The sequence below is a fragment of the Oryctolagus cuniculus genome, chromosome 5 (assembly GCF_964237555.1).
Source record: "Oryctolagus cuniculus chromosome 5, mOryCun1.1, whole genome shotgun sequence".
Taxonomy (NCBI): domain Eukaryota; kingdom Metazoa; phylum Chordata; class Mammalia; order Lagomorpha; family Leporidae; genus Oryctolagus; species Oryctolagus cuniculus.
This window is the reverse complement of record NC_091436.1, coordinates 153,369,881-153,438,523: the sequence shown is the minus strand read 5'-3', so window position 1 is coordinate 153,438,523 and position 68,643 is coordinate 153,369,881. Positions and strand designations below refer to the sequence as shown.

The following is a 68,643-nucleotide window of genomic DNA, read 5'->3' as shown; positions in this document are numbered from 1 at the left end:
CATATGTATTGAGCAAGCCACCACTCTATGAATGCTTCCTGAAAAAAAAAAAAAAGATGATAACCAATCTTCCTTTTCTTGTAGTGGTTTTTATGTGGAAGATTCTGACCTGCAGTGATAAGCTGTCTCTGTGTAATATGCCCATTACAATGGACGTGTAGTCAATTGCATCTTATTCGATAGCACCATATTTAGGGAAGCTTATTACAGAGTAGACACTATGGGTCATGAGTCTAAGCACTTGGCAAATAATCTTTTCATAATAACCCTATGTGCTGGCATTAGTCACATTTTTCCAGAAGACAAAACTGCATCCAAAGATGTTAAGTAACTTGCCCAGGGTCTTATAGCTAGAGAATTTACCTTGTTGTCTACCCTTCTGGGTAGAGTTTGCCAGTGGCTAATTCTATATTCCTTTGAAAATAATTGGTATCCCAAGTAGAAACAAATGCTATTCTTTTTTATGTTTTTTAACTTTATTCCTAAGCACTCTTCCCTGATTTGGTGGTAGGGTACGAAGCAGAGCATGAAATGGAAAACAAGAAACAATTTGTAAGATAACAGTGCTATTTAATGAAGCTGGGACATAGCTTCCCTCATAGTCTCTACCAGTGCCACTCCCCTTTGGGTTTTCTATTTTACCCTGTCCTTTCTTCTCATTTTCTTTCTTCCTCTTCCTGGCTCCCCCTGAAAACACACATACTTTGATCTCAGATAAAGTGGTCCCCTTCTCTTCACAGTCAGAATGAAATGCCCAGTCTATGGCCATACCACCCTGAATGCGCCCGATCTTGTCTGCTCTTGGAAGCTAAGCAGGGTCATCCTGGTTAGTACTTGAATGGGAGAATGCAATGCCCAAACTGTCCTTAGGGAGAAATTCCTCAATATCCAAGGATTTAAGGGACCACAGATAACACAAAGTTTTCAGCATTATAAAACAGGAAGCTTGAGCTGGAGCAGGTGAATGCTGGAGCAGGTGAATCCCGGAGCAGTGAGTACTCTCTGGGCTCCGGCAGCATGAGGTTGAAGGCAGGTATGCCAGAGAAGAAAATGCCACACACACCGCTCTCTGTATTGTGCATCAGCTACGTTCAGTCAGTTCGTCAGTGTACTAGTACAATCCAGTTAAATAATGAGAAAATGTCTAAAGGTTTCATAAAGAATGAATTGAACTCGTTAGGAAATAAACAGGTGATGAAAGATTTGAGACACCCAAAATGGTGTGGGACCTCCCCAAAGATAAGCTGCAGCACAAAGTGGCTGCTTCTCCTGGTTAGAAGAACAAAAGAAAGAAGAGGTTGTGCTGGCATTTAGGAGTTGGCATTGGAACTCCCAGGAAAGGCAAAGCAGCACAAACTGGTCAGGCAGGAGCTGGGACCACCAGAAGAGTCATCTGGTGGGACAGTCACAGGAACCAATAGGGCTGGAGAAGATCCAGGAAACAAAGAAGGAAGAAATAAATACTCCAGTTCCACCATCATCTTCCAACAGTGCTTCCCATTGGCCAAATCTATTGGAAGTCAGAGAGCATGGGAATCTGGGAAATGTAGTTTTCAGTGATATACAGCAAACCATATGTAGGACCTCTGTATTACTACCTCACAATTTTTGTTTTGTATATTTAAAACTATTCAGAAATAAGATGTTTTAAAAAAACCACACAGGCAGAAAGTCAAATAGAAATGTTTCTGCCATTTCAGACCCATGAGTGCATCACCATGTGTGTGCAGTAATCCGGGAACCCTAGAAAACACTGAAATATACTTCTGTCTTTAAAGATGTCAAGAAGCTGGGGTGCCTTGTTTGAAAGAGAGCATGGCAAGGGTCTGGCGCTGTGGTATAGCGGGTAAAGCCGCCATCTGCCGTGCCAGCTTCCCATATGGAGACCGGTTCGAGTCCTGGCTGCTCCATTTCCAATCCATCTCTCTGCTGTGGCCTGGGAAAGCAGTAGAAGATGGCCCAAGAGCTTGGGCCCCTGCACCTGCGTGGGAGACCTGGAAGAAGCTCATGGCTCCTGGCTTCAGATTGGCACAGCTTTGGTCGTTGTGGCCAGCTGGGGAGTGAACCAGCGGATGGACGACCTCTCTCTCTCTCTCTCTCTCTCTCTCTCTCTCTCTCTCTCTCTCCTCTCTCCTCTCTCTGTGTAACTCTGACTTCCAAATAAATAAATAAATCTTAAAAATAAAAAAAAGAGAAAGAGACCATGGCTGACCCATTCTGGGAGTTCACACAACTGCCCTGCTCGCTGGCTGTGTGCTGCACTAGTGACTTGTTTCTATCACTTCTGAGATTAGGTGACACAGGCTGGCACTTGTCTAGGACCTCTCACTTGCTCTTTCTTATAGGAGAACCCCAGCTGTTCCTGGGAAGCTATGATATGGAAAGGCTCACCCAGCAGGAGGCAGCCAAGGACTTGAGGCCCTCCGACTAGGAACCCTGGAAGAAGTGACTTGTGCCAACAGCCATGTGACTGGTCTAGGAAAGGACCGATTTCATGTTGAGTCTTGATGACTGAAGTCCTTGTCTTCACCTCAGAGGCAGCCTTCTGAGATCCAATTTGGACCCAGTTTGGTAGAAGAAGCTCCTGGCTCTTGGCTTTGGACTGGCCCATTTGGGGAGTGAACTAGAGGATAGAAGATTCTCTCTCTCTTTCTCTCTCTGCCTCTTTATAACTCTGACTTTCAAATAAATAAATAAATCTTTTTTTAAAAAAAAGTGGTTTTCATTCAGAGCATTTGAGAAGATGAGACACGAGGGGATCAGGATAGTGGTAAAAAATGGGATCCCAGCTCCTTCATGAAGGCTGTGTGCTCTCTCCCCCTGACTACACCTCATTGCTGACTTAACCAAATGTGGTCTTCCTCTCCTGGCTTCTGTCTGTCATGTCAGCAGGCACAGTGTCATGTGTGCCGATTGGAACTTTTGGGCCAGTGTCAGGAGATGGACAATACTTGTTCTCAAGTAGCTTGCAAACTATGCACCTGTTAGTGGTTAGCTTGATGCTCAGAGGGGCTGTGCTCCATCAGGGTCCCCACGCCCTATGCAGTTGCTTTCCCAGAGACTGTAATAAGGAGAGTAAACATTTTCTGTGTATCATCTAGGAAACCAGTCTCCTAGCACCTGGGGACATTGGCTGATCCTCCCACGGGGAGAGAAGCAGCCATAGTTCCAGGTTCATCACCAAGCAACCCAGAGGAGGTCCCTGGGGTCATCGGCTAAGTTGTTCTGCTTCTGTCTTCACAGCATCTTTGCTTGCGGCCTGAGTGACAGTGCTGTGTTTGCAGTGCACAGTCCCAGCATTGGAGTTCACCAGACTACGGCCACCCCCAGCAGGTATCACTCCCTCTGGGAGAGGGAGAGCAGTCAAGGGGCCTCACTGAGGAATGGGATATGAACGTGAGAGGCTGATGGAAGTGAGGCTTGAGGCAGGTGAATATCTGTGAGAAGAGCGCTTGCATAACACGTGGAAGGCAGGCTCAAGAACATCAACGGTGAGAAACAATGGCAAAGTGGATGTGGTAGGTGCAGGTCACAGCAGAGTGTGGCATATTAGTCAGCCCAGAGCATGATGGGAGTCACCTGGGAGGTGAAACAGGAGCTTTAACAGCACAACAGAGTGAGCCAATGAGTGACGGAGGCAGGGAGAAAGAGAGAGAGAGAGAGAGAAGGAAGGGAGGGAGGGAGGAAGGGAGGAAGGAAGGAAGGAAGTGAGGAAGGGAGGGAGAGAGAAAGCAAGCATTCCTTTACCAGGAAGGAGTGGAAGGTATTCAAGGCACTGGTGTACTTCTAAATGGTTATCAACTGCTTCCCCAAGAACAAGACACACTCGCATACACACACACACACAAACCTGATTTATAACGTTTACTAATTGCCTGGTAAAAAATAGTGCCATTTTATCTAATATCAGGCTCCCAATGTTACACTGCACATAGAACAAAGAAAGGAAATATTCAAAATGACACGTGGGTTTTGCTTGGAGAGCTGAGAATGACAACACCAAGCGCAGAACACCAAGCTCAGGGGTGTGGACACAGCACTGGCCTGCTTCTGGGGTGATACACAGGAGCGGCTGGTTGGGAGCCCCAGTCCCACCCGCAGTCAGAAGGGATTGCATTACAGGCCATGGAAGTTTCACTGAGCTCCCATTTATTTATTCCTTCCTCCCACAGTGCCTGCATACCTGGGGTCCTGCTCCAAGGCCTTCCTCTCTTTTCCTTTCTCTGTGATCCTTTTCAGATGCTCAGTCGGGATGAATTCTCCTGTCCCCACTGCCAGCAGAGAGTTAGGTTGGGCAAAAGCTGAATGGGTAGAGTGTGGGGCACCCTGTCTGGAAAATTCTACGCACAGCACTGGGATGCTGCCTCTGACCCTGGAGGAGAGTGCGGGGAGATGTGGGTCACCACTGCCCCTCACTGTGGCCGTCTGCAGCTGGCCTCCTCCAGAAGCTTCGCTGGGCCCTGCGAGTGAACTGCAGCCAGCAGCAGCTGGGGCTTGAGCTGTTAGCAACTCCAATTACTCCAGAGTCGGCAGGTGGAATCAACATCCCTGATGGGAACGCTAATATCCTTGTCTTTACTTTTCCATGCTTGGAGACCATGGATAGTCTTCATCCAAGATTTTTTCAAAGTTTGTGGAACTAAAAGATAAGTTTCTTTTGGTGCAGAAATCCATGCATAGTTTTCTTATAATACACATCTTCCATGACATCTGTGAAGAGCTCTCAAATAACCTTAGATTTTACAAGAAACCGAGTGCTTTCTGGGTGCCCTTTCATTTGCTTTTTCCTTGCATAATTCTCAGAGGTGCTGTTATTGCACTTTATAGATGAAAAAAAAAACTGATGTTCAGAGACAGCAAGTGACTGAGCTGCAGTCAGACACTTGGGAAATTGCAGAGCTGGAACCCCAGCCAGATGCCGTCCATCCTTCCAGAATAGCTGACTTCAGCTCTATGCTGGTGTGTGCTTTCACACATGGGAAACCACAGAAAATGGTTTTATAGATTAACTGCAGAGACTTTTTTAAAAAGATTTATTTATTTATTTGAAAGACATGGTTACAGAGAGAGAGAGAGGTCTTCCATCCACTGGTTCACTCCCCAAATGGCTGCAATGGCCTGGGTTGAGCCAGTCTGAAGCCAGGAGCCAGGAGCTTCCTCCTCACATGTGGATGCTGGCTGCTAAGGACTTGGGCCATCATCTGCTGCTTTCCCAGGCACATTAGCAGGGAGCTGGATTGGAAAGTGGAGCAGTCAGGACTTGAAAAAGTACCCATATAGGACGCTGACACTGCAGGTGCCAGCTCAACTCACTAAGCCACAGCACTGGCCCTGTGCATAGGCATTTCTTAAGAATAAATTGGGGGGTCCTCGATGTAGCGCAGTGGGTTAACACCCTAGCCTGAAGCGCCAGCATCCCATATAGGCACCGGTTCCAGTCCCGCCTGCTCCACTTCTGATCCAGCTCTCTGCTGCGGCCTGGGAAAGCAGTAGAAGATGTCCCAAGTCCTTGGGCCCCTGCACCCGTGTGGGAAACCTGGAAGAAGCTCCTGGCTCCTGGCTTCGGATCAGCGCAGCTCCGGCCATTGTGGCCAACTGGGGAGTGAACCAGCGGATAGAAGGTCTCTCTCTCTCTCTTTCCTCTCTCTGTGTAACTCTGACTTTCAAATAAATAAATAAAAGTTTTTTTAAAAAAGACTAAATTGGGTCCCACTTTCTTCCAATTCTGCTTGAAAATTCTCTTCTACCAGCTGCAGGATCTTCAGGAACAGAATTCAAAGCTCCACCAAGTAGGCCTCCTGAGTTCACTCGCTGTTGCTTGACTACTGTATGCCAGGCCACACTGGGCTCTGTGCTGGGACGGTACTACAGCAGCAGACCTGTTCCCAGTCACATGCAGACTGAGCAGGTTGCTGAGACATCCCTGAAGCTTGATCTCCCCTGCAGGTGAAAAAGCCCAAGGCTGAGAGGATGGCAGGCCAGGAGGGGGAGTTTCCTAATTCCTTCTCAGGTAGTAGAGGAAACAGCAATTATCCAGTGAGCAACCTGGGCAGATCAGCCGCAGCCTTGCCTTCCTTCTCCGTGCACCACCTTTCTTTCCTGGCCAGCCTAGTGTTTGGGGGATCTATGGGAGAGGATTTACAGTAAATGACTATTGTGTATGACTCTCACAAAACAAATGGTGATGAACATTAACTAATTTTATTTGTGCTGCTCCTTAGCACTCCAAATAAATTATAACCATCATTTTTTTTTCATTCCCCTAATCACTTAAGGTGCATTTTATCTCCACTTTTCAGATGAAGAAGTTGCAGTTCAAAATGACGGGTGATGGTCTCATAGAACCTTGATTCCGACCCAAGACAGACTTGAATTTCACATTGCACAATTCCAGTAAAATATGACAGCAGTTTCAGTTTTTCTGCAAATCAAGGTTAACTGTTGCAGAATTATTTTAATGCAAAAGACTGGCAATAAACCATGTACTTTCCCAAGAAGAGGACTGTTGCGGTTTGAATGTGTTCCTCAAATTTCATGTGCTGGACATTCAACCTCTAAATTCATGGGTAGGGAGTATTTGCAGGTGGGGGGAAACCTGCTTTTCATACGAGCTGGCACCACCTAACTGTCTGGGGCCCTGCATGGAGCAAAAACTGAGGGAAGAAGCAGGCATTGGCCACTGTGGTTAAGACTCCTCCTGGGACTCTCACATCCCATATTGGAAAGTCTAATTTTTGTCTTGATTCCTCTGCATCTAATCCAGCTTCCTGAGCAGAAGCAGATGGTGACTCATGAACGTGGGTCCCTGCTACTCCTACAGGAGACCTGGATTGAGTTCCAGGCTCCTGGCCTTGGCTTGGCCCAGACTTGGCTGTTGCAGACATTTGGGGAGTGAACCAGCAGATGGAAGATTAATGTCTCTCTCTCTCTCTCTTTCTCTCTCAAATAAATAAACAAAAGTTAAAAACAAAACACAATAACAAAGGAAGATGTATGTGTTTCTGTCCTGGAGCTGGGTGTACTGGTCTCTCTTGGACATTAGAATGCTGTGCTCTCCAGCCTCTGGGTTTCAGGACTTAACCCAGTGGCCCCCTTCCCTGCCTCTCAGGCTGTCAGCCTCTGGCTGGGAGTTGCACCACCAGCTTCCCTGGTTCTGAGGCCTCTGGGGTTGGACTGAGCCATGCTGCCAAGTCCCAGGGTCTCAGCTTGCAGAAGGCCTGTCGTGGGGCTTCTCAGTTGTCTTGCACGCATGAGCCAATTCCCCTAATAAATCTTCTGTCACGTACCTCTATATATCCCATTGGTTCTACCTCTTTGGTGAACCCTCACACAGGATGAGTTACATCAACTATGAAGCATGCACATACTGAAATACTGTTTAACAGTGTACAGGAAACTCCAAGTATCCTTGTAAGGGAAACTCTCCAAGCTACATTGTTATAAGGAGATTAAGTGTAGACTAGTGTGTGCAGCCTGCTTCCTTGTAAGAACGAAAAGGAGGGAAATGAAACATATTCATTCTGGACTAACACCAGCATGAACTAACACTGGAGAGATACATAAGAAGAAAGTGACCACCTAGTTAGGGGGAGTGAAGGAGGGATGCTCAATGTTGGGTGGATTTGCCTGTTCCAGGTTGTGGGAACCCTGTGAGTGAATTACCCACTGTAACGATTTGACATACTTTGTACTAAAGGGAGCTTCCTCTCAGTAATATCCTGTCTCTCTCCTACTCTCTTTATTCCCAACACACACACATAAACCCACAGAAATAAACATAGAGTAAGTCTTTAATAAGAAAAAAAAAATCACGGATACATAATCAGTCATGATGTAGGAACAGTGATGTCATCCATCCATTTATTTCTGAGCTTAACTGGGTGTGGCAGGCAGTCTGGGTTCAGGAATTCAGGCATTTGGGGTGCTGCAGAGCTTTTGCAACCTGAGGGAGAGAGGAAACCAAGGTAAATGTATTTAGGAAGCTCCTCCTCAGCTTTCCTCACACATAGAGAAAACGTCACAGAACATTTGCCTCCTAATGCACTAGCTTCTGTCCGGGGAACACCCAGCTTCCTGGGGAAGCTGCCTCAATTTTGCTCTTACGATTTGGTGATTGAAAATACAGAATGTCCAGTGATAGCTGAATTTCAGGCAAGCATCAGGTTTGGTGTTTTGTTCAGTGTAGTATGTCTCACGTGATATTGGGGAAGGGGAACCTGTACTACAACAGTTCAGTGCAGCTTAGTAAACTGCAAACTGAACTAGCGTTCTGTGTTTTACCTGGGGAACTCATCCTTGGATGCCACCCGGAGGAAGTTGTGCACTTGACTTTGTTAGCCCAGAGTGATGAGTACCTAACTCTGTGCTGTCTCAGAGAAGCCTCACAATGAAAACCACATTTCATAGCTGTGCTGCCAAAATACAGCAGCCATCTGCAGCTTGAAATGGGATTCCTGTGATTGAGACACTGAATTTTTAATTTCATTATTTAATTGAAATTTAAAATGTCACATGTGGCTAATGGCTGCTGTATTTGAAAACATAGCTCTAGAATTCGATTAGTCTTGTATCTCTATCCAAATTTAGCAACGAGAATTTTAGAGCAAGTGGAAACTAAAATGTTACATAACATCGGAATAAACTCACAGGTTCCTGCAGCTTAGAAAGCTGACGGCACCAGCTCTGCACAGATACTCATTCTTAGTAGTACCTGCTTCGGTAAGCAGATTTACTGAAGACCTATGGGAAGGATGAGAAGTGCAGGGGTACAGACATGAGTGAGACAGAATTTTTCAACAGACTCACGTTGTAGATGAGAGCAGTGACTGGATAATCCCAGCATCAGGAACCAGTAAGCTTGCCCTGTCACAGAATAATTTTGTTATTTGATGAAATAGCACTGATTCGGTCACACATGCACACAGCTGCTGAGTGACCTTTTCTTTCCACAGTTCTGGACAAACATGCATTAACCAAAGGCTATTAAACATCTGTAATATATTAAAGTTGGTTCTTTTATGCTTAATACCAACCAGTAGAGAACAGACCCTTAACTAAGTTAACCGCTACCTGTGCAGGTGTTACTCAAGTCTGAGGAAGTTACACCGAAACCAGGAAAAGAATGGAGCGTGGGATACAAATGGGACAGACTTCCACATGACATGGTATTTCTGATAGCTCAGGCAGGTGAATAGGTAACATATTAGCAGTGGTTTATGGACATTTGGATAGGCACAAGCTGGGCAGTGAAAGGACCTTCTGGAAGAATGCATTTGTTCTCTGATTCTTTTACCAGACATATGAGTGCCCAGTAAGTGCCAAGACACAGCAGTAAACAGACAAGGCAGGTCCCTGCTTTGTGGAGCAGAGTTTCCAATGAGGAGCTGCAGACCAAGAGAACTGATCAACACAATCTCACACTATAGTTTCTGATCGATAGAAAGTAATTTAGGATTGGAAGCAGAGAGAAGGAGCTTATTTTTTTGTTGTTTATTTTTTTTTCTCTGTTAAGTTACCATATTCACACATGCTTATTTTAATATTTCCCACACAGATATTTATAAAGATTAATGATCTTGCCTCATCCTATTCTAATTTTACCTCCCTGAAATGAATGCTGTGATGTGTTTTCTCCCACACCTTTCTCTGTACACCCTGATTCCCAGAGGTTGTGACTCAGTTTCATTGACTTCTTGTGTTTGGAAGCTGCCTCCTATTCCATGGTGTGGATAAACGCTCCATTGTTAAAGTCCACAGTATTTTTCCCCATGTTATTTAGTCAGTTTATAACTGTAATGAATTTTCATTTGTTGTTCTCATTTCAGTGTTGAAAAAGAGTCCTTACACAGATAACCTTACAGAGCGGGGCTTCTGTTTCTAGAAGGTAACCTCCTACCCCTTCCCAGCTGTCTGTTAATAAATTTTAATACATATTGTGAGGACAAGTTCTTAAATATTATACAACAGTGGCAATTCATTGTTCTCAGAAATTCCACATATTACTTTTTTTAAAGGATTTTATTTATTTATGATTTGAAAGGCACAGTAACAGAAGCAGAGAGAGAGAGAGAGAGAGAGAGAGAGAGAGAGAGAGATTGATTTACTCCCCAAATGGTTGCAACGGCCAAAACTGGGCCAGTCCAAAGCCAGGAGCCTGGAGCTTCTTCCAGGTCTCTCATATGGGTGTAGGGGCCCAAACACTTGGGCCATCTTCCGCTGTTTTCCCAGGCCATAGCAGAGAACTGGATCAGAAGTGAAACAGTTGGGACTCAAACCAGCGCCCATATGGGATGCAGGCATGGCATTTACCTGCTATGACACAACACCAGCCCCAAGTCCATGAATTTATGATAGCGTCATTTTACTGAGGTGTGGAGGCTTAGGAAGCACATGTTAATGCATTGTCTTGGAAGTATTTGGACAGAGAGGCCTGTTGCCTTCCCAAGTGATGATGGTTGCTAAACGTCTGGACATACACATCTACATTCAGGAAGAAGTCAGGGTTGGAAACTTAAGAGTTTCACTGCATATAAATGGTCTTCAAAACCACAGTATTGATGAAACCATCAAACAGGTGGAGTAAACTATGGGGACCAGCACCAAAGTCCCACGTTCCACAGATTTGGAGCACACAAGGCTCTGGCAACCTTGAGGTGGATATTTCACACAAGGACAACTGATTGTGGTAGAAAGTCACAGCCAATGTGGAGGTTCTCATCTGCCTGGCATCCATGATAACCACAACACAGAGGAGAGTCTCACCAAAAATCTGTACTGTAGGCATCTTGACTTCAGACTTCCAGCTTCCAGAATGCAGAGAAAATACAGTTCTGTTGCTAAACCACCCAGACTGAGCCCAAGCAGAACAGATCTTGGTACAAAGAAGTGAAAGGTGCTCCTCCAACGAACACCTAAATATGAAGAAGCGGCTTTGGAACTGAGTGATGGGTAAAGGCTGACAGAGTTATGAGGTTTATGCTGTAATGGCCAATTGCCATGAAGGGACTACAGATGAAAACTGACATTAAAGGCAATTCTGGTGAGGGCTCAGAAAGAAACAGAGATGGAGGGAAAGTGTAAATAATCGTGAGCATAACATTGGCCAAAATGGACATCGTGGCCGTTCTGCTGAGGTCTGGGATGGGAATGGGGGACAGGCTGCTGCACGCTGCAGGGCAGGTGATCTTTCTATGAAGTGTCCTAGTGTTTGATGAAAGGTAGCACCTGCAGATGATGAAACTGGATATTTACACTTGACCTTAGCCAAAAGGCCGAGAAGCCATGAAACTGGATATTCAGAAGAGGAGAGAGCTAAGCAAAGGATTTAGCATGTGGTTTAGATCCTCACTACCATTTACTGTATTATTTGAGAGGAAAGCGATTAAGAATGAAGGGCGGGCGCTGTGACATAGAGGGTAAAGTCGCAACCTGCAGTGCTGGCATCCCATAGGAACGCCGGTTCTAGTCCCGGCTGCTCCACTTCTGATCCAGCTCTCTTCTATGGCCTGGGAAAGCAGTAGAGGATGGCCCAAGTCCTTGGGCCCCTGCACCCATGTGGGAGACCCTGAAGAAACCCCCAGCTCCTGGCTTTGGATTGGAGCAGCTCCGGCCATTGTTGCCAGTTGGGGAGTGAATCAACGGATGGAAGACCTCTCTCTCTCTCTGCCTCTCCTTCTGTGTGTAACTCAGACTCTCAAATAAATAAATCTTAAAATAAAATAAAGAATGAGTTGTTAAGCAAAAATGAACCTGTATTTGGGAGATTTAGAAAATACTCAGTCTATCACTATCCATATTGTAAAGCATATGAAAGCTTTTCTAGAAGAGGTTTATTCGATCAACCATTTGACAAAGCAAACATTGGGTATGATTCAAAGACTTAATCAGCCATCTCAGCAGAAACCAGGCAGAGTTGGGATTACACCTGCAGAGACACCATCAGTTTGAACTCAGCTAGAAGGGATGAAATGAAGGAAGGCTGGTGGATTTTTTGGACCCTATAAGCCATCCCAGCACTGTCTGGCTGTGAAAGCGTACTATCCTACAAGAAAAGGGAAGAAGGAGCCCAAAGGTGCTTCAGTGATCATTAGGGGAGGGTTGCAGCAGGAGGCAAACAGCTGCCTCTACCTCAGTTGGAAGGATGCCCAGCAACGCTGTGTTTGCCAAGTCCCTCATAGACTTCTGTCTGGATGGGACCCCACAAAACTCAAGGAGTGGGCACCCGACAGAGCAAAAGGAGGTTGCCTGGGGAGCCAGGGAAGCAACCCTGCCACACTGTCGTGCCAGAAGTGCAGGGCAACAAGCTAAAGAGGATTATTCTCAAGCCTTGAGATCTAATGGAATTTGCTTTGCCAGGTTTTAGAATTGCGCAGGACCTACTCCCCCTTTCTTCATTCCTATTTTTCCCTTTTGGAAAGGGAATGTCTGTTCTATGCCTGTCTCATCATTAAATTTTAGAAGCACATAACTTGCTTGGTATCACAGGTTCACAGTTGGAGAGAAATTTTGCCTCAACAAGAATTGCACCATGAGTCTCACCCATATGTCATTTAGGTCATATTTAAATGATGCTTTGGACCTTAGAATTAATGCTGTACTGAATTAAGACTCTGGGAATTGGGAAGGAATGAATATAGTTTTCATGGGAGAAAGATGAATTTCGGTGGGCCAGGGAGGAATGGTTATACGCTAAATTGTTTCCAAGAATTCATATGTTTTAAGTCCTAAGTGACTGAATTTGGAGATAGAGCCTTGAGCAGATAATTAAAGTTAAATGAGGTCATACCAAATCCAAGAACAAGTTAAAGTTAAATGAGCCCTTCAAGTCCCAGCTACTCCACTTCCAACCCGGCTCCTTGCTAATGTGCCTCCAAAAGTAGTGGAAGATGGCCCAAGTGCTTGGGTCCCCGCACCCACATGGGAGATGTGGAAGAAGCTCCTGGCTCCTGGCTCAGGTCTGGCCTAGCTCTGGCCATTGCTGCCATTTTAGGGGAGTGAACAAGCAACACTCATGCTCTTTATTTTTCCTAACTCAAATAAATAAATCTTTAAAAACAAACAGTGAGGTTCTAATCCTTCCGCAGAACTCGGTCTGCACCCCTGCATTGAAAGGAAGGGTCATGTGAACACACAAGGAGCCGGCACCCACGTGTAAGCCAGCAAGACAGCCTCACCAGCAGCCAGCCCTGCCGGCGCCTCCTCAAGAGCGAAAAAAATAAACTTCCGCTGTGTAAGTCATCTAGTCTGATATTTTATTAAGGCAACCTCAGTAGACTAAGAAAGATAGTGAAGGATGAGGGAAAGGTTTCAGCCCCAAGCAGCAACCAAATGCTGCTTGATACAAACAAATCTAAAGGGTGGCACCCTTACTTATTTCAGAAGGAACCTCAACTATGAGCAATGCACATAAGGTGTAAATCCTAAGAGATGTTGGTTCCCCAGTCTACCCCAACTACAACTTAAACAACTGAAATGCAATGAAATTGTGATACTGCTTCAATATGACTATACTAATTCACCACCTAATTCACTTAATTTTGAAGGCACATGCCATGTTCTAATTTCTCTTGAAGCTACGATGGTTGTACTTCCTTTTCTTTAATTTCATTGATTTGTCTGCTTATTGAGTTTTCTTTCTAGGTGCTAGTATAGGCAACGGATATCTTTCAGTAGATTTCGCCATGGTGCTTATCTTCCTTTGTCTAGGACAATATTAAGGTATTGGAATAAGATAAAGTGGGGAGACTCTTGTGGCTACAAATTAGCCTTTATTCTTAGTTTCAGTATGCAGAGAATCCTCAGTTAATTCCCAATAATCTTCCAAATACAGGTATACTATACTTAACAGGGCTATATAAACCTGGAACTATGACAGTATCAACAATGATAAACCCTTAGAACATAACTTACATCCATCCCTAAAATATTTTATATTTTATAATGTTTTATATCTGGTTATAAAATTTATCATGTGTAGAAGAAAGGGGTTCAAATGACACAAAAAAATAGAAACTGGACATGACAAATGAAATAAAACAAAGGATACTGCTACACAGACTAATGGGACTTTAAAGAAAAAAATTGAGGGGCTGGCGCTGTGGCAGAGCAGGTAAAGCTGCTGTCTGCCGTGCCAGCATCCCAGTTCAAGTCCTGCAGTGCCGGTTCAAATCCTGGCTGCTCCACTTCTGATCCAGCTCTCTGCTGTGGCCTGGGAAAGCAGTAGAAGATGGCCCAAGTCTTTGGGCTCCTGCACCCACGTGAGAGACCCGGAAGAAGCTCCTGGCTTTGGATTGGCACAGCTCTGGCTGACAGAAGACCTCTCTCTTTCTCTCTCTGCCTCTTCTGTGTAATTCTGACTTTCAAGTAAATAAATAAATCTTTTTAAAAAAGGAATATTGGAATTGTTAATATTATTACACTGACCTAGCATGTTCAGGATACCCTATCTATCCAAATGATGATTCTACCTCAGTCTCACGTCTCAGTAACTCCTCCAGATTAAACTTTTGTTCCTGGCGACCAGGTGCCTTCAGTAATCGGGAAACATAGGTACAACATTCTCACCAAATTGCCCCAATTTAAATAGTCCTCCCCAGCACTCTCGAACTCAGCTAGAAGCAGAACGCTGCTCAAGGACTGGAAACCCACGAAGCTCCAAGTTTATTCCTCACTACAGAAATTTCCCCCTGGAAGCAACTGGGGCTTTTGGACATAAAGTGGCTTATTTCATCTAATAGATGGTAAAAGAGGAGACCCCAGAAAGCTGGGTTCAGAGGCAACTTGGCAGGTCAAAGAGCACGATCCGAAGGCTCATCTAAAACAGCTCCGACCTAAGGCTCCAAGTTCTCCCGCCTGCAGGAAATGCTGGGTGGGAGAAGCCCCTGGGCGCAGAGAGCTGGGAGGTTGCACTCCCCGTGTCTGAGGATGCAGACAAAGCTTGTAAGGCTAAATAAACGCATCAGGAAATTCTCATGCGCAGCTCTCAAGGTGGTCATTTGGTCTTTCTTCAAAGGAGACACCGTATCCTTTTTCTTTGAGGGTGGTTATTAAAGGAGCCTGTGCGGATCCGAGGCGAACGAGGAAGAGACCGTTCGAGACAGCTTGGCCTGTGTCACTGTGGAAAGCAGGTGCATCCCTAGGAACCAGCCTCTGCGTAGCTCATTAAACACAGAATAATAATAAAGTGTCCTGGGACACCCTTGGATTTAAAGGCCGGAAATGAAGATTGCACGCAAAACGCTTCAGGGGCTGTCCCAGGGCGAGGGACCCTGCCTGACCGGTCTGAGCATCCACTCTCTTGGCCTCTGCCGCCCACAACCCAGCCAGCTTCGCCGCCCACTCCACTATCAAACCGCAAACCAGGCCGTCCATAGCAAACTGTGGCGGCACTCGAAGACCGCAGCAACTGTGGTACAGCCCTAGATCGCCACTCCTTAAGGCGGGGAGCGGGCATTAACGGACCCACTGTAGCCACGATTTGGGGGAAACCTGGCTTCCCCGACTTCATTGGAAACCTAGGCGTTTGATTAATTGGTTGAATGTCAGTCACTGTCCTGGCTTAGAGGCCTTATGTTTACCCACGGGAAGTATACACCCAATTTAAAGATGTAAAAACTGAGCCCAGGGTTAATCTTGCAACCAGTGATGAGGGTAAAAGCTACAATTGGAGTTCAATAGTCTGCGCTGTTGCCGAGTGCACACGAAGTACCCGCGACCAGCTTCCCAGAGGCCCTAGTGAGGTCTGAGGTCGCCCTTGCAGCGCCCACGGAGCTGAGCCCGGAGCTCCGAGCGAAGCCGGGAGCAGCCCGGGGCGGGCCCGCCCGCGGACCCGGGGGCGGGGCAAGGGCGGAGCTGGGGGCGTGGATGGGGACGGTGACGCCCCCCGGCGCGGGCCTACCCTGGAGAACGCTGGGTAATTTATGGGAACCCTGAGCACACAGCTATTTACACTCCCAAGTTATCCAACTCCCCACGGCCAGTCCCAAAACTACAATCGCTTCAAGAATCACTAGGTTTATAGCTGACGTTCCGTTTCCCCAGTCAGCCTTACAGGTAAAAGCGGAGTGTCACCCGTTCAACACCCCAGTTCCACCTCTATCCACAACAGTGTCAGCTCTTCCCTGAGAAGGTGGGGGCTCTGAAAAGAGCCTTTGGGTTCGGTAGGGTTTCCGGTAGCAGCCGTCTCGCCAATCACTTGCCCTTGGCCTTGTGGTGGCTCTCGGTCTTCTTGGGCAGCAGCACGGCCTGGATGTTGGGCAGCACGCCGCCCTGCGCGATGGTGACGCGGCCCAGCAGCTTGTTGAGCTCCTCGTCATTGCGGATGGCCAGCTGCAGGTGGCGCGGGATGATGCGCGTCTTCTTGTTGTCGCGCGCCGCGTTGCCCGCCAGCTCCAGGATCTCGGCCGTCAGGTACTCGAGCACGGCCGCCAGGTACACGGGCGCGCCGGCGCCCACGCGCTCGGCGTAGTTGCCCTTGCGCAGCAGGCGGTGCACGCGGCCCACGGGGAACTGCAGGCCCGCGCGAGACGAGCGAGACTTCGCTTTAGCGCGTGCCTTTCCTCCTTGCTTCCCACGGCCAGACATGGCTAGAGAGTAAAACGAAACAACCACACACAAGCAAAACCAAACTCACGTGCAAGGCGAGTCTGGAAACAGGCAACAACATGGCTGCTTTTATAGCCATTTCCTGGGTAGTAAATCCGGCCTCCTGATTGGCTAGCAGCGAGACTAGCCCAGAAGCCAATAGAAGAGCAACATTTGCATTCTTCATTTGCATAGCTCTGCCCCCGGGTGACAGCCCTACCATTCGTCTTCCAATGAGCGTAGACGCACGCTACATCCCTTATTAGCATAAATGCCCTATAAGTAGACGCTCTGTGCGCTTTGGTCTTATTGTGCTGCTTCCTGTTAACGATTGGAAAATGCCTGAACCCGCGAAGTCTGCGCCGGCCCCGAAGAAGGGCTCCAAGAAGGCGGTGACCAAGGCGCAGAAGAAGGACGGCAAGAAGCGCAAGCGCAGCCGCAAGGAGAGCTACTCGGTCTACGTGTACAAGGTGCTCAAGCAGGTGCACCCCGACACCGGCATCTCGTCCAAGGCCATGGGCATCATGAACTCGTTCGTCAACGACATCTTCGAGCGTATTGCCGGCGAGGCCTCGCGCCTGGCGCACTACAACAAGCGCTCCACCATCACGTCGCGCGAGATCCAGACGGCCGTGCGCCTGCTGCTGCCCGGTGAGCTGGCCAAGCACGCCGTGTCCGAGGGCACCAAGGCCGTCACCAAGTACACCAGCTCCAAGTGAGCGCCCGGGTCGGCGCCGCAGCCCCTCACCCCAAAGGCTCTTTTCAGAGCCACCCACGCTTTCACAAACAGAGCTGTGGCAAAGAGCTAGCGTTGATCGTGTTGGAAGCGCCAAAGGTGGGGGAACTGAAGCTGTAAAAATACAGGACTGGAAATTGTAAATGTAAGTGGGCAATAATATTGAACTACGCAGTTCAAATTAAAGGCTTATTTTTTTTTGCTACTTTATTCTCCGTGTTTAGTACTAGGCGTAGGTGGATGACCTGCGTAGAGGGTTCGTGGGCGTTTGTGTCCGGGTTTCCAGGGTTGTCGGTCAGCTCCAGGTCCGGAGCTGTGGGGCCACGAGGCACACCGGTGAGTATAAGGGGAGCTGTTGAAAACAGGCACCGACTCCCGCTGCAGACTTGGCCGCGGAAGGCATAGTTACAGGCTGGCAAATGGACAGCTGCTCCTCACGCGCTTGCATTGTGAGTTTTTACCGATAAAAGGTTTTTGAAGTGGACAGGAACACATTCAAGTTTAAAACACGTTTGCAACTCGAGCTTGCATTATTAAGTCTTTGGGAAGTGAAAGGAGGCTTATGTAATAAAAAGGTTCTGCAATTGTAGATAAAATACTCTCTGACTTCGGTTGCAAAATAACGCAAGGATCCTGCGGTGTAAGTGTGCCATATCCAGGAGTAAACAAGGGCCCGTCTGGCGTGCACTCAGATGCTGCAGTCGCTGCCCGAGTCACCTGAGTTTGACGAAATGGCGCAGCGTTCAGCTGATTAAAGTGGAAGAGCGGTTTCCGTACTCGCGGCTGCTTTGAGATTTCTACAATCCTTCACTTTTTTTTTTTTTTTTTTTTCCCTGTCCTGGGGCTGGTCTTGCCCAGTGAGTGGTTTCCAATCCGCTTTGAGATTTCTACAATCCTTCACTTTTTTTTTTTTTCCCCCTGTCCTGGGGCTGGTCTTGTCCAGTGAGTGGTTTCCAATCCAGACTAACCTCACATAACTTCCAACTGGTCAGTTTAACCAGAAACTGCAAACAAGTCTCACTGTTACAGGGCGACTGCACCTTTTTTCCTGGCATTCATATGTATGAATTTTTCTTGTCTCTTCCGGATGTAGAAAAAATAATTGTATTGCTTGTTCTCTTCAGTATAGGTAAACAGTAGGCTAGGCACTTACTCTGACCATCTAATTCTGGAGATTCCACCAAGGTGTTTACCTGAGTTCAACAACATGAATCCACAGAAATGTGCGATCTGAATATGACCTTTGTCCAGCCGAGCCCTCTGGGTTGCCTGTTCACAGGTCCCGGGCTTTTCATGCTAACGTTTTATCTTGACCAAGTTTGTCCCTTGTTCTGGTTCTCAATCTGAATGCACGTGGCTGACCTGGGTATATATTGGTAGCACCGGGGGTGGACTTTGAGTTATGGCTTTATAGTCACATTATTAAGTGATTTGTTTGGTGGCAAAGACAGAGCTCAGTTCAATTATGAGTCTTGGTGGGGTTGTATGTTTGGGGATTTTAGTATTCTCTGCATTTGAGGATACAGTCACCGAGTTTTGTTATTTTCCTGGCCTTTGCCAGAACTTGTGCTTGGTATTTTGTGTTTGAATGCATTTCCACTCTCTTCCAAAACTTTTTTTTTCTCATGTTTCCTCCAAATAGTTGACAATATATTCAGAAAAAATACTTTGTGTGAAGGAAAATACAAAGCTAAAATGGCTGCTTTTAGTCAGTTTTTACTTTAACAAAGTATCAGGCCTGATAAGAGGTAGGACAAGAAGGAAACTGACCTGTGTCTCTTTATTGGCTATGCTAAAGCCTCTCAAGTTTTAAGATTTAAAAATTGCAAATCATTGTCCCTTCACAAGTTCTGAGAGAAGAGAGAAGAAATTGATCATTGTAAATTGGACTGAGTGAGAAAACCAGAGTGCTTCTAATACCCGTATACAACAAAGGTTCATTATGTTCTAAACCTTAATGAGTTTACTGTAAGGGATATGGCACTAGAAATTAGTTTCCTGCCATCTTTAGAAGTGGATCAGAGAGCCTGTTCTCAGTAATGATGCTCCCTGAAGGACCTCTAATCTTAATTACCTGCCTTTGCTTCTTTAACTCATCAACATTTGTAAAAAATATTTGTGGCTCTTTATTGAACATAATTACCTTTTCTAACTTTCTCAGTCATTCGAATATTTTCTGGGCCAGCATTGTGGCCTAGCAAGTCGAGCCACGACCTGCAGTGACTACATCATATACGGTCCCAGTTGTTCCACTTCCAATCCAGCTCCCTGCTAATGCGCCTGGGAAAGCAGCAGAAGATGGCCCAAGTGGTTGGGACCCTGCACTTACATGGGAGACCCGGATGAAGCTCCTGGCTCCTGGCTTTGGCCTGGGCCCAGCCTGGGCCATTGCAGCTATTTGGGGCCTCTGCCTCTCCTTCTCTGTAGCATTGACTTTCAAATACATAAATAAATCTTTTTTAAAATATTCTGTTTTGTGGTTAAAAATAATTTTGAGTAAATTGTCTGCCTCAGCAGAAATTTAATAAATTATAATGTAAACAAATGTTAATTGGCTATTACAGACTTTTTAAAAATATATGTATAAATAGCAAAAACTCCAATTTTTCTAATTTTTTATGTTTATTTATTTACTTGAAAGTCAGAGTTACAGAGAGAGGGACTTTCCATCCACTGGGACACTCCCCATGAGGTTGCAATAGCTGGGGCAGGGCCAGGCCTAAACCAGGAGCCAGGAACTTCTTCCAGGTCTCCTACATGGGTAGCAGGGACTCAAACACTTGAGTCATCTTCCTCTGCTTTTCTCGGGTCATTAGTAGGGAGCTGGATCGGAAGTGGAGCAGTGTCCATATGGAATGCTGGAGTTGCAGTCAGTGGCTTTACCTGCTATGCCACAATGCAGGATGCCAAAACTCCCATTTTTTAAAAAATTCAAATTTCTCCATGCTTGAAAGGTGATACTTATGTATTGGGCCATCTTCTACTGCCTTTTCAGGCCATAGTGGAGAGCTGGATGGGAAAAGGAGCAGCTGGGACTCGAACCAGAACCAGATGAGATGCCTGTATCAAAGGCAGTAGCTTAACCTACTGTGCCACAACACTGGCCCGACTGCAACCTTTTTAATGTTATTTTATTCCTATGATTCATGTTTGTACCTTTTACCTGTTCTAAATTCAATACCCAAATTCAAAACAATAAAACTTCATATGTCTTTGAAACACAAAAAATTACCTCCAGGCTTTTCTTGATCGTCATTGGTCAACCAACAATTTATTCCCACACCTAAAGAAATGAGGGATGTTAAAATAAGTATGCATATTTGGTATTTTAAAATATTTCCTGCAAAGTCATTGCTCGATCTGCTTTTTAATATAACTGTTAAATGCTGTTCCAATCTAAATGAAGCTTCCAGAGCCCTTTCTCACAAAGGTAAACCTCATGATTTTTTTTTTAATTTGTTTATTTGAAAGGCAGAGAACACTGACGGTCCTCTCCCCAAATGCCCACAAGGACGAAGGCTGCCTGGCCAGGACAACCAGGAACCAGGAACTCAATCCAGACCTCCTATAAAGGGACTTGAGCCATCACTGTTGCCACCCCGGGTTTGCATTCGGAGAAAGCTGGAGTCAGGAGCCACAGGCAGAGATCCAGTCCAGGCACTGGGTGATGCTGCCTTAACCATCAGGCCAAATACCTGCCCCTTCATCACCAACAACCGTCATCACATTAAATTTTTTTCACTCTGCTTTGTCTGATGTTCAGCACTAATTAGAATCTTGACATAATGTTACTTGGCCATGATTATCTAAATATTCCATCACCAGTAACAGTATAGTTAACATCTCAGAGATAGAAAAGGCCCCGTGGCACAGCAGGTAAAGCCGCTGTTGGGGACACCTATGTCCACATCACAGTGGACGCCTGATTTGCGTCCCAGCATCGGTGCTTCTGCTGTGTACGCTGGGGGGCAGCAAACGGGGTCTCAAATACCATGGTTGCTGCCACCCACACTAGAGACCCTTATAGATTCTAGATGCCTGGCTTTGGCCAGACCCAGCCTGGGTGCATTATGGGCATTTGGGTACTGAACCAGGGGACAGAAGGCATATCTCTTTCTCTCTCTCTAGCTCTTTCAAATAAATAAAAATAAAAGGAATAAACTCAGATGGTGAGAATGTGCCTTTGTTCTAGACTTAAGAGTTGACAGATAACGAGTGGACTTTAAAAAGTTCATGAAAATATACATTTAGTGTAAAACCATTGAAATCCATGTATAGTTTTTTCATAATATACATTTTCTCTGACCTTGTTGAAGGCCCCTTGTATACTTATAGTTCATATGCTTGGCTGCTGTTTATTATTTTAACTTGTTTGAAAACAAAGGGGATTTTTCTAATTTGTTAAGGTAGCTCAATAAATATTGGGGGAGAAAAAGGAGAATGATTGATGAGAAACAAAGGAAATTTCAGTAGGTAAAATCAATGTTGAAGAAAATGCCTCAACTGATATGTTCTCTGTGCTGATGCTGTGACGTACACAGTTAAGCCTCCGCTGGCAATGCTGGCATCCCACATAGGCACCGGTCTGAGTCCTGGCTGCTCCACTTCTGATCCAGCTCCCTGCTAATGTGCCTGGGAAGGCAGCAGAGGACGGCTCAAGTCCTTGGGTATTTGGGGAGTGAAAGAGCAGATGGAGTATCTCTCTCTCTCTCTCATTCCTTCTCTCTCTGTATCTCTGCCTTTCAAACAAATGGATCTTTTTTTTTAAAAGATTAATGTTCTCATCATCATGAATTCTGTAATGACTGTTGTCTAGTCTGATTTCTAAATTAGAAAAAATAAATCAATATAACCATCTCTCTGAATAAAAATGGACTACCTCAAACCTCTCATACTCTCGGTGTCTCCCAATCACCTCCAGACTTGATAATCATGTAAAAGAAAAATTAGTCCAATGTCAGGGACAAACTAGTTCAAGTTTTACAAAAATGATGATTAGCTCAAAGACTGACAAGTGATGAAATCTTCCCTTATTTAGAATTATTATAAAGTGAAAAACTTTAACGAAGGGGCAGTGGTTCACTCCAGGCCCTGATAACAATATTAACAGATCAATTTCATATAATAATTAGTTTCAAGATATATGAGTTTTGGGGCTGGCACTGTGGCACAGGAAGTAAAGCTGCCACCTCCGGTGCCAGCATCCCATATGGGTGCTGATTGAGTCCCGGCTGCTCCACTTCCAATTCACTCTCTGCTATGGCCTGGGAAAGCAGTGGAAGAGGACCCAAGGACCTGCACCCACCATTTAAAATTGCACTAGAAGACCTATTTCACAGCTTGTCTATTCTTTTGATCTGTTTTACTTGTGCACACATATTATCAATAGTTAACGTTAGCCCTTGCTTCTCTGGGAGGAGAGTGTTAGAGAGGATCATAGATAAGACGGGAGACTTTGGACGAGGGCTGGTTCTGAGATAAGGTTGGATTTCCTGGGAGGGAGGGGGAGGTACAGTGAGGCGAGACAGAGAAAGCCGAGGCCGTGAATGTAGAAGAAATGGTTTTTGGCTTTTTAGGGAGAGCTTTGGAAGAGAACTTGATCCAGAGACCGCCAGTGGATTTAGAAGGCTTAGTCATAGGAAATCTTCCATTGATCCGAACACTCACAGAGTGGTAGCCATCCCAATAATGTTGGTTAAACGTGTCATTAAACAGCCATTTGGACTGAGTTGTCAAAGTAGAAGACAACTCAGAGGAGGATCAGACAGAACTCGGGAAGAAGCTCCCATGGTGACCCATAGAGTCGGATTGGTGGATATTGGGCGTCCCTGAGGTCACGAGAGTCCACGGGAGGATATGGGAACAGAGGGCAAGGGTTGTCACCCATACGCCCACTGCAGTCCAGGGCTTAGCCTGTAGAAGGGAAACTGAGTTGTCATCCACACCCACTGTGGTCTGGACAGAGTCCATAGAGGCAGGAGGCCGCAGGATTTGTGGTGCCTGGTACCACAACTTCTGGATGAAGTAGAAACAAAAGCCATGGAGAGCTGCACTGAGAGGATCCACTGCCCACCTCGTCTTATCTCAGGAATTTGAGAGGCTGGAGTGTGGATGGAGATCACAGAGCATCCGGTGCCATGGGAGGAGGTCCAGGAGTGTGCTTTGTGACTGGTAGAAATCGAGGATCCAAACACAGCTCAGGTCCCCGGAGGGGGAGAACAAGGTAGAAGGGAGAGCCTGGATCTGGGTCACAACACCAATGTAAGGCCATCACAAAACACACTAAAAACCAGAGTTAAGGGAAAGGTTTATTGTCAGGTGGGGGAAGCCCAACAGGCCATGGGAAAGGGCGAGAGCATGAGAGAGAGGAGGAACCAGGAGAGAGAGAGTTCAGGAACAGGTCCTGTTAAACCTTTGCATGGCGGGGGTGGGCAGGGAAGTAGGAGCAGCAAATCCTACTGGGGTGGGGGTGGAGCTGACACATGTGGTTGGGCCATGGGGTCACCTGGCTTTCAGCAATGGCTGCCTAGGATGTTGTCCAGGGCGTAGATCATGGCACAGATAAGACTGTACCATTTACTAACAGCCCCACAACAATGGCTCAAGTAGTTGGGTCCCTGCCACCTACGTCGAGGACCTGCATGGGACTCCAGGTCCCTGTGTTCAGATTGTCCCAGCCCTGGTTGTTGTAGGTATTCGGTGAGTGAATCAGTGGATGGAAGATTTTGTTCTCTTTCAAGTAAAATTAAAACAAATACATGAATAAAGACTTGAGTAGTCGTTTCATTCAGTGAGCCATTTGTAGAATAATTAACAGAAGAAAGATCTGGTTTCATATTGTAATGGTTGTTCCTGCCCTGGTATGACATCCCCTGCTGCTGGGTTAAACTTTGACTTCATTACTAATAAACTGAGACTTGTCCTCTGACCACGTCAGATTGTTCAACAGAATCGGAATTAAAAACACTAAAAATAAATGTTTGCTCCCTTTTCTTTTTTCCCTCTTTCTCTTGTTCTCCCTTTTTTTCTTTTCCTCATTTTTTTTCACTTTTTTCTCTTTATTGACAAGCTCAGTCATGGAATAAGACATTCAAATATTAAAAATCAGGGAGAGTGAAGCCTGGGTTCAGATCCCCTGTTCTATCAGGGCAGGCTCAGTTCTCACTTTTCTTGCACAGTCCTCTCTGCCCCTCATTCTGTCCCCCCTAAATAAACTTAAAAAATATTAAAAATGAAAATATGCTCCTTTTTGGTTGGATTTGCTTAAACTATTGGTATAATGGACCTTGGGTGTTTGAGTATTTTTAAAGATTTATTTTATTTATTTGAAAGGCAGCGTTACACACAAAGAGAGAGGGAGAGAGATATCTTCAATCTGCTGGCTAACTCCCTAAATGTCACAATGGCCAGGGCTGGGCCAGGTTGAAAAATGGAGCCAGGAGCTTCTTCGGCATTTCCCACATGACTTCAGGGTCCCAAGGACTTGGGCTATCCTCCACTGCTTTCCCTGGCACATTAGCAAGGAGCTGGATCAGAAGTGGAGCAGCCAAGGGGCTGGCACTGTGGCGTAGTGGATAAAGCTGCCACCTGCGACACCAGTGTTACTGGTGAATATCAGGGTTCTTGTCTTCATGCAAGAAAGAATTCAGGCGTGAGACAGAGAGCAGGGGAAAAGTAAAATAGCAAGGTTTATTAGGGAAAGGACATCCTTAAGAATGGATGGGCACCTCTCCAGACAGAACCTGAGAGAGAGTGCCCAGTCATTCAGGCTGGGGGAGAGCGGGGTTACATAAACAGCACACCTGGCCAGGCCAGGCAGGGGACTCAGCATAAAGGCAGTAGATTGAGCTCGCAGTCTGGTTGAGGCCGGGGGTATTTAAGAGGATGGGTCTTGCCTTCCCACCTCTGCTCCTCTTAAAACAAAGGACTTCTTGGATGTAAATAGAAAAATTCCAATCTGAGTCCCCCCCCCCCCACCCTGAAGTTATCAGACAGGGGGAAACCTGGCTGGAGCTGCCCTGGGTTAGAGAAAGGTTGAGCAAAACCCCCTGGAGGATCAGAATGATATCTGAAATACAGATATCAGGCAGAAGGGGCAGGGACCCCGACCTGGCAGGTTATTGGGAAGAAAGGGGCAGGGCAGGATGCAAATACTGGGCTGCCCCTGAAACCTTATTGGGATGACTTTGAGATGCATATGCTGGGCCTAAATGTCTCCTTAGGCCTTTGTCACACACACATAAGCTCATATCTGACGTCCTACCTCACAGACTGGCTGGAAACAGCTTTATCTTGTCTTAGGACACTCCAAACACCTGAGACGTGGCTTCACAAGGCTATCTTTGGCTCTTCTCTCTGTCAGACAGTATTCTGTCGCCAGATTTGCACATTTGGGCTTTTCTTGGTTTTCTGCTTTCTCCATATGCTGGAATTCCTTCTTTGAGTCCCCCGCTCCTTTTCTGGAGAATTGCAGACATCTAGTGGGTTATCATCTTCCCTGGGAGTATCTCAGACAAACCCTCTCAACTACTCTGTAATCATGATACAGTTTGCATTTAATTGTCATCATTCATCTTCTTGTCACCTTCGGAAGGTTCTGAGCTGATTTGTTCACCAGTATCTTTAGGGCCTATTAATGAGCTCAGTGTGCAGTAGGTATCCAAAAATGATGGCACTGATTGATTCGTTCAAGAAATTTTTTAAATGGCTACTGAGTATCAACTATGAGTCTACCTATATACATGTATTTGAGCAAAATAACAAAACCCTAGCCTTCAGAGAGCTACAATTCGAGAAGACTAAGAGAGAAAAACATAATAAGCAAAGCAGTTGATCTACTACAGGGAGTCACGAAGGAAAAACCACAATACTGCAAGGATAGGGAGGTGAGAACTACTTAGGAGTAGGGATTGCAATGAGCCAATGAATGAAGTCCTGAGGTGAGACTCTGAGGGTCTCACTGGAGCCAGCTGATGCGCCAAAGGTGTAGAGGTTTGCTGGGAGATAATACTTGTTACTCCTTGCATACAAGATAGCCAATGTGGAAATAAGGCCTGGCCCTCATGGGTTGGTAGAGGTTCTGTGTGTCCACAGACAGCAATTTTTGAGTTTAAATCTGCTTCAATACGCAAACCTTAGATGAAGACAAGGCAAGTAATGCTTGCTGTTGTATTGTCCAGACCTTTAAAAGTCAGTGGTTAAACAGAGTGAAGTTTCACTACTCCATTATACAGTGTCCCATGAGTCTCTTGGGCATCTTAGATCTCACGCATGTCTGCTGGGGCTTCCACACAGGGCCAGCAGACAGAAGAAGCAAAGAAAAGGCCTCTGTGATGGAGGTTTCCGTGAGCCAGGCCTGGAAGTGGCACACATCACTTTTCATCTTCTTTGGGCCAGAGTTCAGCCTGTGCCCCACCTGCCTGCCAGGGAAATGGGAATGCAGACTGGCCGTGGGCCCGGGCAGGAAAACAAGCTTTGCTGGGTGAAGAGTGAGTGGCTGCCGTCAGTCATTTTGTCCAGGCCTCTCCTTTTTCCCTCTTGCACTCCCCTTCCGCAGCAGCTCCGCACTGACCAGGGACACCGTCAGCACAGAGGAAGCAAGGACACAGTCCTAGGTTGCTAGGAAGGGGCGGCTTCTCTCTCCCTGTCCTCTAGGCCAGCAGTTGGCTCTTCCTCCAGCTGCTCAGGAGCCATCTTCAGTGTCTATCTCCTTGGACAAGGTCACCCTCATGCAGCTTCTATCACAGCTGGAGAAGATGGATCTCAAACAATCGTTTTTCTAAGCAGTTAGAATGGGAGAAAGGACGGAAAGGGAAAAAAAGAGAAGAAAAGGGGGAGCAGGTGTTGTAGCAGACATGATATTCATATTACCATTACTTCAAGTGTTTAATATCTCAATAGTAGCTAACACGAATGTGGCACTTAGTGTGGGCGTCACCTACTGTTCCAAGTGCTTGACTGTATCAACTCAAACAATACAATGCTGGCTGGAAAGCTCAGAGGAGGCCCTTGAGGGATGAACCAGCAACGCATCAGAGGAGAAAGCAAAACCCTTTTGGTTCTACATTTGATGTATTCTGAGTAGCTCTCCCCCCTGCTCCAGTACCACTGTCACTGCTGCCGTCATGGGTGTGAGCTTGTGAGGGTAGGGGCAAGGTGAGCGTGAGCACACAGAGAGAGAGCTGTGGTTCCCCGAGCAGCCCTTACATTTGGTGCCTTTTAAATGGTGTTTAAAGGAGCAGGTGGTACTTGCAAAAATTAATGTTACAGAGTGAACAAGCCTTGGCTCCCCAACCCCATGCAGATGCTTAAACCTCAAAGGCCTATGCGAACAGTTAATATATTTGTACTAACAGTTATTGGCTCAGGGCAGAGAACTAATCTAATTACGGCAGCAGGGAGGTGGGGCCAGAAGGAGGTCTTTTATTATTATTATTTTTTTAAAAAATTTAAATAGTTTTTAACAGGTTCAATATGGTTTGTAGATATGATTCTAAAAATAATGATATTCCCTTCCTCCCTGCCTCCCAGAGGGGGGTCTTTAGGGGCTTGTACTTTGAAGTAGTTCTCATGAAAGAGCTGGCAACTTCAGCTAAGTCCAGCCTGGCTTCTCTCCCTGCTTCCTGGCTCACCCTGTAACTCCTACTCACTCTGTCACCACCAGATGCCAGACTGATCAATGGAGCACCCTGATTTTTATCTCTGAACCTTCAACTGTAAGAAGATTCCCTCAGGTATTTCATTTAAAGTAATGAGAAGCTGAAGAACCCAAGCAACAATGAAGGAAAGAGGAGAGAGAACCGGTTCTACCTTGGACCTATTTCTAGTACCTCTCCCTCCCTTTCCAGTGCCACTGTCACCGTCACTGTGGGTGTGAGCTTGTGGGTTAGGTATAAGGTGGGTGGGGGCACACACAGAGAGAGAACTGCAATCCCTCCAGCACAGCCCTTCAATCTGCTGTCTTTTTAAAGGTGTTCAAGGGAACATTTGGCACATGAAATTGTTAAGGCTGTGCTACAAGCACTAGCGAGTATATTAAACTCACCATTGGAATATCAGCAGTCACACCATGAGTTAGCAAGTTGATCAAATGTTTGTGAGGGAGGCCAGCGCCATGGCTCAATAGGCTAATTCTCCACCTAGCGGTGCCGGCACACAGGGTTCTAGTCCCGGTCGGGGCGCCAGATTCTGTCCCGGTTGCCCCTCTTCCAGGCCAGCTCTCTGCTCTGGCCCGGGAGTGCAGTGGAGGATGGCCCAAGTGCTTGGGCCCTGCACCCCATGGGAGACCAGGAGAAGCACCTGGCTCCTGCCTGCGGCCATTGGAGGGAGAACAAATGGCAAAGGGAAGACCTTTCTCTCTGTCTCTCTCTCTCACTATCCACTCTGCCTGTCAAAAAATAAAAAAAAAAGCTTGTGAGGGAGATGTGCCTCTTACCCAGCTCTGCTTCCAGACAGATCTTTCTGCAAATCTTTGTGACAAAGGTTTGTGACTTTGACAACTTTTACAAGTACATGCAGCGTATGGAGTAAAAGTCTCCGTCCATGTGCAATGATGGCCCAGGTGTGGGGGAAACCGACTCAGTTAGGCTCCTCACTGTCATGGCACCTGGCAGGACCGAAACTGATGTTCAGCGGGCGGGCTCGAACGCTGATGCAGTTCCGCTATGCATCTGCTTGGCTGCCTGCCACGGTTGTCAGTAAAGTTTATAAAAGAAAGTGAGGGCAGATCCAGGAATGGAGCTTGCCGGGCCTCGAGCAAGGCTCTGTTTCCTTCCTGCCACGGTGAGAATAAAGAGGTAGGAGTCCCCAAAAGACTCTGAAGCTGTTCTTTGGCCTGTTCCAGTCTGAACCTGAACCTGTTCTTCCTGGAGCCGAGCTCCTGCAAAACAATGTGTCAAGCATGGGTGGCAACTGCAAGTCTTCAAATTAGCCAAATGAACCCCTGTCACAGAAGTCCTTCTATCCCTGGCCAAATGAAGGCAGGCCCAGAACCTAAAGGAGACTGCTAGTAAGCTAACAGTACACGCATTTCCCTGCACTCGATCTGGACCCATGGAGAGCAATCAACGAAGCCTGTCTTTGTTGTCAAGAGACGAGAAAAAGGCCATTTATAGCACCGCAATGAACAGCACAGGCATTGATTTGGGAGCTTTCCCAGTAGATACATTTCATTTACACTTATTGCCACGGCAGAAGGAAGTGGGAGGCATGGGGGTGACATCTATCAGCACCTGGGAAGGGTGAGTACTTGAGAGAAAACTGTTACAGGTGCACTATGTGGGGATCACAGGAACTCAGACCTTCCACATCCCTCACAGGCAAGTCTGCACAGCTCACAGCCAAGCCCCACTGGCTGGCATGTGGGGCTACATCCCCTTTATGAAAATCCCTAACTCCTCCTCCTCACCTGACACATTCTTACCCTTTGAGGCTTAGATGGAACTTCCAGGACACTAAGTTCCTGCTTATGGTTTGAATATGGATTGTCCACACAAAATCCATGCTGAAGCTTGGTGTCTCGTGCCTCCGTGCTGAGAGGTGTTGGAACTTTCCGGAAGGATTAATGCTTTTCTCAAAAGCCTCAGCTCTCACTCTCTTAAAGCTGCATTGGGTCCCCTGAGAGTGGGCTGTTGTTAAGCGGTCTCTCCCCCAACGCTGGACTCTCACTGAGGGAAGAGCCTGCACCTGCTTTCCCCTTTTCAATCATGCATTGAAGCACCAGGAGGCTTTCAGCAGAATTCCGGCAGGTGCTGGCTCCATACCCTTAGGCCTCCAGAACTGTAAGGAAATAATTTTTCTCTTTTATAATGTACCCAGTTTTGGTATTTTCTTGTATCAACAGAAAAACAGCCTAAGAGTCCCAGCCATTCTTTATTTAAAAGCATACACAGGGGACCGGTGCTGTGGTGTAGTGGGTAAAGCAGCCTCCTGCAGTGCAGGCATCCCATATGGACATTAGTCCCGGCTGCTCCACTTCCGATCCAGCTCTCTGCTATAGCCTGGGAAAGCAGTAGAAGATGGGCCAAGTCCTTGGACCCTGCACCTGTGTGGGAGACCCGGAAGAAGCTCCTAGCTCCGGATCAGCGCAGCTCAGGCCATTGCGGCCATCTGGGGAGTGAACCAGCGGATGGAAGTCCTCTCTCTCTCTCTCTCTCTCTCTCTCTCTCTCTCCCCCTCTTCTTCTCCCTCTCCCTCTCTCTCTCTGTAACTGACTCAGGAACAGAGGGTGTGGGTTTCCCGTGGAGGCTCATCACCCAACAATTCTCATTTCCTTATTTATAAAGGAAGGTGAAGGACAGCAGGTACAGCATAAGGTTGGTACAGTAACTAAATGTAATTGGTATTGCTAAAACAAAATCACAACAAATCTAGCTTTACAGGTATTAATTGGCTTTACATGGTTTCTAAAATCAGGCAGCAATAGGGCTCACAAAGAGATTAGACTTACCACTAACCACTTACCACCCAGCCCTGGAGCAGGCTATATTTATAGTGAGAAAGAGAAATTAAAAAAAAAAAAAAAAAAAAAACACTACAGAAACCGGAAGTGAGGGACGGAGACAGGCAATTGGTTACAGCTCACGTCAGTCTTCTCTGAAAAGGGTTTGAACAGTTAGCTGTTCGTGATTGGCTGAAGCTTAGCTACTTGCTATGGATTAGGTTGCAGAGTGTTTGCCCGTCAAGTTAGGTTGCGGTTCACTATGTACAGGGAAACCTTTCGGTCAAAGGAATGGGATTAATGGTGTGGGAAAGCTTAGCCCGCTGTTTCCCGACTGTCCCGAGTGTTGACTGCCGCTGTTCTCAGAGTGGGGCGACGTCCGGTGTCTGCTGAACTCCAGACGCGGCTCGGTCTCTGCACCGGAGGAGCAGAGATGCCCTCGGCCCGCCGCTTACCGCTCGCCTGGCACGAGCCCAGCAAGTGAGGGATCCTGAAGTGGGGCCTTCTTAAGTCAAGAAAGAACCAGTAAGCGTCTTTCTAAACAGTAGCTTGTTTTCTTCTTGTTCTCACTGTGAAAATGTTAAATGTTTATTGAAAAAGTTTTTGAAAAGAGAAACATATAAAGAAACTTAATGCCTAGTATCTCCTTTTTACATGTATGTGAGACATATGTATGGATAGTCTGAATATACGTAAAGTAAATATATCACGTAAAATAGATGTAGGTATACCCATGTAATTTTTTGGTAGAAACAGTTTTTATGGGTGTATCATTTTATTTATGGATGCAATATTTACTTATGTAATTAGCTCTATTATTGACTACTTCTATTGAGTCCCATTTTTATTCATTACAGATTATACAGATCACACATCTTTGTACATAAATCTTTGGTAAAATATTATTTCCCTAGTATAGGTTTGTAGAAGTATAAATACTAAAACAAAAGGGAGGAATTTTTTTAAGGTCTTTAATATACATTGCTGAATGGCCATCCAGGACAGCCATGCCAAATTTGTAATCCCAATGTAACTTGGAAATTCCTGTTTTACAGCACTCCCGTTGGCAATGAAAAATTTTATAAAACAATGTCATCCTGACAGACCCACTCCTCCAAAAAATATTGAAATTGCAACTCTTCCTTTATTGGTAGGGGCAATTATCCCCTGTATCATTATTAACACAATCACATTAAAAACTACAGCACAATGGTAACATGGTTTCAATAAGTCCATGAGACGGCACTATATGAAGAATAATAATAAAATAACAAAAATAAAATAAAAATTATCTGGTGCCATGCAGGACCAGCTGGAATAAAATGCATTTGGCTGAGTGTAACGAATCTACTTTTACTTACATTATCTATGTATAACTATTTATAACTACTCTTTGAGAAAGGATCTGCTATGTATCCCACTCATGCCTCACTGCCCCCTGTTCATATATTGAAGCCCTAAATCCCAATTGGAGATACGAGTACTTGAAAAAGTTTGTAGAAAAACAGACTTGAAACTACTTTATGTTGGTGCAAAATCCGACATCCATACATATTTCCTTCACAATGCGCATTTTCCGTGACCTTTTTGAAGTACCTCCTTAGAACTTTTTAGGAGGTAATTAATTTTGAATGAGATCATAAGGATAAGGTCCTAATTAGTTAGGATTGGTAGCCTTATAAGGAGAGGACGAGAGAGGGAGAGAGATCTTGCACACACACTAAGGAGAGGCCCTGTGAGCACACAAGGAGCAGGCCCCTAGCCAGGAAGAGAGCTCCTCCTCCCTGAACCTGACCATTCTCTACCCTCATCTAAGACTTTCAGTCTTCAGAGTGAGAAAATATATTTCTGGTGCTTGAACCACCCAATCTGTAGTATTTTGTTATGGAAATCCAAAATGAGACTAAGTGTCATTAGTGTAACCTACAGACGAAGAAACTGAGTTTAGAAGAGATAGGGTTAATTTGTCCAGTGTCACAAAAGCTAGAAACAGAGGAGGTGGGAAGTTAACACAGATCTCTTTGTTCCAAGGTTAGGGCTCCTCCATTCCACATGCAAGCAGCAGCCTCGGAGAACTGAGAGCCAAATCCCCGGGAGCCAACACTAGATTAAGACTTTTCACAAGGAGACAAATGCCCAGTCCTCAATAAATAGGCTCCTGGGTTGGTGGTGGTTATAGCAGTAAGGCCGCTAGTTGGGGCCCCGACATCCTGTATCAGAGTACCTGGGTTCGAGTCCCAGCTCTGCTCCTAAATTCAGCTTCCTGACAATGTGCACCCTGTGAGGCAGCAGGTGTTGGCTCAAGTAGTTGGTACCTGTGAGCCATGTGGAGGATGTGAGTTGAGTTCCAGCTCTCAGCTTCAGCCATTGCAGGCATCTGTGAAGTGAACCAGTGGGTGGGAGATCTATGCTCTTGTCTCTTTCTCTCTCTGCCTTTCAATAAATGAAATTTTTAAAGAACAATTAATACGTTCTGACAACTCATCCATGGAACACATTGAACCTCATGGAAACCTAAAATGCAAATAGGTGCACTACTATTTTTAATCTATCCAATTGATAATATAAAACCTAGTGATATCTTTATAATCCTCTTTTTTAAAAATATATTTATTTATTTGAAAGGCAGAGTTACAGAGAAAAGGGGAGGGACAGGAGAGAGCGAGTTTCCAACTGCTGCTTCACTCCCAAATGGCTGCAGGATTTTATGCTTTTTTCTGACACTGTATATTTTGGATTAAAGTATAACAGAAAATGCACCCATATTCTAACATATTCTAATGCTGTGCCTTGCAAAGACGGACTCTTTAACATCCATATAGGTTGGAAAATGGTTTTAGTTACCCAGCAATGAGCTGTTCATAGAAAGGTTCTGGACATTAGTCTTAGTTGCTAGCATTGCTTATTTATAGTTACTTAGTCACAAATTAAGAATCAGAATGATGTGGGTATGTCTCTGTAGTTCCGTGTAAATAGACAATAAGGGAAGAAATGTCAGTAAGAGCAGAAATAAGACTGCCTGCATAGCTCCTCCAGGGGTGTTTTGTAATGATGCAAAAAGCCTTTTTTTGTTTTGTTTTCTTAAGGTTAGGTACTTCCAGTGCTTCCTAGATGATGGCCCTGAGCTTCCTAGAGGATGGCCCTGAGCTTAGTTCCTGTCTCCTCTCAGAAGTTTTCCCAAGATCCCTGCACATAGGAATCTGTGTGCTTACAATGGAGCTGTAGAAGAAACCTGCTGAAAATCACTCAGTTCATCTGATTCAATAGAAGACCAACCTCCCTGATACCCTTTCTCAAAGGGTTTCTCTGCCTTGAAATCCTGATAGATTAAAATCTTAGACAGCGATTTGGGCACCTAATAATTGCTGTCATTGCTTATGTTTAGATAGTATCTAAACAGATGGTCTTGGTAGTTTGGAGACGATGCACAACTTTTTTTTTCAATTAAAATAATTTTTAATACATCTTGCCGCCGTGGAGTAGCGTCATTCTAGCACTTGATGTTCAATAACTGCTGGATGACTTTTGGAGACATTTAGTAACAACTTTTGCAAAACATGGAGTTATTCACATATCCTTTCTGTGAGCTAAGCGACAACTTAACAGTTGAACAAGAAAACAGTCAAAATACAACAATGAAAAATGAAGAGACCAGTTGAATAGAGAGTTAAGGTTAATTTGTCAAATAATGTCTAAAGATGATTGCAAACCAAATATAACATTCAAAAATAACTCTTTAGAAAGGAAGAAACATGAAAGAGGGGTACATGTTCTTTTTATTATTTTTTTTTTTAGATTTTTTAGATTTTTTCATTTATTTTTTAGATTTTTTCAAACTGGCATACATTTTTTAAAATTTCTCCACCTCCAGATTGTGTGGGGTTTTTTTGTTGTTGTTGTTGTTTTTTGCTTTCTTTTTTAAAGATTAATTTATTTTTTTGAAATTCAGAGTTGCAGAGAAGCAGAAGGAGAGAGAGAGAGAGATTGAGAGGGAGGTCCTCCATTGGCTGGTTCACTCTCCAGATGGCCTCAACGGCTGGAGCTGCACTGATCCAAAGCCAGGATCCAGGAGCTTCTTCCAGGTCTCTCATGTGGGTGCAGGGGCCCAAGGACTTGGACCATCTTCTACTGCTTTCCCAGACCACAGCAGAGAGCTGGATGGAAAGTAGAACAGCCCAGACCCCATCCAGAGCCCATCCGGGATGCCGGCACTGCATGTGGCATCTTTACCTGCTATGCCACAGCGCAGGCCCTGGGAGTATCTAAATCTTGGATGTCAGAAAAATTAAGAAGTGAATGGGGAGAGCATTGAAGCATAGCATGTTAAACCACTGCTTGAGATTTCCACAAGCAATATTGGAGAGCCTGGGGTTGAATCCTGCTCTGCTTCTGATCCAGCTTCCTGTTAACATGTTTGGGAGGAAGCAGAGGGTAGCTCAAGTACCTGAGTTCCTGCCACCCACTCGGGAGAACTGATGGAGTGCCTGGCTTCTGGCTTCAGCCTCGGCTGTTGTGGGCATTTGGGGAGTGAACCAGTGGATAGATTCTCTGTCTCAGTCTTTCTCCCTGTTTCTCTCCTGCTCTGCTTTTCAAATAAATAAAAAAAAATACACACAAAAAAGAAACTTAAGAATTTTTATGAAAAAAAAAGATGTGAGTAAAGTGAGAGTGCTGGCAAGTGAAACTCTGCTAATGTCCTCACCAAACAGAGCAAACGTAGCTTTATGTTATTCACATGTATAGTAATAGAAATGTATATTAAACAGTTTAAAAATAACAAACTGGTGTGTAAAATTAATATTGGTAGGCCATATACTTTTCATATTACCAGATATGAATTTATTTTTTAAAATAAAATAATCATTTTATTTTCTGTATGACTGTGTTCCTTGCTTTTTTAATGAGAGCTAAGAAGACTGAGCTTCTCACAATAGAGAACTTAAAAAACTAAACCTACAGTATTGCTCCAAACATACGCAAAAGAAGTTATTGAAAATGTGATCCCATGAGCATCAGATATTAGGTGAAGACAAGGAAAAGGGAAGGAAGTGACTCAGCACAGTGGTCTGCAGCTCCCTGAGAGTGAAGCAGGGAAGGTCAGAGCGTTCTGAAGCCAGACTTCCTGGGCTTGAACTCTAGTGCAGTGGCTCCCCAGCTCTACGAACCTGGGCAAGTTGTGTGACATTCTGCGCCTCAGTTTCTTCACCTATAAAATGAATCCCCCCCTTTTTTTTAAGTGAGAAAAAACTTTGGACAATGGCACAGGATAATATATATATCATATGTTTATATAATTATAATTTGTCTTTAAGTACATTTTAGCTACCTGCCACACAAAAATATGAATCATGGTTTTCTTTCTGGATCTCAAATTATGGAATCTGTGAATTTCCTAAATTCTCCAGTTCTGTTACTTTAAAAATGACAGAATTAGCATTCTGCCAGCCTGTACTCACAGCCTAAGCCACTGATTTTAATGACACAATCCTGAGAGATCACCAAGCTTTGAGAAGCGGAACAAGATTGACAAAGAAGGCACAGCCAGCCAGCTGACCAGGTGGTTAAGAAGTCCTATCTTGGACTACTACTACGTCCAAGTCCTGTCTCTGCTCCCCATCCCTGGATCCTGATAATGCGGACCTGGGAGGCAACAGGTAGTGGCTCAGCTAGTCGGGTCCCTGCCACCAAAATGAGACCTGAATTGAGTTCCTGCCTCCCGTTGTGGGATCTGGGGAGAACTAACCGATGGGCGCTCTCTCCAAAACAAAACATAATCACAAGATACTTACAATTTCCCTAAGGAGAAATATTCCCCAAGGAAAATAGAATATGGCAGAGTACACGTGCTTAAAGTAGAATTGTCTGAATTTGTGTTACAAGTGTGTGCATCTGTGTGCACCTGTGTAAGATAGAGATGGAGGCTTTTTGTTAACTTCACTTTGCAGTTGAAAAGTGTGAAGTCTCATCCTTTGACTTTTGTTTTTGAAATATTTCAAATGTAGGCTCCTGTTTCCCACACTGCCCCCTTAGGCCAACATTTGTCATTCTTCTGAGACAATTACAGTAGACTCCCACCGTCTTACACTGAACTCTTCTCAATAATGATGGTTTATTCAGGAAATCTCAAGAAAAGACGAATACAACAATAACAACACACCACATTCTTTCCTTGAAACCTCCAGTGACTCCCTAGCCTGGAAAGTTGCCAAAATTTTCACAAAACCGTTTGGGAGAATCTATGCTAAATTAGGTCCTTATGGGTTCTTCCTCTCCTGAGACCCTGACTCTAGCCATACTACATTGCTCTCTCAGAATCTTCCAGAAAGTCCTGACCACCTCCCACAAAGGCCCAAGGCAATAGAAGCTCAGGGGAGCGTGGGCCGTTTTCCCCAACCCCTTTCCCACATCGGTCAGTGCATTCTCGTTAGAGGTGCTGGTCTGTGGCTTCCACCTGCCAGGATTCTTGCTTCACGTTTTATAGTACATTGGGTACAGAGACTGTATGTGTGAATTTGTGGAGGGGAGGTGGACTGAGCTACAAAAACGAGAAGCAAATCTCAGCTGTGGTCAGAGACATGAGGATAACCGAGTAGGAATCATGTTCCGCATTATGAATGCATCTCGAGGATGTTCGGGAACTGGAGAGTAGCTCTCGTTACGGGTACCCGAAGTTTGTGGTTTCACGTGGTTTATTTACTAGAGTTTTCCTAAATCACATCATATTCTGCAGGTCTTCAACAATTCTCTAAGTACCTTCTAACTCCACAGGAGACAGCTAAGAGTCTGTGTTACTTCCCTCACATATACAAATAATTTTCCATAAAAATCAAGGTGCAAATCATCTATTTTCTTCACCAGTTAGAAGCCATCCATTTGGAAGACCACCCCGAAGAGAAGAGATCAGTCTCCTGCTAAAAACTATTTTTGCTTTTAGGAGGAAAAGAGGAAGTTTTATTCTTTTCTCTTGAATTTGCCTAAAAATCAAGGGCTTTCTCCAATAGTTTCGGCATGCAGGATCATTTTTCATGAAAATGCAAAAGCTCACGTGAAATCTGATTCTCCAGGAACCGTTCGGCAGCGGAACCCGGGAGATTCTGCGCAGAGGAGTATTGTGGGGTTCAAGTTTTGGGGTGGAAACAAACACAAACGCTCCTCCTCTGAGGGGAGGGGGCGGCGCCTGGCGACGCACCAATCACAGCGCACCCGGCCCTATATAAGGCCCGGAGGCCGACGGCGAGCTTCCTACCGGTATTGCCTGGAGTGGCTCTCCACTGCGATGTCTGAGACGGCTCCCGCAGCCCCAGTTGAGCCTGTGGTCGTCCCTATGGGGAAACCGTCGACCAAGAGGCGAGGAAAGAAGCCGGGTGGGTTGACAAATGCAAGACGCAAGACTCCGAGTCCTTCCTTGTCCCAGCTTATCACCGAGGCCCTTTCGGTGTGCCAGGATCGGGCGGGCATGTCCGTGGCCGCGCTCAAGAAGGCGCTGGCGGCCGCCGGCTACGACGTGGAGAAGAACAACAGCCGCATCAAGCTGGGCCTCAAGAGCCTGGTGAGCAAGGGCATCCTGGTGCAGACCAAGGGCACCGGTGCCTCGGGCTCCTTCAGGCTCAGCAAGAAGGCCACTCCTGAACCCACCAAGGGCAACGTCAAGAAGAAGTCCCGTCCTACCAAGACCAAGAAGGTGGGCCTGTCCCGTGACTCCAAGTCCCCTAAGACCATCAAGACCAACAAGAGAGCCAAGAAGCAAAGGAATACAGCCAAGAAGGCGGTCCGCGGCGGGCGGCAGGCCAAGGGAGCCCAAGGCAAGAAGCCCAGGAAGAGTCCGGCCAAGGCCAGAGGCGCGAAGCCCAAGCCTTCGAAAAGCAAACTGCCCCAGCAGAAGGCAAGCCAGCGGAAGCTCTCCTCCAAGAAGTGAGGCGCCGCTGCCGGCCGAGTTTCAGAGAACCCAAAGGCTCTTTTAAGAGCCACCCCCGTGGTCGGCAAAGGGTGCGACACTGGGAAGAACCTGAAACCAAAGCGGATGCTCTGAGACTTGTGGATGCAGCAGAGCCACATGGATCTTAGAATCCCTGTAGAGTAGGTCTTGTCAAAGTATAAAGTTGAGGACTTCCTGCATATGACTCAGTCTACAGTTGGAGTTCTGTAAGACCGTTTATACCCATGCCAGATATTTTATGAGGTGTTGAGGTTTAGTGCTGTTGGTGTCGTTTGATTATAATTTTTATAAAACTATAGGCTTCGTAAAACAGCACAATTCAAAAATGTGATAGACCCACAAGTTTTATATAAATAGATCTGCACTGCTGAGGAAATTCTCAGGGTCCAAACTTAAGAAATAACTTAAGGAAAATTGGGGCCAAGCGCTGTGGCATAGCAGGTGAAGTCGCAGCCTGCAGTGTCTGCATCCCTTATGGGCGTTGGTTCGAGTCCCGGCTGCTCCTCTTCCGATCCAGCTCTTTGCTATGGCCTAAGAAAGCAGTAGAAGATGGCCCAAGGTCTTGGGCCCCTGCACCCGCATGGGAGACCTGGAAGAAGTTCCTAGTTTCTGTCTGGATCGTCGTAGCTCCAGCGGTTGCGGCCATCTGGGGAGTGAACCAGTGGATGGATGGAAGACCTCTCTCTCTCTCTCTCTCTCTCTCTCTCTCTCTCTCTCTCTGCCTCTCCTTCCTCTGTGTAACTCAAATAAATAAATCTTAAAAAAAAAAAAAAAAAGACGGAGCTGTGGCATAGTGGGTAAAGCCACCGCTCCACTTTCAATCCAGCTCTCTGCTATGGCCTGGGAAAGCAATAAGATGGCCCAAATCCTTGGGCCCCTGCACCTGTGTGGGAGACCCAGAAGAAGCTCCTGGCTCCTGGCTTTGGATTGGCACAGCTGTGACCCTTGCGGCCATCTGGAGAGTGAACCAGCGGATGGAAGACCTCTCTCTGTCTCTCGTGTAACACTTTCAAGCAAATAAATTTAAAAATAAAATTATTTTGGGATGAGAGGGAAGTAGGAGTTGGGACAGAAGTGGGGGTGGGAACAACCGGTATATCCCTATAGCTGTACCTATGAGTGAAATTCGTGTTCATTAAATAAAAGCTTTCTTAATAAAAACGAATTATTCTTTTCCCTTTATTTTTAGTGAACATTAAATCCATACTAGTGATAGATCCATGCTAACCTTACTCACCTAATGGTAGCTTTAAACAAAGCCGAGTGTAAAACTGCAGTGCAGTGACATACGAGCCAGTGTTTATCAGTAGGCCCTCAACTTCCTGGTTCATTTGTGTAACCAAACCCCTTTAATAAAAACTGCCTTTGGGCCAGCGTTGTGGTGTGGCAGTTCAAGCTACATCCCATTTGGGCCCTGGAGTGCTTGGGCCTTTGCCAACCCACGTGGGAGCCCTAAAAGAAGCTCCTGGCTTCAACCGTTGCTGCCATTTGAGAAGTAAAACGGCGGAAAGACAGCTCTTTCAAACACATCTTGCATTAAGTGCCAATTACTCAAAACAGCTTCGCGAGACCCAACCAAGAACTGAGAACGCTTTCCTTTGGCCCACTTCTACCTCACTGTACAGAATTCAGTGCTCTGCCAATGCCGCCAACGGCAATCCTCTGATAAAGCTCTTATGCTGCGTCTAACACGGACCAAAACTACTTATCCCGCGTTAAAAAAGCGTTTTAAACACGCTACACTGGACACACTTCAGCTCTTCCCATGACTTTGTGGGTGGCCCTGAAAAGGGCCTTTGGGAAAGGGATCTGGAGCTGTGGGAGCAGCTCAGCCGCCGAAGCCGTAGAGCGTGCGTCCCTGGCGCTTGAGCGCGTAGACCACGTCCATGGCCGTGACCGTCTTGCGCTTGGCGTGCTCCGTGTAGGTGACGGCGTCGCGGATGACGTTCTCGAGGAAGACCTTGAGCACGCCGCGGGTCTCCTCGTAGATGAGCCCCGAGATGCGCTTGACGCCGCCGCGCCGGGCCAGGCGGCGGATGGCGGGCTTGGTGATGCCTTGGATGTTGTCGCGCAGCACCTTGCGGTGGCGCTTGGCGCCGCCCTTGCCCAGGCCCTTTCCACCCTTGCCACGTCCAGACATGGCTGCCACTCCTGTGAGAAGCAGGGGTTGGCGCAGGCCTTTAAATACTATACTTGCGGACCTGATTGAAAACGACAGGGCGGGCGGAGGTTGGTTTTTTTCTCTCGGCTTGTCACCAAGAGGGCAGTGCCAGGAGGATGTTTTTGATTGGCTGCTGAGACCTGGCTCGTCATTGGCTGGACTGGAAGGCGGGGTCGAGATTTTATTGGACGGAAAAGGCCTCTTCTAGCGTTATTGTCTTGTTTTGTCCGCGCGCCTGGCAAACTGTAGGCGCCATCAGAGGCTGAAAACCGAGAGCGTCCTTCCCCTTGTCCCCCTGAGCCGTTGATCCTCCGCGGAGGTACGAACGACGCCTAACAGAGTAATTTGTAGGTCAAGAGACTTTCGCTCCCTCGCGACTCTTCCTGTCCTCACGGGCTGGACAAAGTCTGCGCCTGGCGTGGAGCAGCTCTTGCCCCCTCAGGTGCCCGCGTCCGGCCAGAAAGATGCAGCCTACTGCAAACCCGAGTGGAGCGGCCGGTACTGCAGCCGCTCTCTCCCTCCCTCTCTCTGGCCCACCGGCTAAGTGGCTCTGTTTTTGCGCAGGTCTGGGAGGGAAGCGGGAACTGCGGGGCTGGATCTAAGCCGTGGGCCGACCCCAGGCCCCCGGCCCGGCTCGCTGCTCCCGTGTCACCTGCCTGCAGCTCCAGTCACAGCTCGCTCGCCTCCTTTTTAATCCCCTTCCACCTGCTGTAGTTTGAGAGACAGGACATTCCGTTTTGTAGAGTCGGGGATTAATTGCGGTGTGCGGCTAATACTTGATTAAGGTCGTAGCAAAGCCTCGAGTCCTCCCCTTGGAGGGAGGCCTTTGTGAAGATCACTGGTTCCAAAACAAGGGTAATCCGATTTTTAGGAAATGGCAGGATCGCACGACTGGGCCTGTGTGGCTTGAAGAGACCTCTCAAATCAGTTTTCTCCTCAGCCTCCTGCCGAGGCTTTGTGAAAATTTCCACAGCAAGAGAAGCTCTTAAAGAAAACACCTCTCCACCCCCGTCGTAGTAAATAAACAAATGCCTGGTGTGCGCTCTCAGGAAGAGACATGGACCACAGTGAGACAATTCATAACCTCCGACTGCTCACTTGAAGAGAAGCGGGAACAAGACAAAAAGATGTAGGGCAGGGCCCGAAAGTTCTAAATATGTGGACCATAAATTGATGGTTTGGGGGCCAGTGCTGTGGCATAGTGGGTAAAGCTGCAGCCTGCAGTGCCGGCATCCCATATGGGCACCAGTTCGAGTCCCGGCTGTTCCACTTCTGATCCAGCTCTCTGCTGTGGCCTGAGAGAGCAGTAGAAGATGGCGTAAGTCTTTGGGCCCCTGCACCCACATGGGAGACCTGGAAGCAGCTCCTGGCTTCCAATGGGCTCAGCTCCCGCCTTTGAGGCCATTTGGGGGAGTGAACCAGCCAATGGAAGACCTCCCCTCACCCCCGTAGCTCTGCCTTCAAATAATAAATAAATAAATCTTAAAGACAACTATTTAAAAAAATAAATAAATTGAGGGTTTTTAGGATCCTGACTCCCCACCATCTTATAATAGGATTTAAGGAAGAAAGACTGCTAAACATTAAGAGAACAATGTCAGAACTGAATTCATACATGACTCTTCAAATCTCAGTGTGTTTGAATTCTTGAATATAAAATTAAAATGTAGTGTAGAACATATAACTTCATGTAAAAATACATGGTGTGAACTACCCTAAACACATCACTGCAGAAGCTGTCTCTACATAAACTGTATAAATTGCTCTTCCTCATCTCATTACCTGCTGTATCACTAATAAAACTTCACTTCTGCTTTGACAAATTATTTGAAAGTAAAAGAGCAGGAGTGAGCCAAAGAGGGAGCTGTCCCATGTGTTTCACTCGGCAAATGCCTGCCTCAACTAGGTAGGGTTGGGCCAAAGGAAGCCAGGAGCCAGAAACTCACTCTGGGTGTCCCGTGTGGGTAGCAGGGACTCAACCACTTGAGTCATCACCGGCTGCCTCCCAGGGTGCACATTAGCAGGAAGCTGAGACTCCAGCCCCCGCAATCTGATACAGGTTGTGGGCATCCTAAACAGCATCTTTGTTTTTAAAAAGATGTATTCGTTTATTTGAAAAGTAGAATAACAGAGAGGGAGAGACAGAGAGAGGAGAATCTTCTAGACTCTGATTCACTCCTCCAAATGACTGCAACAGCCAAGACTGACTGAGCCACACTGAAGCCAAAGCCAGAAAATCCATTCAAGTTCCCACGTGGGTTGTAGGGGCCCAAGCATGTGGGCCATCATCCATTGCCTTACCAGGTGCATCAGCAGGAAGCGAGGTTGGAAGTAGACGACTCAAACCTGGGATCACGATGGGATGCTAGTGTCCCAAGAGGTGACAGCAGCCCCCTCATAAGGCATCTTAACTCCTGTGCCAAAAGCACAGAACTTGATTTAAAAAAAAAAAAAAAGAACAGTAAAAATAGGGGAGAGCGTTGTGGTGCGGCGGGGTGTTTGCAATGCTTGCATTCTATATAAGAATGCCTGGTTCAAGGGGCTCCTCCACTTCCAATCCAGCTTCCTGCTAATACACATGGGAAGGCGGTGGATAATGACCCAAGAACCTGGGTCCCTGCTACCCATGTGGGAGACCCAGATGGTGTTTGTGGCTCCTGGCTTCAGCCTGGTCTAGCCTTGGCTATTGCAGGCTTTGGGGGAATGAAGCAATGGATTCAAGATCTGTCTCTCTCTCTCTCTCTCTCTTTTTCTCTGTCACTCTGCCTTTCAAATAAATACACAAATCTTTAAAACAAAATAAGAACAATACTTTCTGCCCAAGTGTGAGTACATCAAGGTTATCCATCCCCAAATTTCTCCCAGAATAAGAGAATAAACAGAAATGTGAAATCATTAAATAAAATTTTGTGTATCAACATGGAAAAAGATCCTTTAAGAAATGTGCCTAAAAGAATGTTTCAAATTACTAAAAATGCATACGAATAGATACGGCAAATTCTGAAATGTTAACCCAGATTCCCCCCTCATTGTAGAAAAGATCAAGGGTGTTGCTGCCAGGGAGCTGAACAAATACTCTGGTATACAGAGAAGATGGTAACAATGCCACATCATTGCTTTCTTGATTTAGGGATAAACGTGCTATAGAGGGCATGAGCTCTGAGACAGAGGGCTAGATTAAATTCCAGCACAGCCATTCTTTCACTGTGGAACCTTTGACAACTTACCTAAACTCTCTGTGCCTTGGTTTCCATAAGAACAAAAAAGAAAAAGAAGAGGAAGAGGAAGAAGAAGAAGAAGAATAGGAGGAGGAGGAGGAGAGGAGGAGGAGGAGGAGGAGAAGGAAGAAGAAGAAGAAGAAGAAGAAGAAGAAGAAGAAGAAGAAGAAGAAGAAGAAGAAGAAGAGTGGAATAACTATAGTTCCAACCTCACAGGATTCTTGGGGAAAATTACATTAAGATTCAGAACAAAGCTGAGCATCTAGCAGTTACTGCATAATAATTAGCAGAATAAATTAGTTTTACAGAACACTTCTGCCATGAAAACCTTTACTGAGAATGTAAAATCACTCAGTCAAGAAACAAGAGAAAGAAGCATTCATTCTTATTTCTTACATAATTACCACCGGTGAGAAGTGGGACGGACACCCAATGCCCAAGATGCCAGAGTGCAAGCCGAGCCGGTAACATGCAAATGTGCACACGATGTCCAGGCTGCCCAAGGCTCCTACCAAAACTGTCACGCAAATACGTTCACATTTTATTAATATTTTATGTTAACGGACAGGAACTAATAACTGGTGCAAAAAAGGAACACAAATTATAACCTAGAGTCTGCAAGAGAATCAAACTCACAGATGCCAGCTCACACATGTTGAAATGAAATTTGGGTGCTTGTCTGTGTGCTCAGAAAAATAAAAGGCATTTTAAGAGCATTAGCTTGTGAGAAATGCTGGTGTTTTTGAGGCAGTACCTTGTTTTTCAATGTGCGTGCCCACGAGGAAGGTTTGATAATGCCCAAAGCACACACAGTGCCTGCAGAGGGCGCTATGACAACAGTCGTGGCAGCGCCTCCCTGAAGCCCTCCACCACCTGCTGTACCAGACTCAGGTCACCAGGGTTGCTCCCTTCTGTCCTGCTCCCAGTTCACGCAGTGTAGCAGTAGTCTCTGATCCCAGCGATTCCAGCGGCAGGTTAGCGGTTTCCAGCTTATTTTCTGATTTTTAGGGTCTTTTCTCTACAAGTGATGTCCAGGCCACCAATCCACCCTGCCCTTTACTCTCACCAAACTCCCATTCCCCAGGCTCTGCGATTTTGTGACAAGCCTGATGCACTGGACGTGGCCACCAGGTGGCATTGTTCTCCCTGCTACTATGCCAAATCTGTGCAGTTTTACCCCAAGCGAAATAAGAGAGAATTTACAAGGTAGGTTTTCAATTAGTTGGCCTTAAGAACTAATGAACAAAGCCAGACAAAGTAAGCTAAGAAACACTGAAATAAAATAGAGGTTAATCATTCCTGATAGCTGCCGATGAATAGTGTTACGTTTCTCTGAAATGTAACCAATATAAAATAATCCATTACTTAACTGTAATTTACCCCTCTGCTTTTGAGCAGAGAGAACTTGGCGACCTGCTTTTAGCATGGTTTGTAGAAATAACTAGTATCTTACAACTTGTACAATCATGTTCCTAGAGTGAAGAAAACCATTAACTACCACCATTGAATGAAAATATTCCATAAGACAACATGTTGAAAACAAGACAGCGATGTCAATGTCCCACACATTACAAAATGATTAAGCATATCCGCAAGGACAAGAATAGCAAAATTTCATAGTATACAATGCCATGGAACATTAATTAAAATAGGTATTTGTTAATTTCATATATTTCAAGATATCAATAATACTATCGGGTAAATAATACTAGTATCAATAATACTAAATGTATGAATACATGCATTTCAATGTATTAGTAATACAGATGTTAAAAGAATTTATCACTGACTAATGAAATAACTAATTTTATTCATTTTTCAAATTTTCTATGATTGCAAATGACTTAAATTACTTTTACTTTCCTTCACATCAGTTTCATAATATGAGCAAAAGATAAAGCTTTTAAAATGCTGTGATCTCTTTGGTCAAATTCAGTGCCTACCAAATGAACTTCAAAGCCATATCAGGTTTCTGAAACACCTGCCTTCCAAGACAGAGGCTTGTGCCAGAGTTAGGCAGGATATGCACGCCATGACAAAGTAAACACATGCCATCTGGGGCTAGATGTTAAGATTCTTTTGAACAAGGTCAGATGAGTCAGTTTCCCAAAATCTAGTAATTCCTGACTGGCCTGGCTTGGTTAATTTGTTTTTAATTGCACAACCACAACTGGAGAGGAGAACCAGACTCTACAACGCAGGAGGCAGCCTGGGCTTCCGCTTTTTAAACTCACTGGCTTCCGACAAGAGAGAGGCCACGTCAGTGGCTGGAGGCAAGTGCTGCCGCCAGGTTCCGACTGTGGGGAGGCGCTGTGTCCCAAACTCACAGCCCTGGCTGAGGGGCCACAGGGGCCACAGAGAGCGACCACAGAGTAAGGGAGGCACATCCCAGGTCCTTCCCACGGGGACTCTGAAACAAGGCGGCTGAGCAGCAGGCTGTGGTCTGCGGTTTCATTTGCAGGAGGCTCGCTGAGAAGCAGAGACAAGAGCAGAGACCGCTCTGCCCAGGCCCCAAGCGGGCACCTTCCGTCTCATCCCAGCCTGGATGCTGGAAACCTGTCTGTATCCCAGGCAGGCTGGGCAGTCATCTAGACCTCGCTTACTTCCTCTTTAAAAAGGTGTGTGTGGGGGAGAGGGGGGGTAGTACCTGCTTTTCTCAGCGACTAAATGAATGCTGGTCCCCACATTGAATGAGCTTTTCCCAGAGGTAGGAGGTCACATGGCACAGGCGTAGGGGATAGAGGCAGGGGACGAAATCAAGAAAACCTCTGGAAGCAGCCCGAGATCCCTGAGAGCAAGTTCTGGGGGTCACCGGGGGGGCCCTGGCATGCAGGGCCCCAAAGACCTAGTTGGGAAGCTTTGTCGGGAAGTGACCAAGGCAGGCCAAGAACAGTTTGTCTGTCAAGTGCGACTCCGTCCTGAAACACGAGGAGCTCCACAAGCCAGGGCCCTCCTAGAGTCTCCCGCGGCGTCTCCTGCCCGCGATGAGTCCATGGGCTGCTTCACTGGCACTCGGCTAGGACGTAGTCCCCCAGGGCTCCTCCTGTGCAGACCAGATAGGGGGAGGCTGTCACAGACCAGGCGGGATCCAGCCTCTTCCTGTCTGTCACCTTCCTCATTCACTTCTCAAGTCTGACCCCTTTGTTTCAGGGCACCAGCACCTCTAACCCAGAATAGCTCCTTAAGCCTTCTAACTGGTCCGTACCTAGCAACACAGCCCTACCCAGGGAGAAGGCATCCATTCTGCCTTATATCACCCTACTGGCTCATGACTTCACACCTAGGACTGCATGCGCTGGCCTCTGTTGCCTTGTTTTCCCTACACCATAGGTGCTCAGGGAGTGGAAATGCAGACTTGGTGCCAAGTAGGGGCAGAGTGCAGTAGTCCTCCCCCCCACCCCCGGCCATGCCTCAGCAACCCCTGTGGGTGAGGCCGCTTGGTCAGTGCAGCTTCTCCTCAGCCTCAATCTCCCCTAAAGCAATCAATCGCCTCTCTCCAGCAAGCTCCAGAAGCCCTTCTTGACCCCTGATGAATGGGACCTGCACGCTTTCCTTCTGGGAAGCCCACCCCCACCTGAGCCATTTGATTCACACCCCCACTTGGACACTGGGGCATCTCTATCTGTTTTCATTGTTGTTCAGTGTTGTTCCAAGTACATTTGAGTTCTAAGAAGCCACAGTGCCTTAAGCCTCAAAGCCCTTATACTCCTTTAAACCCTTGCAAAACAGCAGATCAAAAGATACCTATAGAATTCTGGGGAAAGCCAGTAATTCCTTTCCTGCCCCCAGACAGGTGCTGGCGCCCTCCACCTTCCACCCTCCACCATCCAAGAAAATAAGAGGCGAGTTGGGTTTCCCATGGCTTCAAAGTCCCCTCTGCCTAATTTCCCACAGGAGGAGTATCACACTTCTTCCTTGTTCCTACTCACTTGAAGCCTGTCTCTTCTTGAATATTTGGTACAAAATTCCAAAAAAGATGGTAAGGACACAAACAGTGATCCCACTGGCAATTCCGATGACCAGGCTGCTGGACAGTGAGGGCTCTAAGAAAGCAACAGCATGTTAGAGCTTGCAACTGTGCAACTGGCCCCAACCCAGAGTACGTTGATCACCCTGGTTCCCCACACAGGAGACGCCCTCAGCTCTTGGATTTCGTCCTTACCCCAGGTGGCAGCGATGGGCTGGTCCAGGCCTGGGTGCTCCACCCAGCAGGTGAATCTCTGCTCTTCCCCATAGGGCACAGTCAAGGCCACCCGGGCCTGGTAGGTCCCATCCCCGTTGGGCAGCATGGCCCTCAGCTCCACGTCCTTGGCTTCCAGTGGCTGCCTGTCCTTCAGCCACTGCATGGTGATGTTTGGGGGGTAGAAGTGCAGAGCCCGACACCGCAGAGTGGTGGTGGCAGAGGACATGTGGCGTGTTACCGTTACTGAAGGAGCCACTTGAAAGAGGAAAGATAAGGAGAGGGGATCTTTTTACCCATGCCAGGGAGATTGGAACATTCATTTCCTCGACAGATTGGAGGAAGGAGACACCCTTTCCAGGAAGATGAACTACAGGAGAGGCTCCATTCTGGACCTGAAACCCAAGATTGGGCTCTGATGCCACGTCCCTTGGAGGACGCTCCCAGATGTGTCAGCCTGTTCTGTAGGTGAATTTGCAATCTGCTCCCTACCTTCTCTGTTCTGGGTATAAAAATATCCTTTTTGTGAATCAAAAAATGATTGAATACACATTGTAGATTTCATATGGTCCAACCCAGTGAGTTCTCATCTAAGATGAGCCTTGGGGGCCAGCGCTGTGGCATAACAGATAAGCTGCTGTCTGTAGTGCTGGCATCCCATATGGATACCGGTTTGAGTCCTGGCTGCTCCACTTCCAATCTCTGAACCCATGTGGGAGACTCGGAGGAAGTTCCTGGCTCCTGGCTTCAGATTGGCCCAACTCCAGCCATTGCTGCCATTTAGGGAGTGAACCAGTAGGTGGAAGATTCTCTCTTTCTCTCTCTCTCTTTCTCTCTTTCTCTCTCTCTCTGTCTCGCTCTCGCTCTCACTCTGCTTCTCTGTAACTCTGCTTTTCAAATAAATAAATAAATCTTTTTTTTAAAAAAGAGCCTTTTAAGATTGGCAGGCTTCAGCAAAAATGAACGTGACCTTTAACTTCCAAATTTTCTGCTACACTCATGGGTTACCTCACTTGGTATTTACATGCCTGGGGATTCAGCATCTCCCACGTGGGAACAGGAACATAAACAGGGTCCAAAAGAGAACCATAGACACTTCTTCTTAGCCATAGGCATGGAGGAATCTCCAGCTGGGATTTGGGTGTGGCATACAGCTCATTTTAAGGTGCAGCTCCTAGGACTGGGAGTCAGAGGATGAACTCCCAAGCCAAGGAGCCTGTGCTGGGCCGGCCCCTCCCACTCTGCACTGGAGATCTGGGGAGGCGGGGCTTGCACCTACCTTGTTGGTCCAGAGTCCCTCTCCCCACTTCCAACAACTGCTGCAGCTGTTCCGGGCAGTCCCTTTCCAGATAGACCTTGTTCTGCTTGGCTCGAATCTTGTGCACTTCCCACTCCAGCTTGGTGGCCTGGGCCCCAGGCTCTGCTGCTTTCCAATCCAGCGTCTCGGGGCAGAATTCCAGGTGGTCCTGCCCATCGTACCCATACTTCCAGAAGCCCCTGGTACTGTTGTCCTCTCGCACCTCACAACCCAGGATCACCTGCAGGGTGTGGGACCCTGGGAACACACCCAGGCTTTTTACTGAAACAGAAGGAACAAGTGCCTGTGTCCACCACCCACAGAGATGGAATGACCTCAGGATGCAAACGCCGGGTCTCTTCCCTACCCTCCCTCCCAGCTCTCTCCCTCAAGATGCACCCTCGGGGAGAGGCAACGCTGCCACCTCTTCACGTACCCTGGCTGTGGTTGTGGTTGTCCATGATTGTCCAGAAGTCAACAGTGAACATATGATCCCATCCCTTCAGGCTCTGGCTTAGCTGCAGCCACAGCTGGCTCGAGGTCCCACCTTGGAGCCACGGGGCCCGGGGCTCCGCTCGGCGACTCTCGTGATCATAGGACACAAACAGCTGGTCGTCCAGGTAACCTAAAGCCTCAAACAAGGGCAGCCCGAGGTCAGGCTGGGAGGCGCCCATGAAGAGGTAGAGCAGAGAGTGGGAACCTGGAAAGACAGCAGCAGACCCTGCGCGTGAGCCACAGAGGCACCAGGAGGCAGAGGACCCACACACTGCACACTGCACCAACCCACACCCTGCAGCAATGCACACGCACTGCTCCTGCCTTCTGTGAACTGACACACAGTCCCCTTGGCTACTCCCTCCCGGGCACATCCCTCTGCTACAACCCCACTGCCCCAGACCTTGTCCCAACACACTCTGGAAAAATTCTGAGGTGCTCTCTCAGAGGGAATTAGACCCAAGTCCTTAGGAGTCTGCCATTGTGTTTTCCCCACTTCCGTCTCTGAGTTCTTTCTTGTGCAAGCATCTGCTGTGAGGCTCTGCCACCAAATAGCCCAGGGCAACTCCAGCACCCTAAAGCTCTAAAGCAAACAGAGGCAGCCCCAGGAAGCCCCAGGAAGCCCCAGGACTAGAACGCTAGGCGAGTTTGTTTCCCTCCACCTCCCCGGATTATAGAAGGAGGCAGTTCTGGAAGGTCCTTGGGCCCCTAACTGCACCTGCCTGGCTGCAGTGGGTGCTTCAGCAATTCTTGTTGGAGGAGGAAGTGGTGACTTGGGGATTTCCCTCTCTGGCTCTGAAGAATAGAGCCACATTTGACTCTGTCTCACTAAACAGAGACCCTTCCGCAACTGCCTTTCAAATTTATCCAAAATACAACCATTTGTCACCCTTATCCCTGTTCCCTACTTCCTGCCTGGCCTCTTTTTTTTTTTTAAATCATTGTTTTAAAATTTATTTTATTTATTTGAAAAAAATTACAGAGCAAAGTAGAGAGAGAGAGAGAGAGGTCTTCCATCCGCTGGTTCACTTCCCAAAAGCCACAATGGCCAGAGCTGAGCTGATCCAAAGCCAGGAGCCCCGAGCTTCCTCCTGGTCTCCCACATGGGTGCAGGGGCCCAAGGACTTGAGCAATCCTCGGCTGCTTTCCCAGGCACATTAGCAGGGAGCAGGATCGGAAGTGGAGCAGCTGGGACTCAAACTGGCACCCATATGGGATGTCGGCGCTGACCCTGACCCCGTTCCCCTGCAGTCTGCTTTCTGCATCTTAATTCACTGCTACCTCTTCCACTACCATGCAAAATCTTAAAGGGTAAGGAGATGGTTCCTAGCTCTCTCTTCTGGTCCTGGAACAGTATAATACATGGATGGGATTTTCAATGCAACTGGATTTGATATGCAAATAGACTTCCAGAGATCCATGAAAAAAAAGTCATTAAAAGATAAGTTTATTGGCCGTTGCAGCGGCTCAATAGGCTAATTCTCCACCTAGCGGCGCCGGCACACCAGGTTCTAGTCCCGGTCGGGGCGCCGGATTCTGTCCTGGTTGCCCCTCTTCCAGGCCAGCTCTCTGCTGTGGCCCGGGAAGGCAGTGGAGGATGGCCCAAGTGCTTGGGCCCTGCACCCCATGGGAGACGAGGAGAAGCACCTGGCTCCTGCCTTCGGATCAGCGTGATGCGCCTGCCGCAGCAGCCATTGGGGAATAAACCAACGGCAAAAGGAAGACCTTTCTCTCTGTCTCTCTCTCTCACTATCCACTCTGCTTGTCAAAAAAAAAAAAAAAAAAAAGATAAGTTTATCTTGGTGCAAAAACATTTAAACCCATGTGCCTTTTATGCATGACACGCAATTTCCATTAATTTTGGGGAAGCAGAGGGTGCACTGGGTATGCCGGCAGGGAGAAGCTGACCCCACAGTCCCCCAGCATCGACGAGGACACTGGGGAGCAGTTCACAGCTGTCAGCATCGACAGGGGGGAGCCCGGGGAAGGGCTGGGCACCCCTCTGCTGGGGCCCTCTTCCATCCCTCAACCCTCATCTTGCTGTTCAAGCCTCTCCAGTTTGCCCACTTGTCCACACGATGGGGAAGCACACAGTCCACAAGGCCAAGGGCAACACGGTGGCCCCCTGGGGCGGAGGGAGGGGCTGCTCAACCCCTACCCTACAGCCTGAGGGCTTCACATTTCTTGGTTCAAACTGTTCAGCGTGATGTTGAACAATCGTGGGTATACGCAGCAGAGACATGAGCTGTGCCACCCAGGCCCACTGAAACACTGAACAAAAAAAAACAGCAAGCAGGCCATTACCTCTGTGACCACATAAAATGTGGGTACACACAGCACCTATCATCACCCACTTCTCCTGAGCCTGGAGTGCTAATTATGCATATAAAGTACTGAGTGCAGGCTAGACAATAGCCAAAAATCGCCATCAGCTAAGATTACAAGCCCTGAAAGTGCTTGCTGTAACCTCAGAAAACCAGATTGCTTACATTTTTTGTAGCCTGGAGTCAGTTATTTATCGTGAGGACCGACTCACCCCACTAGCTCCTACCGCCCAATGCATTAGTGAGGGGGCACCGTGACTATGATGGCAACTAATGAGCGCTTAAAGGCTAATTAATATTACATTGGTATCCTTTCAGGCGAAGCCTGTGAATTACACAGCTCATTGCAAACCAACAAAGGCTGAATGAAAAAGAAAACTACTACATCCAGTTCAAACGTTCAAAAATAGACTCGTGTTCCCCAGCAAAAGAGCGATCGCTAAGAGTCGGGCAAAGACCGAGCGCAGGCTTGTCTCAGGAGCCCGTCTCGCCAAAAAGGGGTGGGATGGGTGCAGAATCCTGTGTCCTCCCGAGCCGCGCACCACGCCGAGTCTGCCCGGGTCCCGAGTGGGCCCGCTCGCACGGAGTTCCAGGGGCGCCCAGGCCACGGTCGCCCTTAGCAAAGGCGACTAGGGCGAAGTGGCACAGTACACGCAAGAAACCACAAACCCGAAAGCCGAGGCCAAGGACCTCACGCGAGAATCTTGGAGGCTCGGGGTGGTTCCAGGGCCGCTCCTAAGCGCGGAGACTCAGGGGCCGGGGAGGGGCGCGGTCCGCAGGCCGGAGACCTAGTCTGAACTCTGCCAGAAGCGCCCCTCTTGGGGTCTGGACTCGGGACTTGCAGAAACGGACCGCAGGGTCCGCCCGATCCCGGCAGTTACCCGGAAGTCAGCAGACTCCGGGCGTCCGTTTTCCTCCCCGCCGCCCCCTCCGCTCGCCACCACCCGAGACTCACGCGGGGGTCGCGCCTGCGGGACCACGGCGCGCACGAACAGCAGCAGGAGCAGCGCGGGCTGCGCGCGCGGGCGCATCTCCCTGCCTCGGCGCGGGGCGGGGAGGTGCGGACGGCCCAAGACGTCCACTCGAGACGGGGCCGAGGCTCCGAAACTTCCTGGCGACTGAGATCCCTTTCCGGGCCATGGGCGAGCAGAGACGGGTCTGGCGCCCGCTGGTGAACCCCGCAGCGACCCCGCCGTGCGCCCGCTCTTTAAATCTGTAGGGGTCTGGCTGAGCCGACGAGAGCAGACGAAAGGGTTTTTCTGATCCAGATATGAATGTTTAAATAGTAAACAAATACTGAATTACACATCTTCCAAACTTTTAGCTCCAGCGTACTCCAACTTGTTCATCTTGTTTGATTTGGAAACAATTTTTCTCCAGTAAAAACTTCATTTTTCTTTATTAAAATGGGACCATTAGGTTAACGGATTAGGCTCTGCCGAAATATCTTTCACGGCTTACATCATGCAATCGCCTGGCACGTGTTTGCCAAGTTTAGGGTACCGCGGAACCACATGGAGAATCATTAAACAGCTCGAGGTCCCGCCCCCCAGCCCAGGCTTCCCGGGGCATTGCGCTTTTAAAAGCTCTCCTCCCCCTCCAACAAGGTTTGAGAATTCTGCTGTAGATATTTCAAACCATATCGACAAATGTAATGCATCTGTCTGATTAACCTCAAACCTTTAAATATCTAGCAAGCTCAACTAGCAAGAACTTTCAAAGCCAACAGGCACATTTTGTCACTTCAAGGGAACAAAAAAATCAAACTTCAAAATTGGGATTTCTTAGCTGTAGGCAGATGGATGAAATAAGATAGGAAAAATATTGAACAGTGGTGATGGACACATTGTGTGATTTGTTGTACTAATATTTGGGGGGGTGTTACAGCTTTATTGACGTATAATTCATAAACTGCACAATTCACCTGCTTCAGAAATCCTGTATCCTTTAGTCACCACCTCCCCAAGCCCTCCACCTTCCTGCCTGCCTCAGCCACAAATCTTTGTTTCTATACTGGACATTCCATACACACGGAATCATACACTATGTTACTTTTTGTAAGTGACTTCTTTCATTTAGCATAATGTTTGCATGTGTGCAAATATTGAACTAATATTATTCCATTGTAAGCATATGTCATATGACATTTCATTTCCGCTTTCATCAGTTGATGGATTTTTGGGTTGTTTCTCCTTTTTCACCATTGGGAATCACACTGCTATGAACATTCATGTGCAAGTTTCCCAGTGGACTTACGTTTTCGTTGGTCTTGGGTGAATAGGAGTAGACATGCTAGGTCATATGGTAACTCTTACTTTTTGAGGTTAACTACTTCACTGTTTTCCAAAGTGCACCATTTTACCCTCCCATCAGCACATGTGAGAGTTGTGATTGTTTACATGTGTCAGCATCTCTTACTGTTCAGTTGTAATCATAGCCATTCTTGTGTGAAGTGATATTATTGCATTTTGATTCGCTTTTCCCTAATGACATTATGTTGAGCCTCTTTTTAATGACTTACTGGTCATTTGTAAATCTTCTTGGAAGAAATATTATTTCAGGTCATTTACTCATTTTTAATTTTTTTTCTAAAGACTAATTTATTTGAAGAACATAGAGAGAGAGATCTTCCATCTTCTGGTTCACTCGCCAAATGGTCACAATAGCCAGGGCTGAGTCAGGTTAAAACCAGGGGCCAGGAATTCCATTGGTCTCCTATGTGGGTGGCCCAAGTATTTGAGCCAACATCTGCTGCCTCCCGGGTGCATTAACAGAAATGGAGTAGCCAGAACAGGCACTCAGATATAGGATGCCGGCATCCCAAGCAGCGGCTTACCCAGCCATGCCACAACATGGACCTTTACTCATTTTTTAAACTTGGATCATTTGTTTTTTATCATTGAGTTGTGTCTTTATATGGTGTAGCTATGTCTCAGTATTATATAGTATATACAAATATTTCATCGATTCAGTGTGTCTTTGTACTTTCTTGATGCTGTCATCTGAAACACAGAAATTTTAAACTTTGTTGAGATCCAGTTTACCTATTTTTTTTCTTATGCTTTTGGTGTCAAATCTAAGAGGTCATTGTCAAATTCAAGATAACAAAGATTTCCACCTGTGTTTTCTTCTAATAATTTTATTGTTCTAGTGTTTACAATTAGATCTCTGATTCATTTGGACTTAATTTTTGTATATATTATAGTTAATTGTATGTGGTATAGCTAATTTTATATGCCAACTTGACTGGGCTAAGAGATGCCCTGATACCTGGTAAACTATCACTGCTAGCTGTGTCTCTGAGGGTGTTTCCAGGCAAAATTGTTACAAAATATCCCCAACACTGGTTGGAAGAATGGCTACAGACCCCCCTAAACTGGATCTGCTGCCTGCCAGGCTGCAAGCCACCCATTGACATCAGGGTAACGGAAGACAGTTGGTATTTATTTGTTGCAAAGCACAGAGGAAAAGGCCAAGAAACTACTGTGCAATTCCTGGGCTCCTTCAAGGCTTACAGGTGAAACTTCTTATAGACTGAAGTTGGGGTGGAAAGACTCCTGTGCAAACCACTGGTTGGTCTGACATCCTCGTGGCTTTCCTTTTTGGTTGGCAATATGTTCCTTTGCAAACCTGGTGATGGAAAAGTGGGTTCCAGTCATTAACCCATGCATGAGGATGGCACCTACATGATCTACGCATCTCCCAGAGGCTGACACTCCTGACACTGCTGCATTGAGAAATTAAGCCTCCACATGAGTTTTAGTGGGATCAAACCACATTCGAACCACAGCAAAGACTTAGACCAACAGGTTTCCACACTTACATCTCAGGCCTTTGGACTTGGACTTAGACCACTGGCTTTCCTCCCTTGCCAGTTACTGGTCAGTACTCATACATGGGTGAGGTCAGAGTCCAGCTCCATGCTTTTCCAGGGATATTCAGTTGGCACACGATCATTTCATGAGATGGCAATTATTTCTTCATTAAATTATTTTGGCACTCTTGCTAAAAACCAATTGACTTCCATGTGAGTGTTTATTTTTGTGCTCTCAATTCTACATAGGGATTTACAGCCCTATCTTTATGTCAGGACGATACTGTACTGATTACTATAGCTTTATATGGCAAAATTGAAGTCAAGAAGTGCAAGTCCTCCAAATTTGTTCTTTTTCAAGATTGGTTTGCTTTCTCTGGGTCTGTTGAATTGCATATGAATTTCAGGATCAATATTCTATTTTTAGGCACTTTTTAAGATTTTCATTGAAATGCATTTTAGCTTTTTAAAAATTGTGATAAGAGAAAATAGCCAAAATCAGACAATAGACAGCACCAACATGGAACAAGTAGGAGGAGGAATAAAAAGTTGACACACAAACGAACAGAGAATCGTCAACCACATTCTAGAAACCATGGACTGCTTATTTGTGCTACAAATGCAACCTGAAAATTACTGGAAAAATAATATATGGACATTAAAGATTTTAGCCACAGACAATTCATGGGAATCAGAACAGCAGGTAAGGAAGAAAGCTGGTAGGAACTGTTAGGCCAACCGTGAAGAGTGGGTGGAGCTCATGAGAAAGAAACCCTTGCCCCAGTCCCCAGCCATTCTATACCGGCCTCACTTTGTGCTGCGAGCACACAGAAATGCAGGACTTGAGCACTCAAACGATGCATGGTGCGCTGGAAATGACACCAAATGACTCCTGGGGCTGCCTCGCTGGTCAAGTATGAGCTGACAAGGGTCGCCCAATCTGTGAAACAGAAGTAACAAAATTTATCCACACCTCAGATACTTGGCCACAGAGCTCTTTTTTCCCTACAAATCTAACACTGAACTGGGTGACAAATGTCACTTGGGGAAAGGCATAGAGTAGGTGTATGCGGATTAAAATAGCACGTCCACACAGAACAGTTATTAATCATCTTTCCCATCCTTTAATGGGATGGGCTGAGTCTCCCAAAAGGATGTGTTGTTCTAACTCTCAATAGCTGTGACCAATTTTGGACTGGGGTGACTGAGCATATAACTGGTTATATAGTGGAGCAGTATGACTCTTGTCCTTATTCCACAAAAAGGAGCAGACACAGACAGAGGGGAGATGTGAGCTGAAGGTGGAGGCAGACTGGAGCAATGTCGCCCCAGAACCTGAAGAGACAAGGGAGAATTCGTCCCAAGGGCTGCGAGGGAGGCTGGCTCCAGCTACCTTGATTTCAGTCTTCCGTGGTATCTGTCAGAGAATAACTGTCTTCACTTTTAAGCCACTCCGTTCCTAGCACTGTGTTACAGCAGCCCTAGGAGCCTGAGTATGCACCCCTTTTATTTCTGTAGACGTTTTGAGCCTTTAAGGCAGGTCTGCTCCCCACCCCGCACTGCCCAGTGTTAACTCCTAGATGTCCGGTCCTGTGACTTGGAAAGCGAAGCTTCTTTGAGCTGCTGGTAAAATATTCTCAGTGTGATGGGATAAAATGTTTCTTCCTCCCCTCAAACTCCAATTAAGCAGGACAGTCTCTGCAACATTTTTAAAATGTTTTTGAGAGGCAGGGATAAACAGACAGAGATGGAGAGATTTGGAGAGAGAGAGAGAAAGAGAGGAGGGGGAACCCATCTATTGGTTTGTTCCCTGATTGCCTGCTACTTCCAGGCCAGAGTGGGGAGGTAGGAGCTCAATCTAGATCACCCACGTGGGTAGCAGGGACTCAACCACTTGAGCCGCCATCCACTCTCTCCCAGGGTGCACTCACAGGTGGGATTTGAGCGTCCTCAGTAGCATGTTAGCCACTAGGCCAAATGCCCACCCATGCCAACATGATCTTGCAAGGTGGTGAGACTTCAGTAATTGTCACTATGACCTGTAAAAATTGCTTTCTAAAAGGACTAAATTCATCTTCCCTAATCACTTGTCTCTCTAGCGATACTATCATTGATATTGTCTTGTTGGTATAAATATTTGTAAATTTGGTTGTTGTTAAGCTCCTATATCACCTTTGGCTCATCATCTTCTCCCCACTGTGAGGTGAAATAAAGGTCATAATTAACACTCAGTTAATCAAAACATTTAAAATCACACTTCAAGGGGCCAGCCCTGTGGCATTTTGGACTAAGCCTCCACCTGCAGCTCCAGTATCCAGTATGGGTGCTGGTTTGTGTCCTGGTTGCTTGTCTTCCGATCCAGCTCTCTGCTAATGCATCTGTGAAAGCAGCAGAAGATGGCCCAAGTGCTTGGGCCCCTGCACTCACATAGGAGACCCAGAAGAAGCTCCAGGCTCCTGACTTCAGATTGGCACAGCTCTGGCTGTTGCAGCTATTTGGGGAGTGAACCAACGGATGGAAGGCCTCTCTCTCTCTGCCTCTCCCTCTCTCTCTCTCTAACTCTGCCTCTCAAATACATTTTATAAAGACATGCTGCAAGTTAAATAACAAATGTTAATAAAGTTACAAAAAAGTAAACAATAAACAATATTGTGGGAGGCATATCCTATAGGAAAATGTGTTAAAATTCTGAGAAAAAAAAAAAAACCAGAAACCTTGATGCACATAGCGACTAAAACAATAAGAGGACAGCCTCCTGCTCCTCACCCATCCTGTACCTGCACTGGTACACGGCTGGATGCGCAGAGCCGTGAGCTCCTCCCCAGTCACCTCCACGTGGCCTTCCCTCCCCAGCACACACACACAGAGCCCTCGCATATGGACAGTCTATCTGCTCTCCCATGCACCTGAGCTTCCTTGCTGTATGCACAGACACCTAATGCTCTTACTCCAGCCCCCCATGTACACACACATAGCCGACCTCCAGAGGGGGTTGTCTGAAAGTGTGGATTGGGAGTGGGAGATGGGGACAGGTGGGAATACATAAGAATATCAAACACACACACACACACAGTTTTGTGGCTATTTCTCCTGGCAGGTGGGTTTAGAGGGTCCAAGGCCTTCCACACTCTAGCTATGGACATAGTAAATGGCCAGGCTGGGCTCTCACTGCAGAAGGGGGATTGGCGCTAGGGGACTGAGGACTGTTTTCTGGTCTCCGACTCCAGCATTCAGATCTGAGAAAGGGAGGAAGTCCTGCCACCCATCCTCCCATCTTTCCTACCTGATAGGAACAGGGTTCTTTTGTTGCTGTTGTTTGTTTGTTTTTCCCCCCCCACAGAACTTCAATTCCAGCCATGGTAAAAAAAAAAAAAAAAAAAAAAATGCCTGCTGAAGTGAGCATCCAAGTCGTGGTGTTGGTGGGGTCCAGTCAAGAATCTGGAGTGAGCCGTGATGTCTGGGTTCATCAGGAATGGGTTTTCACTCGTTTCCACACCACACTGGTGCCCTGGACCCCACATCTGTCCTCCCAACTCCCTGCTCAGCTGAACATGCCAGGCCCACTCTGGGCTACAAACTTTGTCAGCCTTGATTCTTATCCCATGTGATAGCCTGGGTGCCAGTCAGGCCTCTGTGTCAGCGTGCCAGTAGTTTCCGCCTTCTTTTCCTCCAAAGGGATACCCACGCTCTCCCAGCACAGACAAGAACCATTGCGGCCGGCGCCCTGGCTCACTAGGCTAATCCTCCGCCTTGCGGCGCCGGCACACCGGGTTCTAGTCCCGGTCGGGGTGCCGGATTCTGTCCCGGTTGCCCCTCTTCCAGGCCAGCTCTCTGCTGTGGCCCGGGAGTGCAGTGGAGGATGGCCCAAGTGCTTGGGCTCTGCACCCCATGGGAGACCAGGAGAAGCACCTGGTTCCTGCCATCGGATCAGTGCGGTGCGCCGGCCATTGGAGGGTGAACCAACAGCAAAAGGAAGACCTTTCTCTCTGTCTCTCTCTCTCACTGTCCACTCTGCTTGTCAAAAAAAAAAAAAAAAAAAAAAAATTGCCACTGCGCCAGCACCCGCTGTGAGCTGAGTGCCTTCCAGCATGGTAGCAGAATGGAGAAAGTACAAGGCTTGGCTTGCACTTGGCAAATTCCCCTATACAACTTGGCAACTCTCCCTATCAGAGGCCCGGTGGCCTCTCACACGCACTGAAGAAGGTTCTCAGAGAAATGGCCAGGGCGAAGAAGGAATCCTGGGCTGTCTCCCCAGGCCTGCCAAAGCCCCTGCTGAGCTGTGAGCTTGCTCAGCTGTGCTTCAGCCTCAGCCTTCCCATCTGTGGACACTCACAGACAGGTTACCAGTTGAAGTATGGCTCCCAAACCAGTGGTTGAAGTCGTGATCCCAAGGACCTGCGAATGTGACCTTATTTGGGAATGGGGTCTTTGCAGTAGATCAAGTACAGATGGGCTACTTAGGAGGTGGCTGCTAGTAGAGCAGGACTGATGTCCTTAACACAAAGGGGAACTTCCGACGTAGAGAATGATGAGCAGAGGGAAAATGTGGGGAGCAGGCGCAGGGCGAATCCTCATTAGAAGCAACAAACGCCCAGGTTGCGGCAGTGGCAGAGGGGCCTGAGCAGACTCTCCCTCGCTGACCTCAGGAGGCACAAATCACCACACCTTGATCTGGGACTGCCAGCCTCCACGACTGTAAGACCAGGAGTGTCTGTTGCTGAAGGGGATGCCTCATGAAAGTTATCAGATTCATCCGATTCTGACTCTGCAGCTCAGCCACAGGAAGTGAAAGTAATTTGATGTTTCCTGTTGAATTTCTGATCAGGAAGCAGCTGGCTCATCCAAGCTGAAACATGGAATGCAGTCCACTGCTCAGTTAGCATCCAGACTAGACACATGGCATTAAGGGTCCCAACCTAGTTTCTTGTGATTTGCGTCAGGAGTTTCTAGCCCTTTCCTCACCCACCTCCCCTGTCTCCAGGCAAATGACCAAAGCATGGAGGCAGGGTCATGCAGGTCCCCAGGCTGAAGCTAGTCTTAAATATTCCATCGTTACGGGGCGGTTACCTAGTTACACCACAGGCTTCTTCCCAAGTCTTGGGTACTTCTGAAGATAGTGTTTACAGTCACTATTGAAAAAGGCCCTTGGGGGTGGCACTATGGCATAGCAGGTAAGGCCGCCGCCTGCAGTGCTGTTATCCCATATGGGCACTGGTTCTAGTCCTGGCTGCTCCACTTCCAATCCAGCTATGGCCTGGGAAAGCAGTGGAAGATGGCTCAAGTCCTTGGGCTCCTGCACCCACGTGGGAGACCTGGAAGAAGCTCCTGGCTCTTTGTAGCCACTTGAGGAGTAAACCAGCAGATGGAAGACCTCTCTCTCTCTCTCTCTCTCTCTCAATCTCTCTGCCTTCACCTCTCTGTAACTCTGCCTTTCAAATAAAAAACTAAATCTTTAAAGAAAAGAAAAGCAACACACCCACTGGTACTGTGCCAAGTCTTCATCCTTCAACCTCTGCACTATGTGTGGGTCCCAGGGATGTCAGCACCGTAGCCAAGTGGCTCTGACAAACATGAGGAGCCCTGACCCTCAGAACCATATTTCCAGAAGCTCGCATAGCCGCCATCCTCCTGGAGCTCACAGCATAGCACCATCTGCAAAATGTAAGACTGGTGTCCTCAGACCCCAAAAGGAGCATTCTTTCAAGTCAGAACAATAAAAGCTTCCTTTTCACTTCCCCAACATAGCATCTGGGTGGAGGGGACAGGCTACTTCTCCATCACTGAAACCCTGAAGGGAGGAAGGGCTGACTCCCGGCAGGGTTTCCAGGATTTTGATATGTTCATGTGTCTCCACTGGTGCTCACCCCCTGCTCACTGTAGGGTGCTTTTCCTGGCTCATCAGGCTTTGGCTTGTTTTGCCTCCTGAGGTCCTGACCTCCACAGGTCCCACAGTTTCTTCCGGATCTATGGAGCCACCTCCATCACAGCTTCCCATTGATGCAGGCTTCAAAAGCTCTGGCCCCTAATGCTGTGTGTAAAAGCAGCTGAATGGGTCAGGCATTTGCCTGGAGGTTAGCATGCAGATTAAGGCCGGGTCGCATCTTTTAGCACCCTACTCCGTCTCATGGAACTGTCCACCTCTGCCTCGATTACTCATGCTTCCACAGAGCTGTTTCCCAACATCTGCCTCCATCCACCATCTAACATCTTCCTTTCTCCCATGGCCAAGTTCTCTTCCACACTCTAACTGCTAACTGTCTGCAGGTAATCTTCTAACCCAGAGTCTTTCAAACTCAGCCCCCTGGATACCTGAGGCCAGGTCATCCTTGCTGTAGGGGTTGTCCTGACTAGGTAAGCATTCCTCTCTGGCAGTGAATAAAAGGCTTGGAGCACGGAGCCTCTCTCCCCCACCCTGCTGTCCCAGGCCTCCAGGCTTGCTGCCTGCTCTCTGCCTTCCTACACCTGCTACGTTGTCACCTGTGGCTGCTCCTAACTGCACGTCTGCTCCTTGTGGCTCCCCGCCTGCTCTCTGCCTGGTATGGACACAACTTAGTTTCTAGACTTCTTTCTCCCCTAAATAAAACCCTCACTCTCCTGTATATTTCTCTCACTGAATAAATGCAAAAAGAAACTTCAAAATAAAGGGGGATGGGGGACAGGGATCTAGAGTCCCATGTGAAACTTTCCACTTAGCATTTAATTCTAAATTAAGATGTTACTTTTACCATCTAGCTCAAGGGGATTTGGGAGCCCATGGTGAGATTTCAAACTGTACCCTTAGAAATCCATAGGAATGCGTGCAGAACTATACAGCTTTACAGTTTCTTTGTAGAACCTGAGAAAATAAAAACAGGCACAGCTCTTTGCGAGCTTAATTATCCTTAAGTATTTGACATGGACACATTGCATTAGTTATAATTCTTTAGAGTCTCTTGTACACCAACTGGGCAGGCATATCCATAGAGTGGGTCCAGGAGGGGCTTCTGACCTTCTGACATGGAAGCGCCAGGTCTCCATGGCCCCACCACATGTCTCTCTGCATGGCCCCTGTGTCCATGGTGGGCTTCAGTTGCAGCCCCTTAGCTAACCCATCTCTCACACCCTTGCTCTCCTTTCAAAGTGTAGCTCTGAGCAGAGGAACCCTCCAGCTCAAACCAGTCTGGTGTTCAGCAGTCTTCAGCAGCCGCGTGGTGTCTACTGACTTGGCTAATCTGTTGGTACGAGTTGGTCTGGGGTCTGAGATCTGTAATCTGTAACCACCATCTGTAAATGTAGGGCTTGCAGCTTCAAGATATTATCTTTGCCTTTCCCTCAACTGCAATCTCAAATATGCAAATTGTGCTCTTTAGTTAAGTGGAAGGACCAGAAATGAAATAAAATTTGCAAAAGGACAGCTTGTATGAGGTTCATGTTGGGCAAATGTACATACGAGAAGGTATTATCTCTTGAAGAATGTATTATCGCCCTTTGCAAGTGGGGGGACTTGTCCACGATCCAGAGATGAATGGCTGCGGGCTCACAAACATCAGTGGCTTTTTGTCCTAATGATTTCAGTGCCATCCTCGGAGAGGAGTCAGCCCGGGTCAGCAAAAGTAGCCTTAGGCTGCATTTCACCTCTGTTTGTCTTCCTTGGGAGAAAGAGGTGAACTCCTAAGAAACGAGATTGTTAGCAAGGAAAACTTTTTTCTTCTCTTTTCATATATTCATGCACAACAACAACAAAAAACCGTGCACTTTTAGGCATCTCTCTGACCCTTACCCCTGGCCCAGGCCCCTCCCGCCAGCTAACCTTATCCTTAGGCCCTCAACTGTGCTTTGGCGGGGCCCCTCCCTTTCTCATTTCCCTTCCCGGTGGGGTCCAACCTTGACCCAGCTCAGCTGCCTCCCAGCTGGCTTGTTTCAGAGCTTGCGTTCAGCTTATTCACGGAAGAGAAGGGGCGCGGTACTGCTACTGCGGTTTTATTTACAGTATATTTCCAGCGGAACGTGCGCTGTGCCGGGCCCTGGACCCGGGAAGGGGGAGCGCCAGGGGTCCTCCCGTCCGCTCGCTCCCGCAGCCTTGCTCAAGCAACTGGAGACCGAAGAACCGGAGGTCGAAGAGAAGCCCGCCCAAGTCTCAGAACAAATTATATTTTCCCCGATTAAGGGCTGCCCGGGGCTCAGCGGAGAGACCTCGCAGGTGCTGCAAATTCAACCAGACAGCGGCAACCTGTGCACCTGGGCTTGCTGGAGACCGGAGCGCACCTGCTGCTCATCAGCGCAGGCCTGGGAGCCCAGAGACCCTGCAGGGTTCCGGGACATTGAATCAGTAAAGTAAGTCGTGCAAATTCCCAGGCCTGATCCCTGCTGAGTTGAAACTGCAGGAGGGGAACCTCTCAGACCGCGTTTGAAGAAGTTGTGCGGCTGAGCTGATCGCTGTTTTGTTTAGCTTGAACACTACTGCTTTTTAGGTCTGTGGTTTTTCCCACTGAGTATCATGGGCTGGCTAGGCCCAGCAAGGCTAGAATACAATTATTCAGTTCCTCATTCTCTTCCCTGCGTTTCATTTCCAAGGCCCCTCAGGAGTTCTTACCCTTGTGGCTCCGACATCTCAGACATCTCAGTGAAACTTCCACTAGACTGAAAAAATAATACATACATATATACACATGTATATTTTCTGTTTGCCAAAACATTTTGTGCATACCACTCATTATAGCCATTGGTTCACAAACCCTGTCCCTGTCTACGAGAGAGAGAAATTGAAATGAATTTTTAAAAAATGGAAATAAAAGACACAGCATTCTTGCCTTGCAGATTAAAGCCCAGTAACGTATCTGCAAGGTGTTTGCCCAGATAGAGCTGCCTATCTCTTTTGCATGCTAGTCCCTAGGCTGGAAGGACTCTTTCTCTTCTCTTTCCTTTAACCTCATAGACAGTGAGCACGAGGACCTGGCCCCGTCTCATTTAGCACTTCTACCTGGCATCAGTAATTAGTAAATATGTGTATATTGTATGAATCAGCAAATGTATGTTCAGTGCTGGATTGAATGCTTGATGCAGCTGAATGCCACCCATTTAGGAAGATTTGCAGGCTTCTATCCTGTATTTCCAGAGCACATGTCACACAGCAACGTTAGAGAATAAGCTGATTTACAAATATAATATACACTAACGTATTAACTTCCCCACTAGATTCCTCGGAGGCGGAGGCCAATCCTTTTCTTCTTGATAATCCTAACGTTTTGCAGAGTAACCAGCACGGAGCTACAGTTGCCTCTGCCATGACAAATACATTCCTGAACCTGAAACGGCACACATTTTTAGTTGCTGAAAGAAAAGAACTACATTCCGTATCCTTTAGGTAAAATTTCTCCAGGAATGAAGGGTAAACAAAGACACTCCCAGGTGAAGAAAAACTAAAATAATGTTTGGCCAGCAGATCTACCTTGTAAAAACTGATTAAAGGAAGGTCTTGAAACAAAATAAATGATAAAAGAAAGAATATTATAGCATAAGTAAGGAAGAGTGAGCAATAAGAAGCCAGAAATATGGATGAGTAGGCTATTCCTTCTCTTCCCAGGAGTTTTCTTAATCATAATTTTGGATTAAAACAAAAACTATAGCACAATCTGATATCAAGAAAATGACATTTTAAAATGGGGAGGGTAAAGAGATATAAATAAAAATGAGTTGCCCATAACTTAGTCCAAATGATGCAATATTGACCTATTATAAGTCATATCTAGGGGCCTGCACTGTGGTGCAGCAGGTTAACACCCTGGCCTGAAGTGCCGGCATCCCATATGGGCACCAGTTTGAGTCCAGGCTGCTCCACTTCCGATCCAGCTCTCTGCTATGGCCTGGGAAAGCTGTGCCGGCCTGCAGCACAATGAACCGGGTTTCCTGAAACAGAGAGTGAGAATGCAGGGACAAGGACGCAAAGAATGGAGCCAAGACAAGTCCTGATCAAGGCTAGTTTATTCAACAAATCCAGTAGTATTTAAACATGACCAGTTGTTTACAAGAAGGAGCACAAAAGATTTACATATCAAAAAGGCTTTTAAGGTTACAAAGAGTTCCTGATTACAAGGGTACAATAAAACACTTAGGTGATAAATGCAGGTTTCAGGTGTGACTGATTTTCTATATCATCTCTTGTGAGAGGTTTAGCAGTGAGATAAGGTTCTTTCTACCTCTTCCCGGAATCTCCTTAGTCTAATTGTCTCCATCCATATGTTTAAGTGTAAACAAAGGGAGTGACTACCTGTGGCTGCCCACAGAAAGCAATAGAAGATGGCCCAAGTCCTTAGGCCCCTGCACCTGTGTGGGAGACCAGGAAGAAGCTCCTGGCTCCAGGTTTCAGATTGGCGCAGCTCCAGCCATTGCGACCATTTGGGAAGTAAACCAGCAGATGGAAGATCTTTCTCCCTCCCTCTCTCTCTCTCTCTGAAACTCTGCCTTTAAAATAAACAAAACCAAATCAGCTAACATCTTGGTTTTGAAGTGGAGACAATAAGTATGGGTTGTTTAAGCTTCCCTGTTTGTGACACTGTTAGAACAGCTCTAGGAAACTAACACATTTACAGTCCCTGGCTCAGTGCCTTAGGCACAGTAGACATTTCATTAACAAGTGTTGGAATGAAAGATAATGAGAGATAAAAACCTAAGTGCTAGTGTTCTAGGAACCAAATGGGGGAAAGAGCAGGGAAGACTGAATTTCATAGTACAAATATCACCGAACCATGAGTCTAAGGGCCTGGATTTCGCTCCTAGCCCTTGACTGCACTGTGAAGCTATTCTGGCTTCTCTGAATCTCCATCTGTTCATCTGTGAAGTGGGGCAATAATCCCCAATAACCACGGGATACTTTATTTGGATAACCTCTTACAACTGTTAGCAGATACAAACACTGAAAGGTGAGTTATTACAGACTGGGTGGATTCAGAGTCTCTTGCCTATGACACATTGTGGATTAGTATGCCACCTTTCTCCCAGTAGAGCCCATGACATACCCTAGAGTGAGTGTTGGTCCAGAGTCCACGGCCAGTGCACCACTACTTTTGTTATTGTTACCCTTCAACTCTTTCATGGGTCAGAGACTTTAAGGGGAGGGTGGGCATGTGGCTCAGGGAGTAAAAAGCTGCCTGGAACTCCCGCATCCCACACTGCAGTGCCTGGGGTGTCTGGGGCCGAGTCCTGGCCCTGCTCCTGATACTAGCTTCCTGCTAACGCAGAACGTATAAACATGAAAGCTGCTATAACAAAGTGTCACAAACAGGGAAGGCAGCAGGTGACTGGTCAGTCAAGCAGCGCTGGGTCCCTGTCACCCATATGGAAGACCCAGATGGAGTTCCTGGCTTCTGCTTTCAGCTTGGCACAGCCCTGTCTGTTGTGTGCATCTTAGGCATGAACCAGCAGAGGGAGAATCTCAGTCTGTCTGTTTTTCATAGTACATCAATAAAAAATAAGCAAAGAAAAAAAAACTTTTAAGAATGATGTCCTCTATCTCTGTCTCTATATGATTTTTAAAAATAATTATTTATTTCCAAGGCAGAGCTTTATAGAGAAAGAGAGAGAGAGAGAGAGAGAGAGAGAGAGAAATTTTCCATCCACTGTTTCATGCCCCAAATGGCAACAATGGCCCAGGCTGGGTCAGGAGAAAGCCGGAAGCTGGAAGCTTCCTCCAGGTCTCCCACGTGTGCAGGGGTCCAAGCATTTGAGCCACCTTCTATTGCTTTCCCAGGCACGTTAGTAGGCAGCTGGGATTCATACTGCCACATACATGGAATGCTGGCACTGCAGGTAACAGCTTAACCGGCTGTGCTACAGCACCGGCCCTATTATTCATTATCGACAAGAAAAATGACAGTGTCTTCTCTTGTTCACTTACACATGACCGGAGTTTCATTTCTGATGGGTGCATGCATACCTTTTAAAGGCACATGAATTACATAATTAGCGGGCAAGGCAGTCAAAGCCATGCTGTAAGGCCACATCTTACCCATGACACTGTGTAAGTGAGGATATCGCTCTCTAAAATAATTTAAAACCCGAAAAAAACATATTCAGTCTCTGCAGGTCTCTGGGGTTCTTAGGTTTGATTCGTTACTCTCATTTAAGACCCAGCTGAAATGGCTTCTCATTGAGACTGCTCTCCGTATTGGTCAAGTTGGCCATTTCCTCCTTGGGCCTCTGCTCCACTGACGTACAAATATCGCTGCCCCTTCTTTACCCACACTTCCCTTTTAGTGCAACTGCAGGCAGTAAGGGGAAAGTCATCCTCTCCCTGGTTAATAATTGTTTGGGGGAAGTGAACAGATCGACCCATGCGAGTTTTCCATCCTTTCGACAATCAAATAAAAGATGAAAATAAATAAGTACAAATGCAATCTGTTTCTCTCCTGGAATAGCACTGCTTCCAAAGTTCCTGGGAGCCAGTCTCTGTACCTGACTTATTCCACGGTTTCCCAGTACTGACATC

At 46.9% G+C, this 68,643-nt stretch overlaps 5 protein-coding genes and 2 long non-coding RNA genes across 9 annotated transcripts in view; 3 read left to right on the top strand and 4 right to left on the bottom strand.

The window, feature by feature from the left end:
* Window positions 1-3,421, top strand: part of LOC127493084 (uncharacterized) — a 29,281-nt gene extending 25,860 nt beyond the window's left edge. Inside the window, exon 3 of the long non-coding RNA XR_007923046.2 lies at window positions 3,244-3,421. This is a non-coding gene — a long non-coding RNA (uncharacterized lncRNA). The remainder of the gene's footprint in view (window positions 1-3,243) is intronic.
* Window positions 3,422-16,156: 12,735 nt separating this feature from the next.
* LOC100346975 (histone H2A type 1-C) lies at window positions 16,157-16,681 on the bottom strand. The gene has a single exon (XM_051855031.2). The coding sequence runs from the start codon at window positions 16,579-16,581 to the stop codon at window positions 16,189-16,191; it is 393 nt and encodes a 130-aa protein (XP_051710991.1). The 5' UTR covers window positions 16,582-16,681; the 3' UTR covers window positions 16,157-16,188.
* A 197-nt stretch (window positions 16,682-16,878) lies between these two features.
* Window positions 16,879-21,481, top strand: LOC100347239 (histone H2B type 1-C/E/F/G/I). The gene is made up of 2 exons (XM_002714209.5): window positions 16,879-17,462; window positions 20,789-21,481. Exon 1 carries the CDS (start codon window positions 16,920-16,922, stop codon window positions 17,298-17,300), a length of 381 nt encoding a protein of 126 aa, XP_002714255.1. The 5' UTR covers window positions 16,879-16,919; the 3' UTR covers window positions 17,301-17,462; window positions 20,789-21,481.
* Window positions 21,482-24,980: 3,499 nt separating this feature from the next.
* LOC103349696 (uncharacterized) lies at window positions 24,981-30,846 on the bottom strand. Of its 2 annotated transcripts, XR_007923044.2 has the most exons (3): window positions 30,765-30,819; window positions 29,739-30,094; window positions 24,981-27,095 (listed from the first exon to the last, which is right to left on the bottom strand). It is a non-coding gene; the product is annotated as an uncharacterized lncRNA (long non-coding RNA). The 2 variants fall into 2 exon arrangements; XR_007923045.2 differs by lacking the exon at window positions 29,739-30,094 and having other exon boundaries at window positions 30,765-30,846.
* A 103-nt stretch (window positions 30,847-30,949) lies between these two features.
* Window positions 30,950-39,469, top strand: H1-6 (H1.6 linker histone, cluster member). Its single transcript, XM_070074851.1, has 2 exons — window positions 30,950-31,280; window positions 33,842-39,469. Exon 2 carries the CDS (start codon window positions 38,032-38,034, stop codon window positions 38,668-38,670), a length of 639 nt encoding a protein of 212 aa, XP_069930952.1. The 5' UTR covers window positions 30,950-31,280; window positions 33,842-38,031; the 3' UTR covers window positions 38,671-39,469.
* Window positions 39,470-40,461: 992 nt separating this feature from the next.
* Window positions 40,462-40,855, bottom strand: LOC100347744 (histone H4). Its single transcript, XM_002714211.5, has one exon. The coding sequence runs from the start codon at window positions 40,829-40,831 to the stop codon at window positions 40,520-40,522; it is 312 nt and encodes a 103-aa protein (XP_002714257.1). The 5' UTR covers window positions 40,832-40,855; the 3' UTR covers window positions 40,462-40,519.
* Window positions 40,856-44,388: 3,533 nt separating this feature from the next.
* Window positions 44,389-53,636, bottom strand: HFE (homeostatic iron regulator). Of its 2 annotated transcripts, none has more exons than XM_008262463.4 (6): window positions 53,322-53,636; window positions 49,984-50,247; window positions 49,530-49,829; window positions 48,233-48,508; window positions 48,000-48,113; window positions 44,389-47,113 (listed from the first exon to the last, which is right to left on the bottom strand). In XM_008262463.4, the coding sequence occupies exons 1-6, from the start codon at window positions 53,395-53,397 to the stop codon at window positions 47,073-47,075; spliced, it is 1,071 nt and encodes a 356-aa protein (XP_008260685.2). In that variant the 5' UTR covers window positions 53,398-53,636; the 3' UTR covers window positions 44,389-47,072. The 2 variants fall into 2 exon arrangements, with proteins under 2 accessions (XP_008260685.2, XP_002714258.2); XM_002714212.5 differs by having other exon boundaries at window positions 49,530-49,805; window positions 53,322-53,539.
* Window positions 53,637-68,643: the final 15,007 nt, after the last annotated feature.

Excerpts from the sequence above, each read along its gene's own strand:
- LOC100346975 (XM_051855031.2), bottom strand. The coding sequence starts at position 16,581 with ATGTCTGGCCGTGGGAAGCAAGGAGGAAAGGCACGCGCTAAAGCGAAG.
- LOC100347239 (XM_002714209.5), top strand. The coding sequence starts at position 16,920 with ATGCCTGAACCCGCGAAGTCTGCGCCGGCCCCGAAGAAGGGCTCCAAG.
- H1-6 (XM_070074851.1), top strand. The coding sequence starts at position 38,032 with ATGTCTGAGACGGCTCCCGCAGCCCCAGTTGAGCCTGTGGTCGTCCCT.
- LOC100347744 (XM_002714211.5), bottom strand. The coding sequence starts at position 40,831 with ATGTCTGGACGTGGCAAGGGTGGAAAGGGCCTGGGCAAGGGCGGCGCC.
- HFE (XM_008262463.4), bottom strand. The coding sequence starts at position 53,397 with ATGCGCCCGCGCGCGCAGCCCGCGCTGCTCCTGCTGCTGTTCGTGCGC. Across the intron at positions 49,830-49,983 it reads CAACCACAACCACAGCCAGG|TAAAAAGCCTGGGTGTGTTC; the intron begins GTACGTGAAGAG and ends CTTCTGTTTCAG. Across the intron at positions 48,114-48,232 it reads GCCCATCGCTGCCACCTGGG|AGCCCTCACTGTCCAGCAGC; the intron begins GTAAGGACGAAA and ends TTGCTTTCTTAG.